The following is a 66,822-nucleotide window of genomic DNA, read 5'->3' as shown; positions in this document are numbered from 1 at the left end:
ACCTCCCGCCTGCACCCTGGAGGAGGGGCACAGAAAGCCGGTCTTCCTTTGCTGCCGGAGGCACACGCGGGGGGCTGAGTGAGTCCCAGCCCCCGTGACTTCCACCTGGGGACCAGGAGTTCTGGGCCGGTTGTTGGGGCCGCTCTCCTCCACGGGCACGCACACCGTGCTGACGAGGAGCCAGGGGGAGGAGGGGACATACCTTGACCTTCTTGGAGGGCACCTTCCTCCGCTTCTTGTGAGGGTTCACCAGACCGCGCAGAGCAGGAGGCACTGGAAGAGACAACGGGCCTCAGCCGCCGCCGCCCAGCCCTAGGCCGGTCACTCCCCACCCACATGCCCTCTCTCCTTTCCGGACCCAGGGCCACACTCCAGTCCCACGTTCAAGTGCCCACGACGCTATTTGTCACCACAGAGTCTGTTGCAATAATCATGTAACAGAAACAAAAAAGAAGACATCTCTTAAAAAGAAAATGCTGCTAAAATAGAAAAAAACCCCTGCGATCTTTCCACGTGTGCCATGTTGCTGCAAGTCCCTCCCCAATCGGGAGCCTCTCCCCACACGCCCTCCCCTCCCCTGTCAGCGGGCCCTGCCGACCCGCAGCAGGGACGCTGGGCCCCTGCCCCGGCCTCCGCCGGCCAGGCCACGTGGGCGGGGGCCTCTGAGCTGAGCCCTGACGCCCTGGCCCGCCAGCCACACGCTGCTGGCAGGCGACGTTGCCCCTGTGTGACACAGACGGGCTCTCCCCGTGTCCCCTGTGCCGCCTGTCCCCACAGCAGAGCTGCGCGCAGCGGGGCAGTGCGGGGAGCGTACCGGCGCGTCTGTGCACGCGCTGCTGCCGGTCTCCGAGGCCCTGTCAGCCCAGCGCACGCATCGAGGACGCGCGGCACCCCCCGCCTGCCCAGGGCCCGCCCAGGCCCTGCTCACCCAGGTAGTCGGGGACGTGGCCCAGGTGAGGCTTCACCACAGCGGGGTGCAGGGGCAGGTCATGCCGCAGCAGCTGGAGGTCCCTGGGGTTGTCTTCAAAATACGTCTGACGGGGGAGAGACAGAGCACGGCAGGGTGTCTCCCTGTGTGATTTCACAGGGCTTCTGAGCCGGTAACTCGTGTGTCGAGTTTACAAAGCGGAGGTTTCCCCCGCCTGTGCCGTCACCTGGTCCCCTCCCGGACGCCGCGGCTGAGGGGGTCTCCCCTCCCATCACACCTGCTGCCCTTCCGTGAGGCACTGGGCAGCACACAGCACGGCACAGCCTCGTCGCCCGGTGCCACCCCCGACGGTCCCCTCACTGACACACAAACAGCACCTCGTCCCTCCCTCCACACGATGCTCCCCGCTTTGCTCGGCGCATCCGTACGGGCCGGGGGAGGGCACTCGGGACCCCCAGCACCGCAATGAGCTCCGGCACGTGCACAGACTGTCGCTGCGTCACACGGGACGGCCGCCCTCCACCGCCGCCTCCCAGCCAGACAGAAGGCTGCCCGCGTCACGCCTGCCGCTGAGGCTGGGCCCCTGGGCCACCTGCCGCCCGCCCTGCCGCCCCTCACCTTCAGCCTCTCCGAGTGCAGAAGCTCCTCCTTGATCTCCTTCAACCTCGCCTCTCGGATGGCTTGTTTAGTCACCGAGCGCATAGCGTCCTGGGTGGACACTGGGGGTCAGGACCCTGGGGTTGCCAGGGTACCCCACCCCCAGGAACCCACGGCTCCCTCCCGGCCCACTCACGCGGCAGCGGTAGCGGAAGCCCTCGATCTCCTCCATGTGGAACTGGTAGGGCAGCAGGGCAGGGGCCCCCGTCTCTGTGGAGAAGCAGCAGTGAGCTGCCTGCACCCGCCCCGGGGCGAGGCGGCCGGCACCCGCCTGTCTGTCCCCCACAAAGCGACCTGCACGTGCAGCGAGGAGCCCAGGTCTCGCCAGCAGACACAGCAGCCCCCCAGCAAGCTGCAGCCCGGGCGGCCCAACGTCCCCGCGTTCCGGCTGCCCGTCACACGCCCCTCCCTCAGGGCCCGCCCAGCCCCCACGCCCCTCCCCCAAGGCCACTCTGGACCCTGCGTCCCTAACGTCCTGCTGGTGGGCCATCGCCCCCCCTCTGCCAGCATACCCTCCCCACAGCCCGGGACGCAGCCCGACTACCCCAAGACAGCGCCCTCCCCCGGCTGCCTCCTGAGACATCACCTGCTTCGAGGCCTCCGCCCAAGCCCCTCCCACCCTCCCGTTGCCGGCGCAGGCATAAGTGTGACTGGGGCCTGGGCCTGCTCGCCTGCGGGGGCAGTGCCCGCTGCGGGGGGCAGGACGAGGATAGAGCAGGGCGTGGGGCGAGCAAGTCGGGTGGGTGGCCGGCGGCGGCACACCAGTGTCCCGGCTCCATCGCTGTGCCTGGGTCCGAGGCGTCCTGGGCGAAGCCTGGCCCCAGCGCCTACCTCCTCCGAGAAGCTCCTCGATCTTGCTCAGGTGGGACTGCTCTGCCGGTAGCACGAAGGTCAGGACTACCCCTGGGTTGTTGGCCCGCGCCGTCCTGCAAGAGGAGACGGCCCAGCTGGTGCTTCCGGCCTGAGGCCTGGGGCGCCCACAGTGCCAGGCCTGGCCTGCAAGCCCGGCCCCCCTACCTGCCCGCTCGATGGACGTAAGCCTCGGGGTTGGGGGGCAGGTCGAAGTTGAGGACGGCAGACACGTGGTGGAAGTCTATGCCGCGGGCCACGCCTGCCTCTGGGTCCGAGGCCCTGTAGGAAACACCCGCAGCGGACTCACCCTGCGCTCCCCGGCTGCTCTTCTCACGCTGGTCCAGTCCAGGCTCCCAGCAAAGCCTGCACAGAGCCGGGGGCCCTGAGAGCGTGAGACGCGACCCCCAGCACCGTTCCAGGAGCCGTGCAGCGGGCGGCCACGCCGCAGCCCCGACCCGGGCTCTGGGGCCAGAGCGGAACTGACTGCCCCGGGGGCTGATCCGAGAGCCCCATCACGCAGACTGAGGGCTCCCTTTGCCCCTCAGAAACACCCTCCCCACAAGCCACAACTGCATCCAAGCAGGCTGGGCCGTCGTCTCCCGCGCCAGGCAGCGCACCAACCACCCCGGCGGCCGGGCCCCTCCTGCCGCCAGGGGCCATGTGCTTCCTCCAGGCCCCCTCCAGGCACGGGCTCTGGGAGCCCTGCCAGCAGCAAGGCCTGGCTCCCTGCTCCAGCACCCTGGTTCATCTCCCTGGGGAGGTCTGGGAGGACAGAGACACGGACTCACCTCTCCCCCTTGGGTCCTTTGCCCCGACGCCTGCCTTGCGCTGGGGTCCCCAGGACCTCGGCATCCGTTGCTATGACGCAGTCGTAGAAGCCTTGGTTGAACTGCGAGATAATGTGGCACCTATGGGCCGAGGGGGGGGGGGCAACCCCAAGGGCAGGCTGGAGGCGGCTCATCCGCCCCGGCCCCGCCGCGACCGCTGTCCTCCGGCTTTCCCTCTTCTAAAACTCCCCCACGTGACCTCCGTGACTCAGCGCCTCAGCTGAAGACAGAGCGACAGCGAGCCTCTCAGAGTTCGCGATCAAGTCACGACTGTCAGGGAGCCCAAGCCTGGCCTCTAAGCACTTAACGAACAGGAGCATCAGCTGCGTCTCCCCTTGCCAACCCCCATCGCCAGGGCCTCCAGCCGAGGCGCCAGCCGCAGCACCTGGAGCGCAGGGGGAGCTCCCCGTTGAGCACGCAGGCGGGGATGCTGAGCTGCTCCAGGAAGAGGCGCAGCCGGTAACTCCGCTCCAGGGTGTTGACGAAGAGCAGGGACTTGCCCCGGATCAACGACAGCTTGAGCAGGGCATAGAGCAGCAGAAACTTGTCTTCCTCAGTGTCGCAGGTCACCCGAAACTGCTGTAGCTGCTCTGGCCCTGGCAGCTGGGACTCTTGCAGTTTGAGAGTAACCTGGGGGGACAGGCCTATGGTCAGGAAAGGAGACAGAGACGCCGTCGCAAGCTGACCACGGCACAGAGGCGCTCGTTCAAGGCACCGTGGGCCCCCGCCAGCTGGCGTAAGGGGTCCGAAGACCCCGGTTATCATAGGGTATGAAGAACATAAAATTACACGCAAGACATTTGGTGAACAGAACACAGAGAAACGCAGACAAACAACTGCAGTGAGCAGGGACATCCTACAGCAGTAATAGTTCTGAAAAGCAGAAGTCACGAGGTAGAAAACTCTCCCCTCGCTGCTAAAGGCAGCCTTCCTGCCCCTTGGGGTCTCTGCTCAGGCCTCCAGGCGAAGTGTGAGCCCCGGGGGGACCTCTGGACAGCAGTGACTTTAGATTTAAAGGGAGGGGAGTGTGATGACTAATGGCTCCTACTGCTTCAAAACCATGAGGCTAAAGCAGTCACAACTGTCCCCCAACAAAACACCAAAAGGCTCCTCTGAGCAGCAAGGATGGAGTCCTTAGAGTCACCTGTGAGCTGCTCCCGACACGTGCACAAAGCACTCACCGGGTTGTGTAGTACCAGCTCCTTGAGCGTTTGAACGTCTTCATTAAAAGTCGCTGACATCAGAAAAGCCTGATAAATCCGGGGCAAGTGACTACAACAAAACAGGCTCCGTCAGACTCCAGCTCCGAGGGCCTCTGACTGCGGCGGCTCCCGCCCACCTGCCCCAAGCCCTGGTGTCGGCTCGCAGCCCCCACCTGCCTCTCCCTCACCAGAGGAGACTCTTGACCTCCTCCTCGAAGCCAAAAGAGAAGAGAAGGTCAGCCTCATCCATCACCAGCAGCTCCAGGGAGTCCCGCAGCTTCAAGTTGTCTTGCTGCACATGGTTCAATATGCGAGAGGGGGTCCCCACCACCACGTCAGGCTTCTCCATCAGCACAGCTCTGCAGTCGGGCAACACGGCAGCGTCGGGGGGGAGAGAGGCTGCGGCTGGGACCTCGCCCGGGACCAGCCCCCTTTCTGGCTGCACACAAACCCAACCCCCCACAGCCCTGGTGCTTTCTCCCACCTCTGAGAGGCTGAGTCTTCCGCGGCTGAGACATTGGCCACGCGGATGTCCCGGGCACAGTAGGTGGCCAGCTGCTGAATCATGGACTGGGCCTGCCGGGCCAGATCCTTGGTCGGCACGAGGACCAGACCGCGCACAGCCTGCTCCACCGCGGGGCCGGTCTGCAAGGGACCAAAGACTTCAGACAGTCCGTTCGTGTCAGTGTGGCTACCTGGCGCTTCCTGGGTCCCTTCCAGGCAACCTGACCCCACTGCAGGGACTCTGCCCCAACTCGGTGCTTGCTTCTTCGCACCTCAGGATGGGAACAAGAGAGCTCTTTCCCAGGCACTGACCCTCAAAGGCTGAGTTACTTCATTGCTTTCAAGTTACTCAACATCCACCAATCCCGCAGCTGCCCTTTCACCACAGCCTATTAGCTGAGGCGGGGGCGGGGAGGCTACCCAGTTTTTACAGCGGAAAGGAAAGAGATTCACTCAAGATCAGAGTAGCGGGAGCAGCGCCCAGACGAGGACCCAGGGGACCTGCAGTCCAGCCCAGAACGTGTGCCACGACAGCACCAGGCTCTCTCGGGCCATCCTCACCGGTAAGAGGCCACAAGAAAGCCTGGTTCTCGGGAAAAACCGATGACAACCACACCCTTTCCCCGAGGGCACGCGAGCGCCCAGACGTCTCCATCTCCCTGCCCGCGACCCACCTCCTTCCTCTGGAGCAGATGCTGCAGCATCGGAATGGCATAAGCAGCCGTCTTCCCAGAGCCAGTGCGCGCCCGAGCCAGGAGGTCCTTCCCTTCCAGGGCCAGCGGGATGGCCTTTTCCTGGATCAGCGTGGGCCGGGACCAGCCCAGATCGGTGACGGCCTAGGAGAGACGAGGGGCGGCTCAGGCGGCGCGCAGCTCTGCCGCCGCCCCCAGCCAGGCCGGCCGGGCTTCTCAGCCCGCCGCGTCCCCGCCGCCGCCCGCCACAGCGGCCTGGCTCCTTAGCCCCCCGAGTACCTGCAGCAGCCGAGGGTCAAGGCCCATGTGTTCAAAGCCCAGCTCCTCGGAGTCCGCCATGCTGAAGCGCTGTAGTGACAGCGCGCACGCGCAGCAGGAAAAGCGTGCGCCGCCTGGGCGGGTCAAAGCAACAGCCAATGGGCGTCGGAGAAGCCATCATTCCCGGAAGTATTGCGGCGCCGGCTTCCGGTGTTCCGGCGGAGCGCAGCGACCGCGGCGGCGGCGCGCGAAGACCGGGATTCCGGGCAGAGGCGGCGGGGTACCGGGGGGTACCGGGGGGTGGCGGGTGTGGCCTGGGAGCCCCGCGGCTCCCCTCTCGCCCTCTGACGCCGCCTCCTAACGCCTGCTGGGCCGGCGTTTCCCGCGGCGGGGGCGGGGCTGCGTGGACGTGCGTGTGGTCCCTGTGTGCTCGGCTTCGCTGCCCCGCGGGGCGGACAGCTCGCAAGTACACGCTTGCAGGCTATGACTTTAACTTCGTTAGCGCGTCTAGGCTTTGGGTCCCGCTGACCGTGGCTTGCTAAGAACAGGACTCCGGCCCTAGGTAGCTTCTTGGGAGCACCCGCTCCTGCCCTGCTGCCGGGCCGCTGTCCGGGTCCGTGTGAGCGCTGGCTGCTCCACCTGCTGCGCTCAGGAGTTCTCGGCAGAATGTTCCAGGGCCTGTGGCTGTGGTGGCGACACAGGAACGTGAGCAGGGACAACAGCTTTGTGAGTAGAACGCAAGTGACAGTGGGTGTAGCAGTATGTGGTAGAGGCCACCGAGAGGCTGCCTGAGACTCAGGGCCACAGACGGTCCGAGGAAAGGCCACAGCAATTGGACTGTGCCAGGACGAGGGTTGGAAGAATCAGGAGCGTGAGACAAAAAGGAGGGTAGGTCTGTCTGCAGTTCCCTAACCTGGCTGCCCATCAGCTACCTGGACAGCTTGGTTAAAATGGGGATTCTTGCCGGCTGGGTGGCTCAGTTGGTTGGAGCGGCCTCCCCTCCACCAAAGGGTGGTGGGTTTGATCCCGGGGCGCCCTGAGCGTGTGCGGGAGGCAACCCGTCCATGTTTCTGTCACATCGATGTTTCTCCCTCCCCTTTCCTCTCTCTAAAAATCAATAAACAAACATCCTCAGGTGAGGATTAAAAGAAAATGAGGACTCTTGGTTTCTACTTGTGTTAGTTTGTTGTTGCTGCTGTAAAAATTACCGTAAGCTTAGTGGCTTAAAATAGTGTAAACTTATTACCAGTGTTTATGGTTCGATAGGTCCGAAGGCTGACAAGGGTTTGAAATCAAGCTGTTGGCAGGGCTGTGTTCCCTTTGGGAGGCTCTAGAGGGACAACCCCTGTCTTGCCCTTCCCAGCGTGGCTGGCGGCCCCCGTCCTCCGTCCGCCTTCAGAGCCAGCAACGGTGGCTGCGTCCTCCCATCGCGTCACTGTGCCCCGTCTCTGCCTCCTTCCTCCGACTTTTCAGGAAACTCGTGAGGACAGTGGGCGCACCCAAATAACCCAGGATGCGCTGCCCTTTACAATAAGCGATCGGGGGCCTGAACTCCCCTCTGCCTGGTTAGGTGACAGTGACAGGTTCCCGGGATCAGGACACGGGCATCGTTCGAGGGCCACCCTCCTGCTACCACATGAACCTGCTTCATCAGCCTGGGCCTGGGCGTTGCTTAGGAATCTGTGTGGGGTTTCCCGGACGCCCTTAGCGTCCACTCTGACGTGGGCCCCCCACAGCTGCCAAAGGTGAGGGCGAGCGGAGAGCCGCTCCTGCACCACAGGTCAAGTGACACCGGGACCAAAGATGGACATGGGGCCTGCAGTGCCGGTGACAGCCCGGGACCCAGCCTGGATGACAGGGCACCACAAAGGCCCCCCCACCCCTTCTTAATTCTTTTTTGTGGTAAAGAGATTAAAAGGCCTTTTGGTAAGGACGTTGCGTGGTCTAAGAAACAAATGCACAAAGGAAATCAGGGTAATATGGGGGTGGGTGGGGACACTAACAATTCCATGGATGTAGCCAAACTGTCTGAAAAGAACTTTCAGGCCGGAACGTATCTGAAGAGCAGCGAGCAGTGTGGAAGTGCTCCCACCTGCCCCATGGAGAGCGCCACGCACTCCCAGGTCCGTCCTCGCTCCCCTCCCCTTCCTGCCACCCACTGACACACCGACCCATAAGATGCAGTCGTGTCTACCGCCGGCCGGCGGACGGTTGCATTCAGCCTCAGCTCTTGCCTGTAGGTTCCTGTCCTCCCTCAGCCCGGACTCCGGTCTCCGCTTTACTGCTGGACCCCTAGTAACAGTCAGAGCAGACACCTACGTGTCACCTTCCCGACGTGTCTCATGCTCCTCCGGAGCCTCAGGCCAGTGGCCCCCACTGCCAGCTCGTTCCGATCTTCCCTGGCTACTGCAACACAAAGCAAGCTGGAAACCGTTTTACCTATCCTCCTGACTGGTGCGGCTCAGTGGGTTAGGCGCCATCCCACAAAGCGGTGTGTCAGCTGTTCAATCCCCCGGTCAGGGCATGTGCCTGGGTTTCAGGTTCAGTCCCTGGTGGGGGCACGTATGAACGGCGACTGATCAATGCTTCTCTCCCTCCACTCTCTAAAAATAGTCTATTTTAAAAGATCTTATTTTTTTTTAATTAAACATCCAAAAAATGTTGGGTATGTCAGTTACGGCACTTCCCCTCACTGGGCTAACATGGCATCCAGAATTTACAAGGTGGAACGTAGAAGTTCAAAAATATTGAATGACAGTGCTTATAGATCTAAATTGCATATATTTTTCAAATAAAATGTGTGTGTGTGTGTGTGTGTGTGTGTGTGTGTATAGAATGGTATATGACATAAAAAGAAACACATTTAATTCTGTAGGTCAAATAAAACCATGAGCCCTGGCTGGTGTGGCTCAGTGAAGTGAGCACTAGACTATGAAACAGCAGGGTTGCCAGTTTGATTCCCAGTCAGGGCAGCAGGCCTGGGTTGCAGGCCAGATCCCTAGAAGGGGGCTCATGAAGAGGCAACCACACATTGATGTTTTTCTCCCTCCCTTCCCCTCTAAAAATAAAATCCTAAAAATTAAAAAAAAAAACACCCATGAAATAAAAAGAACACGCAACTAATGGCATTGTTTTCCAGTGCCCTTGGCATGAGGGGAGTGCGGTAAGATCTGCTTAAACTTACGATCCTGGGACTTAACCCCCCCCCAACCCGCCTGAGTGGCTAAGCAACCACTCGTGCGCCCATGTGCCGCGGCCGCGGCCGGGCCGCAGCGCCCCGAGCCCACCGCCGCGGCCCACTCCGCAGAGGAAGTCCAGGCCAGCAGCCTCCCCTTGGCCCATGTCTCATTTCATTCCAAACTCAGCTAGTGCAACACGTTTTATTTCACTGGAAAAATCTGTGTAAGAACCAACTCTGGTTCCATGAAACCACCACCACAGCTTAAATCAAGGTCAAAGGAAGGGGGAGGGGAGGAGCGCCCTGCCTGTGCGTGCGCTCAACCTCGCGCTCTTCCCGGGCCCCGACTGACGCGTCCCTCGGGTGCCTCGGAGGGGTCTCTACTTGGCCCTCGGGTAGGGCCTGGACAGCAGCTGGGACGTCCGCTTTCCAGCCCACGGGCCGCTGAGATCTGAGAGCTGCCACAGTAGTTACCAAAAACGTGGGTAAACAGAATGCAGGCGGAGCTGCATTGGTGTTTTCAGCTAGTCACACACAGGCAGTAACACTTCAACTAGGAAGGAAAATATATAATTTATCAAAAAATAGTTCTAATATATAGAAAAACATTTCAATCCTCTAGGGCCTTGGCCACTTATTTACATTCACGGGGCCACCGAGTGAACCGGGACGGACGGGAGCAGGGGCAGGCCTCCTCGGGAGGGCACTTCCCCTGCTACTGCACGAGCAGACGAGGACAGGTTCCAGGACAGACCTGTCGTTGCTCATTTTGTGACAGGATGGAGGGGGAATCACTGGAGGCCAAAGAAGCAAGACTTACTTCCGGGTCACTTCGGACTGTGCGCAAACCCCAGGGTGTTTTTGAAATCTCGGACCGCAGTCCTATGTCCTTGAGAACCAGTGTTAACGAGTGGCTGATTGGGAAGTTTTGTTGCCAGGGAACCAATGTGGTTTATGTCTTTTTCATATTCCCCCTCACAAGCCAGGTATGTTAAGTACCAAATAACCAGGGTGAGAGGGAAGGGTCATACGGACAGGACACTACACCAGCTTCTTGGCCTCGAAGAAGCTCTTGAGGTGGCGCATCTGCCAGACGCCCGTGAGGATGAGGATGGCGGTCTGAGCGATGGACCACCACAGGACCCTCTGGTTGGTGCTCTCGCTGGTCAGACGGAAGCGCTCCTCACGGTACTGCACGGGACGACAAACCCGGGGTTAGCCGTGCGGCCCAGCCCGGCCCTGGCGGCCGCGAGGGCTTCCCTCCCACGGGATGACCCGCCGGGGGACCGCGGGCCTTCTGCGCTGCGACTGCACCGGGAGTGCTCGTGGGAAGGGCTGTGCAGCAGCCTCTCCGCTGGGATGGGAACTGCACTCCTACCATTTTGAGCAAGATCCCAAAGCAAACAGGAGTCGCCTGCACTGTCACTTTACAGAGGTTAAAAAGAACTCTCTAGACAAGCAATTCTCCACCGGTGTGCCGCCAGAATTTTTATTTCCTTAGATTTTACTTATTTTTAGGGAGATGGGACGGAGAGGAGAAAGAGAGGGAGAGAAACATCAATGTGCGGCTGCCTCTTGCCTGCCCCCAACTGGGGACCTGGTCTGCACCCCAGGCAGGTGCCCTGACTGGGGATCAAACCTGCGACTGCTCTAGTTGCGGGACAATGCCCAACCCACTGAGCTACACCAGTCAGGGCTCACCTGAATTTTTAAAATATGCAACACTTGACTCTTTAGTCAGGAATAGTGACCTGCTTTTCCTTAGCCTGTCAAGTAAGGACAACAACCACCACAATAGCCCCCTGGTATGAATGAATCAAAACTACCCTTTTTGGGTCAGATCTCTAAATAATACACTGTGCTGTATTTTTTGGTGTGCGTCAGAATTTAGAAACTAGCTTCTGTGTGCCATGAGATGAAAAAGGTTGAAAAACTGCTTCTCTAGCCCTGGCTGGTACGGCTCAGCAGGCCGAGTACAGACCTGCTGGGGTTCGACTCCAGTCGGGGCTCATGCTGAGGTTTGGGGCCAGGCCCCCAGTTGGGGGTGGGCGAGAGGCAAATGATCAATGTTTCTCGCCTTGTCCCTAAAAAATAAAATCTGAGGGAGGAAAGGCAGAGAGAGAGGGAATGAATCGCTGCTCTAGACCAATGCCCTCTGTTTCGCTCTCTGAGCAGCTCACGTGGGAGGCCCGGGCGAGTGGCAACTCCAGTGGGTGTGGCAGGTGTAAGCCTCAACGCGGGGTCCCCCGACAGCCACGCGCCTTACCCGCTGGTAGTCCTGCTCCTTCTGGATCTGCTCCACCTGATCGAGCAGCTGGCGGGCTCGGAGCTGCAGCTCTGTCAGCTTGTCCTTGGCCGCGATCTCCGGGTAGTTGTTGGCATGCTCCCCAACCTGGATGTCTAGGTGCACACGCTACAAGGACACGGGGCGGGAGCCCCAAAGGCAGAGGGTCAGCAACACTGAGGTTACCGTTTCTGAGCGGAGCTTTCAACGGCTCTTTCCAGACTACGGAACCCCCTCTTGCCCCTGGCCGTGGGACAGAAGGGCCCCGTTTCCCCACTTGTGACTACGCCACCAAGTGTCACAAATACCGATGGTGGTAAATCAGAACTTTGGAACCAAGTGAGAGATCCCAAGCTGTAGCCAAAGAACATTCTCTCACCAGTCGGCCGCCAGCGAAGAGCGTCATCCTGGTGGAGTTGGAGTGCAGGCAGATCTGGTGGTCACCAGGGGTGTGGGAAGTGAAGGTGAAGCGCCCCTCGGAGCCGTACTGCCGGGAGAGCACCACCTGCAACACGGAAGTCAGTGGGAGCGCCACCTGCAAGGGCCTCTCCAGGGACGGCTGCCGTTCCCGAGCTCCGCACGCCCCAGGGGGCTCTGGAGGACGGCGCCCGCGCCACAGCCTGCGGACGGACAGCGGTGGCCCTACCTTGCCTTCGGGGTCCTTCACCTCCACGTGCATGCCCAGGCCGGGGGTCGAGGGCAGGAAGACCTCCTTCTGCTTATCCCACATCTGGGTGCGGTAGTTTCCTGCGGAGTGACAGAGCCGGCGTCACGCGCCTCGTCCGCCGGGCTCGCGCACTCCGCGGGGCGCCGCGGCCGCGTCTTGGGGACACTCAGAGCCCAGGCCACCCCCACCCCGCCTGACCGATGACCATGGTCTCGTCGGGGATTTCCTCGATAAAGCAGCGCTTCTCAGTCTCGCCGATGTGGAAGTACAGCCCCCGGACGCCCACCGCACACAGCGCGAGCACCAGCAACGCCAGCCGCCTCATCGCGAGCCGCCGTGGTGAATCGACCCCTGCCATCGCCCGCCCTCCGTCCACCGCGCCTGCGCCCGCCTGCGCACTGCCCCCAGGAGACGCAGCTCGGCCGGACTCAGAGTACGCGTGCGCAGATGCCCGCTCCGCCCACTTTAGGCCGAGAAGCACGGCAAACAGGAGGGTGCGCATGCGCAGAACGTCTGAAACGGCGTTGGGGAGGGACCCTCACGCTCCTCAGGGACGTAGCACAGCCGGCGCACACCTTCTTCCCAGCGCACATGCGCGCGTCTGCGCCCGGCTCCTAGTAGGCGCGACGCAACGCGCGCAGAGTACGCATGCGCCGAGACGCCTCTGTTCCCCGCCCCCCGCCCCAGCCTCAGGGTCCGTCCGCCCGAGCTCCGGGCGTGGGTCTGTTTTGCCGTGAGGGCTGGAATGGAGCCGGGCGGAGGGAGGGTCAGGTAGGCCCGTTAGACCACTTAAGGCCTTTGGGAAAAGTGAGAACCCCTTAGGGGATTTTGTTTGAGAAGTGACTTGAGCTTACATTTTTAAATGATCCTGTCCTGGCAAAAGATGATCAGTGGAAAACGTAAGGGTACCAGTGGGTACAATATACTTTCGTAAGTATTGTTTACTCTGATTCAAGTATTTCGTCCCACCTTGTAGTTTATAGGAAGTTAAGAAGTCAGAGGACGTCATGAGGAGACAATAAAGCAAATCCAGGCTGCAGGACAACTGGATTCAGCCTTTCAAAAACTGAAGTGGAGGAGAGAGGCAAGTGGGGGAAATAGACTAGTTTGAGAGGCTGCCTGTGCATAATCCCAAATAAGACATGTGACCTTGATCGGGCCTTGGCGGGTAGGGAGGCTGCAGAGTCTAGTACCAACAACGCCTCCCTCCCCCATCCACGTGCTCTTCCCAGGGACGTGGCGGTGGGCGGGGGCATGTCTCCCTCCACCGCACCCGGACTGGCCCTATGTGGCTCTGGGGCCTGGGCCTTAGGGCTTCCATTTTCAGTCGTTGGAATGATGCCCCTTGGAACGCTTCCATTAGAAGAGCTGCCACAGCCAATAGTGGTGGAAGGATCAACTATCACCACCCAAACCGCTTCACGTAATTATGCAACTGGAAAAAAAGTGAAGACACTATGAACTGACAGCGGAAGACTTCCAGGGTAAAACACTAAGTAAAAGCAAGGTGCACCCTGGCTGGTGTGGTTCAGTTGGTTGGAGCGTCGTCCCATAACCGAAAGGCTGGTATGATTCCCTGATCCCTGGTCAGGGTGCATCCCGGAGGCAACCAATCCATGTTTTCTCCCTTTTTCTGCCCACCGCCCCCCACCTTCCTCTCTAAAAGAAACCTTGCCTCAGGAGGGTCTGCCAGGCCAGCAGATAACCAGGTAGGAGGTCGCAGAGGAGCAAGGGAGACTTTGCACACTAGACTTTTTAATATATTTTTTATTTTTGAGCCACATGTATATATTACCTATTTAAAATAAAATTTAAACACCAAAGCAGTGTTACTGCTATTCTTTATCACAGTACCCTGTTCTATGGATTTGAAACCATCACTCGCTGTCTTGCTTTACCCTAAATGGCAGCTCCATCACTATGCAGATCCTGCCTGTCTTGTATTCACCTTTGCATCTCCTAGAACCAAGCTGGTATGAACATTTGTTCCATGAATGAAGAATGTATACTTTGATGATAAAGCCCATTGAGCAAAAGCCATGGAATGCAGTGAAGGCAGTGGTTACAGGAGAATTTATAGCAATAAATGTCTACAATAAAAAAGAAGATATCAACCCTGGCTGGTGTGGTTCAGTGGGCTGAGCACCGGTCTGAGAACCACAGGGTCACTGATTTGATTCCCAGTTAGGGCACAACCCTGGGTTTTGGCCCAGGTTCCCAGTGGGGGGCACGTGAGAGGCAACCACACGTGGATGCTTCTCTCCCTTTCTTTCTCCCTTCCTCCCTCTAAAAATAAATAAAATTTTTATTTAAAAAAGGATATCAAATCAATAACCTGACTTTGCATTTTGAGAAAATTAAAAAAATAAGCAAACAACCCAAAGCTAGAAGGAACAAATAAAAATTAGAGATAAAACAATGAAAAAACAAGTCAATGAAAGTAAATGTGGTTCTCTGAGAAAGTTGACAAAATTGACAAACACTTAGCTAGACTGACAGTATAAAAAGACATCTCTAAAATCAGAAACGAAAGTAGAGACATTACTACTGACCTTACAGTAATAAAAAACCTAAGAATACTATGAACAATTGTCCATCCACAATTAAGATAACTTAGATGAAATGGATAAATTCCTAGAAACACACAAATTACCTAAACATAGTAAGAACCAAAATTGGTATGGAATGGATGGCTTCCCTGGTGAATTCTAGTAAACATTTAAAGAAAAGTTAACACCTACTTAAGCTCTACCAACAGATTGAAGAGAACACCTCCTAACCCATCCTGTGAGGCCATCATTGCAATGATACTAAAGCCAAAGTCACAAGAAAATTAGATCAACACCTCTTATAAACGTAGACACAAAACTCAACAGTACTAGTAAACCAAATTTGCATATTTCGATGATTATACATCATGACCAAGTGGGATTTGCCCCATGAATGCAAGGATAGTTCAAGATAAGAAAGTCACTCAATGCAATACACCACAGTAATAGAACTGAAGGGGAAAAAAACCTGATGGAAAACAGACACAATATCCTACATCCTTTCATCTCAAAAACACTAAAAAAAGAGGACTAGAAAGGAACGTTCTCAACATGGTGAAGAATATCTATGAAAATCCCACAGCAAACATACTCAATGGTAAAAGTCTGAAAAGTTTCTAAGATCAGGAAGAAGACAAGAGCGTCCACTCTCAGCACTTCTACAGAACACAGTACTGGAAGTTCTAGCCAGAGCGATTTGGCAAGAAAAACAGAAGACACACAAACAGGGAAGGAAGAAAAACTATCTTTAATCACTTTACATGATCCTACGTATGGAAAATCCCAAAGAATCCAAAAGAAAGTTACTAGAGTTAATAAATGCATTCAGTTAAGCTGCAGGACACAAGATCAATGCACAACAATCAATACAGCAGTAATGAACAATCGAAAAAGGAAATTAAGAGAGTAATTCAATTTACAAATAAAATACCTAGGGATAATTTAACCAAGGTAAAAGACTTGTATACCAAAAACTACAAAACAGCTGAAAGAAATTAAAGAAGACATAAACAAGTGGAAAAACATCCCATGTTCACAGTCTGGAAGACAATATTGTTAAGATGTAAATGCTACCCAAAGAGATCTACAGATTCAACACAATCCCCATCAAAACTGCTACAGCCTTTTTTGCCAAGTGTAAAGCCAAACCTTAAAATTATATGAATTTGTTGAGGGGGTTCATATAACCAAAACAATCTTGAAAAATAACAAAGTTGGAAAAGTCACTTCTGTATTTCAAAACTTACTACCAAGCTACAGTACTCAGAACACGATGGTACTGGCAGAGAGCATACAGATCAATGGAACAGAACTGAGAGTCCAGAAATGAACCCAATGTATATAGTCCAGGGATGTTTAAAAAGGGTGCCAAGTCCATCCAGTGGGGAAAGAATCGCCTATCAACAGATGATGCTGGGACAGCTGGAGTTCCACATGCAAAAACACAAAGTTCGGCCCCTACCACATACCACACTAAAAAATGAACTCAAAGTGGATAAACAACCTAAGTGTAAAAGCTAAAACATAAAACCCCCAGACGAAACATAGGGGTAAATCTTCATGATCTCTGATTTGGCAATGGATTATTAGATATGACATGAGCAAAAATAACAAACATCAGTAGAATGGACTTCATTAAAGTTTACAATTTTAGTTCATCAAGGAATAGTACAAATAAAGTGCAAAGAATGGGAGAAACTATTTAAAATCACATATTTTGCAAGGAATTAATATCTAAAATATATCAAATCCTCCAACTATATGAGACAAACAACCCAATTCAAAAAAGACTGGGGAGGGGGGAGGAAAAGGGAAAAAAAAGACGAACAAACTTTCCTCCAAAGGAGACATAAAAATAGCCAATAAGGAAGTGAAAAGATTCTTGACATTAGAAATAAGGAAATGCAAATGAGAACCAAAATAAGATTACCTCACACCTACTAGAAGGGCTATAATAAATATTTAAAAAGAAAAGCATCCAGTGGAGACACTGGAACCTTCGTGCATTGCTGGTGGGAATGCAACATGGTGTGACCACCGTGGGCAACAGTTTAGCACTTCCTCAAAAAGCTACAGATAGAATTACCGTATGACTCACCAAGTCTACTCCTAGGTATTATAAAGAGAATGATAAACAAGTACTCAACACACACTTGGAAGCCAGTGGTCACTGTAGCATTATTCACAGTAGCCAAAAGGTGGAAACAACCTAAATGTTCATCGCCTGATAGACAAGAAGCACCATGTCCACATAATGGACTATATTCACCAATAAAAATTTCTGACACATGCTACAACATGGACGAACCTTGAAACATGTTAAATAAAATGATGAAAGGACAAATACTGTATGAATTCACTTAGATGAGGTACCCAGAGCTGTCGATTTGTAGAAACGGAAAGTATAGGGAGAAGAGACAGGGGAGGAGAAAAGGAAGTTATTGCTTAAGGGTTAGAGTTTCTACGTGGACTGGTAAAAAAGTTTTGGAAATAGTGGTGATGGTTGTAAAACATTGTGAATGTAATTAATGCCAAATTGTACACTTTAATGAGAATATTTTTAAAAATATTTTATTTATTTTTAGAGAGGTGGAGAGGGACAGAGAGGGGGAGAAACACTGATGTGAGAGAGAAACATGGATCAGTTGCCTCTCATGTGCCACCAACTGGGGACTGGGCCCTGCAAACCCAGGCCTGTGCCCTGATCTGGAATCAAATGCACAAACTTTGGGTCTGCAGGCCGGCCCTCGGTCCACTGAGCCACACCAGCCAGGGCAATGATAATATTTTTCACATATATATTCAACCACCATTAAAAAAGAAGGGGAAAAGAAAACATTCTGCGGTTGTTCCTTGTTCCTCCGCCTTCTCCTGGTCTCGATCCTTACCCCACACACCAGCCCAGCATTGTTCTTGCAAGCATACTTCGTTAAGTAACAGTACAATTCTGTTTCTTAAAAACAAAACCCCTGACTTTGGCTTTCCCTTGTAGATATTTAGGAATTGCTCTAAGTCCATTCGGACGCAGTCCCCAGTCTGAATTCCAGCCCAGATTCGGCTGTCCCCTCTATGCGACTGTCACGGTCAGATCACTGCCCTTGGATCCTCTGCTCTGCCACAGGGCAAGGTCCTTGAAGTTCTTCAGAATATACACAGAACAATTCAGGACGGTGAAACAGCGTTTCCCTACTATCAGCTACTTGGACGCCACCTTCCCATACTAATACCTAGTTAATATAATCTTTAATCGGAACCGATTATTACAAAGAAAACTATCACGCCCTGGCCCAGCGGGTCAGTGGTTAGAGCTTCGTCCCTCACGCCCAGGCGGATGCCCGGTCTGGGCACAAACGGGAAACCACCCATGCGTGAATGCATCGTTAAGTGGGACAACAACTAGACGTTTCTCTCTCTTTCCCTTCCTCTCCCTCTAACATCAATTTAAAAATTTTAGAAACTATCATTACTTAGGAAAACCAGTATCACTTGCCATAAACACCAAAGAGAAACTCACAAATCGGGAAGACAAAGCAGTTGAATTTCTAGCTTTCTAGGACCGCCCACCGAAGGTGCGGAGCCTAAGGTCTAAGGTCTCCCAGTCAGACTGGCGCAGAGGCGCCCGCCAGTGCCTCACGCCGCCTTCTCCTCCCCGCACAGGCGTGCGTCTCTGGGACCACGGGCGCCCCCCAGACCGATGAGCAGCGGCGGCTCACCCCAGGCTGCCCCCCGAGCCTGTTTCCCAGGCCCCCAGTTTCTTTTCTACTCTGGCTTTTGAGTGAGCCAATAGCAGCCCCGCACTGGCTCACTTCTGTCACTGCGACTTTTACTCCTCAGGGGGCCACAGCAGCCCAGCCTAGGCTCTCCCCGGCTGCTGCTTCCGCCCTAGGCCCTTCCCTGGCTCACTGTCCCCGGCTTTAATAAACATACTCTCGGAAAAGTGAATTAAAAAAGGACATGAATGGAACTGCAGACACGTTAGCACGGAAGGCTTTCTCCCTGCAGCAAAGCGCTGACTTCCTCACTATGTGATCGGTCACCATTCACCATATTTACATTCTGATCCAGTAGTTCCCCCACATTTTCACATTTTGAAATAGGGCTGCATCTTAAGATCTACGAGGTGTCCTAGTAACAACGTTTTTTCTTTCTTAGCAGTAAGTAACATAACGTCTGAAAGCCAACGACCACCCGCATGGGGAGTCACGGCAAGATGCACGGGCCGAAGGCCGCGGCGTCCCGCAGCGATTCCGCTGCCCATTTGGGAAAGCCTCGCGTCCACGACGGCTCCACAAACGGGGGTCTCCGGGGCCTCCTGCTTCCCACTCCACCGCTGACCGAGGCGCCTTTCTGTCCGACCTCCTCAGCTGTCCTCACGGCCTCCGACACCCCACTGCTGGTCTCGTGTGGAGCCCTTTTTAGACCCGGGCCCAGATCGGCCCCACGCACCCAAGGTCACCCCCACCACCGCGGCCGAGGCCGCCAACCTAGTCCCCGCGGGGCTAGGACGCGCCGCGTCCGACGGCGGCACAGCTCTGTGACGTCCTGCCCCGCCCACGCGGCGGGGCTCTCCCGGGGCGGGGCTACGTGCTGACGCCACACGCCTGGGCGGGGCCCGAGAGTTTGGTTCCCCGTAGTGGGGTGTCGGCGCTTCATTCGGGTGGAGCTCAGCCGCAGACAGGTAAGCGCGCGCTGTCGCCGGGCTCGGTTCGGTGTGGAGGCTCCGTGCCCGTCAGGCAGGGCACGAGAGTCGCGGTGGAGGGTGAGGCCGCCGCACCCTTGTTGTTGCCGGCGCCGCGGTGACAGGGAGTGAAGCTGGATGGAGCGGGGCTGACGGGAGGGTGGGTGGGACAGGGGTCTGACGGACGGACGCTGCAGCCAGTGGCGCCTCGGGCGCCGCCTGGCGGGCGGAGATTGGCGGGTGCGGGCGCGCGCAGAGGTCGCGCGGGGCGCGGAGCGGCGCGCCATTGGCTGTGGTGGGCGGGGGGCGGGGCGCGCGGCGGATGTGAGGGTACGGGTACAGCCGCCGGGTGACCCCCAAGGTCGAGGAGGCGTCACGTTGGGACGCCCAGCTGTGTCCTCTGCGAGCCAGGAGGGACTGACGGACGGCGCGCCCTTGAAGCGGCTGTGGGCCCCGGGCCCCGCCTCCCAGGGTGCGGCGCGGGGTCCGCTCCGGCCCCGGTCGTCCCTGCCCTCCTGGGGCTACGCCCTTGAGCGGGTTACTCTGCAGCACCCCACGTGCGGGGTGCCCCACCTCACTCCGTACTCCCCGCTATCAGTACTTAGCGTGCGCAGTACTCCGCCCGTCCTTTCCCCTTCGCTCCGGAGGCGACGCCCTCGGCGAGCCCATCACACCGCCGCACCCCCCAGACTCAGGAGTCCACGGTGTTCATCTTGCTCCCCTGGAGCTGCCGGGGTGACGACCTTGAGCAGGTTTGCTCCCCGCAGCGCCCCACGTCCTCATCCTCCTTCAGGAGGTTTGAGAGCCCACGCTGATGAGATGAAGGGCACTTCCCGGAGGAAGACCCTACGCAAGGACCTTTCCTTCCGCACACCCACCTGACACGTGTGCGTGTGTGTTGACACCTAGCCCAAAACTGGCGGCTGAGTAGGCAGGAACCCGGGGCGCCGGCTGCCTCCTTCCGCGGCCCTTCCCTTTGCGGCGCGACTGGAGGCCCGCTTGCAGCACACGTTCTGGGCAGCTCTAGGATGAGCGCCCCGGGCGGGCGCGCTTCTTGCCCAGTGACACACCGCAGATTTTTGTGCAGACCTTCCCCAGGCGAAAACACGCGGTGCTGCTGTTCCAGCTTTGCAGAGGAGCTGAGGACTGACTCCTGGGGAGCTGGAGGAAGGCCAGGGCGTCCCGATTATCTTCTTTGAGACCACTGTCCACATTCAGTTGCCTTTTTTTGGGCCTTTACAGCTTATTTTGAGAACTGCAATTTTTAGACTGTGCGTACAAATTTACCATATGCAGCTGTAACAAACAGACAGAAAGGTCCCAGTGTCCCTTTACCCAGTTTCCTCCAATGGTAACATTTTACCGACACGTAATACCGCGTCACAGCCAGATACCGACGTCGATAACAGGCTAGACGCGGAACCGCTCCGTCACCACGAGGGTCCTCCCTGCTGCCTTTTTCTTTTCCCGTTGCCTTTGTGTGGCCACATCCTCTTCTCTCCTGCCTCCAGCTCCCAGTTCCTGACAACTGCCAATCCGTCCTTCATTGCTATAATTTGGGGATGTCAAGAATGTTATGTAAAGGGAATCATACAGTTCCAATCATAAGCCTTTGGGGACCAGCTTTTGCCTCGCAGCATAATTCTCCGAAGGGTCGTGTGTGGGGGCGCTTTCTTGTATCGGGTTCGTTGCTTAAATGCCTCCAGATTGAATGCACCACAGCTGGCCTAACTGCTCCGGCGTCGGGAGACACCTAGGTGGTTTTCATCCTTTGGCTCTTAGGAATAAGGCCTCTGCAAACACTCATAGACAGGTGTTGATGTGACTATCAGTTCTCATTTCCTGGGATAAATGCCCAGCAGTGCAAACAGTGTGTCATGTGGTAGTTGCGTGTTTCATTTTTAAGAAATAGCCAAAGTGTTTTCTAGAGTGGCTGTACCATTTTACATTCCCACCAGCATTGTATTTGTCTCCACATCCTTTCCAGCATTTGGTGATGTTATTATTATTATTTTTTATTTTAGCCGTTCTCATGCATGTGTAGTGGTGTGTCATTTTGGTTTTAACTTGCATCTCCCTCATGGCCAGCGATATTAAATATTTTCATGTGCTTATTGCCATCTATATATTGTTCTCATTGAAATGCCTGTTCATATCTTTTGCCCATTTTGTAATTGGATTGTTTGCTTTTTTTTTTAATGTTGAGTTTGGGAAATTCCTTACGTAGTCCAGATACTAGCCCTTTCGTGGATGTGTGATTTGCTGATATTTTCTCCTATTCTGTAGCTTGTTTCTTCATTTCCTTAACGGGGTCTTTTGCAGAGCAAACATGTTTAATTTTGATGAAGTCAGCTTGTCAGATTTGTCAGTAATGGATTGTTCCTTAGTGTCAAGCCTAACAACTCTTTGCCTGGCTCTAGTTCCTGAAGATTTTCTCATGTACTTCACTCACAGTGTCACAGCTTTGTGTTGTACATTTAAATCTATGACCCACTTTGAGTTAATGTCAGTGTAAGGTGTAAAATCTAGGTTGAACTCTTCCTTCCTTCCTTCCCTTCCTTCCTTCCGTCCTTCCTTCCTTTTCTTTCTTCCTTCCTTTCCGGCCTGTGGGTATCTGATGAACGCCGCTTGGTGAAAAGACCGCCCTCCCTGCACTGATGCACCCCGCGCTCCCGACAGCGCTCGGCGGCGCTGGTGTGCGGGTCCCTGACGTGTGCGGGTCCGAGTCCCGGCTCTGTGCTCGAGGCCATTGCACTTCCTGGAAGTGTCGTCATCAAAACCGCACTTGGTTATGCAGCTACATAAAAAAACCTCAAAATCAGGGAGATTGATTCGTCACACTTTATTCTTTTTCAAAATTGTTTTTTGCTAATTTTGTTCCTTCACCTTCTCATATGAGTTTTAGGATAATTTTACCTGTGTCTGCAAAAAAAAAAAATCTCTCTAGGATTTTGATCAGTTTGGAGATACTCATCTTTGTTCAACCTTCCAGTCTGTGAACACAAGACGTCTCTCTGTTTATTTAGGTTTTATCGTTTTTTTCATTGTTATTTTGTAGTTAGCATACAAGCTCTGCACGTTTTGTTAGACTTTCACTAAGTATTTCCTTTTTTAAAATTCTGGCTTTCATGTGTTCATTGATAGTATATGGAAATACAGTTGATTTCTGTATGTTTATCTTGTGTCCTGTGACCCTGCTGAATTCACTCACTAGTCCTGTGAGTGTTTGTGTGGAATTCTTGAAGTTTCATACCTGGACAGTCACATCACCTGCAAACGGGGGCTGTTCATTTCTTTCCCCCGACCTGTATGCCTTTTAGTTCCTTTTCTTGCCTTGTTGCCCTGATACAGCGTCCAGCACAATGTTAAATAGTGGGGATGAGAGTGGACACCCTTGCATTGCTCGTAGCTTTGGAAAGACGCATTCAGTCTCACCATTAAGTGTAATGTGACTCGTAGGCTTTGTGGGTATTTTATATTAAGTTGAAGTTCTCTCCTAGTCATAGTTTTCTAAGCATTTTTGTCATGAACGGGTTTTGAACTTTGTCAGGTGCTTTATCTTCGTCTGTTGACGCGATCGTGCGCTTTTTATTCTCTAGCCTCTCAGGAAGGGGAGTGCGTTGTCTTTTGCTTGTGGGCGAGAGGGTGGGGCAGCAACCCCGCTAGGCCGCTGTGTGTGACTATGCCCAGGTGTCCGTCCTCGTCGCTGTGTTTTAGCGTTTTTTATCTGCATTCGTGAGGGATACTAGTTTAAAGCTGGTTTTTTGTCGTGGTTTTTATTGTCTTTGGGTTTGGTCTCAGAGAGATACCAGCTCCATGAAGTGAATTCGTAAGTATTTCCTCCTCTCCTATTTTCTGGGAGAGATGTGTAGACCTGGAGTTGATTCACCTTTGGACATTTAGACCGGAGGGTGGGGGCCCCCAGTGAAACCATTGGGGCCTGGAAATTACTTTTTCAGGAGCTTTTTAATTACAAATTAAACTTTTTTTTTAAATAATTGTAGGGTTACAGGCTTATCAGTTTCAAAATGGGTGAGTTGTAGTTTGTACTTTCACTGAGTTCTGCTCTATCCTTGCTGATGTCATGTCTAGTTGAAAGAGGCAGTTAAAGTCTCCAAATATAATTGTGCGTTTGTCTTTTTCACTTTATTGTTTTGATTCACGTATTTTGCAGTATGATGTGTGGAACGTGCACGTTTAGTATTGCTGTGTCTTCGTGGTGAATCGACCTTTTGGCATTAGGTAACGGCTCTCTCTGTCTCTGGTACTGTATTTTGCTGTGTATAATGCACACTTTTTTGCCCGAATATTTGAGGGGAAAAGAGGATACGCATTACACACGGGTAGTACTAATTCCATATCTATATAAGTGTCTTTCATCCTTTTGTTTATGTTTATGCATTAGAAGCGTAGAAACCCTACCTCCATTTACATCCCTTTTCCCTCCCCAGCTGAAAACTATCTTAACTATTTTCTCTGCATACATTTGTGGTTTTGTTTTTGTTTTTGTTTTTTTAAACATTTATTTATTTTTAGAGAGAGGAGGGGAGGGCGAGAGGGAGAGAAACACCCGTGCACGGTTGCCTGTCACGCGCCCCCTGCTGGGGGCCTGGCCCGCAGCCCCGGCCTGTGCCCGGCCTGGGAGTCCAATCTGCAGTCCTTTGGTTCGCAGTCTGGCACTCAGTCCGCTGAGCCGCACCGGCCGGGGCTATTTTCTCTACATAGATTTAAAATCATATTAGGCACGTTGTCCTATTTGCTTCAACCGTCACACATACTTTAGAAGACTCAGGAGGAAAAGGAAACTGTTTTCACTCAGTCTTTGTTATTTCCAGTGTTCTTTCTTCATGGCATTGCAAAAGCCCTTTTACCATGGCCTTTCCGTTGAGAGAACTTCCTTTAGCCGTTCGTTGAGGGTCGGTCTGCTGGCAGCAAAACCTCTTAGTTTTCCTTCATCCGAGAATGTTTTGGTTCCCCTTTCATTTCTGAAGGCTATTTTGGCTGGACATAGGTTCTGGGTTGACAGTTATTTTCCTTCAGCACTTAAAAGTGTTGTGTCACTTCCTCTTGGCCTCGATGGTTTCTGATAAATGTGTTGTTCCAATTGTCTATAGTTTTCAGAAGCGTGCTTGTCTTGTGTCTCAGTGACTTTCTTGGGGTTTATTTTGTTTGGATTCTTAGGTTTGTAGGTTTGCACCTCTCACCAAACTCTGTGACTCTGAGTACTCCCGCAGCCCTTCCCTCTTTCTTCTCCTCCTGGGGTCAGAGGGCGGCGTCTTTCGTCTTCCTTGGGTCTTTTGTTATGACCCCACGTGTCCCTGGGGCCCTCTTCCCTTTTTATTTTCAGTCTCTTCTCTGTTCAGATCGGGTGGTTTCTCTTATTCCAGCTCCCTGTCTCCATTCTGCAGTTTCACCCGCCCATCAAGTTGTTTATATTAGTTGTTGTATTTTTCAATTCTGAAATTTCCATTCTGTTGTTCTTTATATCATCTGTCTCTTTTCTGAGGCTTTTTGTTTTTTATTTTTATATGTCGCTCATGGAAGCATTTTGATGCCGACTCTTTTTAAATCTGCCAGATAATTCTGATTCTATATCATCTGGGTGTTGATATTGACGGATTGTCTTTTTTTGTTTCAGTTGAGATTATCCTTGTGCTTCATGTGTTCGGTGACCTTTGATTTCAGCCTGGAAACTCGGGTGTTACATTATGAGACTGGATCTTATTTAAATCTTGGAGCAGAACAGTCTTCCTCAGACACAGGTGGGGGGCAGGGTGCTGCCTGGCCACTGCTGGGCCTCCTGGGTGTCTGCTGTGTGGGGGTGAGCCCCCTGTGTGCTCCCTGTGCGTCCGCCCCGCCTGGGGACGGAGGGCGCTGCCCTTTCTCTGCGGGTCGGCCGTGGAACCCTGGCCACCTCGGACAGTGTTGGGGGGCGCACTGTCTCCTGGGGGGGCAGAAGTCCCCGATCTCCTCTGACCCTGCCGGCAGGGGTTGGGGGCGCACAGTGTTGGATGTGGGGTTTCTGACCCGAGGAAGCTGGCTTTTGTTGCAGGTTTCTGCCTACATTGATTGGCATTGCGGGGTATACGCCTAGGCCGGGGTATATGAAGCAGAAAGAAGACCAAGCACTCAATGCAGTGCCTTCTTTTGGGCCCCGAAGTCCCTTCCCAGCCTGTCACCTCTCCACCTCTCAGTCTTTTGTTTTATATGTAGCACTTCGTGTCTTGAGCAGCATTTAGCTGGAAGTCCTGTCTGTGTTTTGAAACACCTTAATAAATATTGATGAATGGCCCTGCCCTCCCTAAAGATTCAGTAACTTGTACTCTAGTCAACACCTTTGAAAAGTGCCTGTTTACTTGCACCCAGGAGGACCGCAGTCTGGACAGGCCCCACCCCCACCCCCCTTCGAGCATGCAGAGCATGCAGTCTGGGCGACAGCCTGCAGACCCCCACATGAGGCTCCCTCTGGGTGCCGACGTGGAGCCCCTCCCCGAGGTCTGGCCAGCTGCCTCGCTGAATTGACTTGCATTTAGGTTTACCGTGGGAGCTCCAGGTTTTTAGGAGACATCTTTGGTTGACCTTTTTTCTTGGTAAGTTGTCATTCTTTTAATCATAGAAACACTTAAAGTGTGCAAGGTGCTTTCATGTTTGCATCATAATTGCAGAAAACCTTTGAGGGACAGGAATGTGAAGGAAACCGAACGCAGAGCAAGTGAGGCGTCCGCAGTCCGCACGGCCGGCTGGAGTCGCGCCTGTGCCCCCGCCCCCAGGCTCGGTCGCCCTTTCGGCCCAGGCGTGGCAGCGTGCCTCTCAGGATAGACGGGGGCCCCCTCCCTGCCTCGGCTCATTTTTGACGAAGCGCTTGAGGGAGACGTCGACGTCTTGGAGACGCTCGGTTTGGGGAAGAATTGGGGCTGCGGGCGGACGTGGCAGCTGCGGGGCGCGGCGTCGTCTTCCTGAGGCGTCACAATGACATCCATGAGTCCAAAACCAAAAAGAAAGAGAAAAATATTTTCAAGATGAGGTGGTGTTCTTTTCAAAGGGTTGCCAGGCAACACACAGGTTAACAGTCACCTAACATGTATGCTCTTTACCCTTGGAGACTCATTTCCTGGGACGCTGTGCCCAGGCTGTTTTTGCTGACGTTGCCTCTCTAATTAGCCCTCTGCCCGGCCAACGCGACGCTGATAGGCATCAGGAGTCCGTTTCTGGCCCCACGCTGTGTATGGGGAGGTGGCCCAGGGTGTGTGCCACCTGACCGGGGAAGGTGCAGGCGCAGATAAAGTTCTATTATCTTTAAGGGTAGGGCCCCAAACCCTTAAAAACAAAGTTTGCTTTGGTTTTTACTTTTTAAACCTTGTATTTGTCAAATGTATAGCTTTGTACTTGCATCCTGAAATTAATGGGTTACAAATAGTGTCATTTTGTCTACTTTTTTTGGCATTGATAAGTTCACTTCCATTTTCCCGGAAATATTTTTTTAAAGATGTATTTGTTTACTTTTAGAGAGAAGGGAAGGGAGAGAGAAGAGGGAGCGAAACATCAATGTCCGAGAGGTACATCGACGGGTTGCCTCTCTCATGCCACCCAACTGGGGACCTGGCCCGCCACCCGGGCGTGGGCCCTGACCGGCGACCCCTTGGTTCACAGGCTGGCGCTCAATCCACTGAGCCACACCAGCCAGGGCTATACATTCTGTATACAGTTCTTTAGTTACAGGATTTCCAAGAATTTTCTCCTAGTTTGTGTCTTCTCTCTCTTGTTGGTATCCTGTGAGGCACTACAGCTTTTATTTTGAAGTACAGCTTACCTGTTTTTTTTCTTTGGTTGTACTTTCGGTTTCCTAAGATTCCATTGAAAGCCACAAAGACTTACTCCATTTTAACTTGGAAGTTATCAAGCTTCTAAGAGTCATAGTTTTAGCCCTTACATTTGGGTCTGGGGTCGGTATTGAGCTATTGATGATTCGGTAGGTGGTGTGAGGCAGGGGTCCAGCCTCACGCTCCGCGGTGTGGGCGTCCCGTTGCCCCAGCTCTGTCTGCTACGAAGACAGTTTTCCCCACGGAAGCTTTTAGGCGCCCTTGTCGAAGGGAAGTGGTCCTCTAAACCAGAATCAGAACTCTTGGGCTTTTTGGACGACCCAAAGCTTTCGGGAAAGTGTTTGACCGAGTGAGTGCCTCCCAAAGGATGAGTGGCCCTGGAAGTTGACTCTAGGGTCAGAAGCCCGACGTGCCAACCTAGCGTCTGCCCCCCGGGTCCCTCGGGCCGTGGACAGAAAGCAGCTGCTCCCGACCACCGAGTCATCTGAAGGGCCGTCAGAAGGCTGCCTGCCGGGCGGCTTCCTGGGAGGCCGGTCTGAGGGGGAAGCCTCTGGTGGTTGGCGCGGCGCCTGTTCCCAGGCGGCTGCCACCGCCGGGCAGTGGCCGGGGGAGCTGCTGCCGCGCCCTCAGAGGGGCCCAGCCCAGGTCGCGCAGGCTCCCAGCCGCCTCGGTCACAGCGACACTGCAGGGGACACACTGGCGCTTCCCTGTGGACCCGAGTAATAAAAAAAACCACCGAACGCCCCAGCAGGGATGTTTATCGTTGCCCTCCGTGTCCGTAAGGGCCTTCGTCTGCTTTAAGTGGTTTTGTGGGTGGTACTGGGGCACAGCGGGGTGTAGGGGGAACTACTGAAGTGCCTTAAAACTTCGGGCTTTTAAGGTAAAGAAGACACAGGGTTTAAGGTTGCATTCTGTAGCTGTATCCAAAATAGATTGCTTTAATTTTTAAGGAGCAAGTTTTTGTTTGTTCTTATTTTTATTTTTTATAGACTATTTCTTTTTAGGGAGAGGGGGGAGGAGAGACAAAGAGAGGAAGAGAAACAGCGATTTGTTCGTCACGCGTCCCCAACCAGGGGCCTGGCCCACAACCAGGCAGGCGCCCTGACTGGGAATTGAACTGGCGGCCCTGTGGTTCGCAGGCCGGGTTCAGTCCACGGGGCTGCACCAGCCGGGGCTGAGTTGGTTTTTAAAGTCCCCACCCTGCTCTTCCCTCTTGCCGACTGGTCGTCTCTGAGCAGCAGGCCGGACGCGCTCTCCATCTGTGCCCTCAAGTGCGTCCTGATCACACTTGGGCCAAGAGGGAGGGACCTTAGGAACAGCGTGGAGGGTGACCTATGAACGTTTGTTTCTGGGTAACTCAGCCCTCACGTTTCCTTCAGGCAGGTGCAGAGGTGGGTGTGGTTGCCGCTTCCCAGCCAGTCGCTCGCCTGGAGGCAGACTTCTGAGCCCCGCCTGTGCGCGGCCCCAGGCAGAGGGCGGGCCCCCTGTGCTGACTGGGAGTGCCCTCCTCCCTGGCGGCGCACCTGCCTCTGGGCACGCTGCCGTTTTGGAAGTGGTTCCAGACCCTCTGGGAACAGTCGAACTCTTTCATGGTCTGCTGGGCAGTCAGCTTTTGTAAAGTGGCTGCTCTTCACAGAGTTGTAAGTCAGAGTGTTTGGTGACCGTCAGGTGCAAGGTCCGTGTGGCTCAGAAGCAGGTGGGCTCTCAGTCCCATTTCCCTCTCTCAGGCCGGGCCTGTCTGTGTCATCACTAAGGGGCCAGGCAGAGCGGGGGCTTGGCAGCCAGGAGGCCCGGCCGGAGCCTGGCTCTGCCCTTGGCGGCCCTGTGGCCTCAGGGGAACCCTGCACTGTCGCTCAGAAAGCTGGCCTGTAAAATGGAAGGGGGGTTTGCGGAGCCCGCGGAGCGCCCTGCCGTGCCAGGACGCTGTCCAGGGGGTGCGGACGGCGGACATGCGTGCCAGTGCTCCCCTCCTCCCGAGCCTCGGGGCCCCCAGCTCCTGACTCCCCAGGGGCTGTGGCCCGTCCCCCGCGTCCCACACTTTCCCCCAGCCGTCCCCTCCGGGCTCTTCCTGTGGGGTGCTCGCGGCGCGCAGCCTCCGCCTGGCCGGCGTGAGCCCTCCACCAAGTTGGCATTTCTTGTGCCTCTCAGGCACTCCATGCTTCCTCTCTGATGTTTTTTTAAATATTTTTTCTTCTATTCAAATATAAATTGAGAAATACTTTTGTCGATGTCTCTATAGTCTCCAGAATATCGTGAGTGCAGCAGGTGCTTCATGGTTTCTGGATAGAGTAGAAAATATCTTTCTCATTTTGCAATTAGTTCAAATCTAATCGGTAATCTATCAGCCCTTGTTGCCTTTTTCACAATTGTTCATTGTTTTATAGGATGTTTACCCTTAGAGGTGCTGCATGTTTCCACCACATGATAGTTTGTATCCCTGAAGTTAGACTTGTAAGTGAAGACCCCCCCCTGCAGCTGGGGGCTGGTGCTCAGGCTCGGCTGTGCCCTCTGAACTGATCCGGGCACCTACCACCCGTGTTTTGGGACCCTTTTCCTCCAGCCAGAGCCCGCGAGGTATTTTGCCCCCATAGCTTTATCTGCTAAAATGCTCTTTCTGACTTTTCTTTCTTTTTTTGCGCAGGCAGTTGTGAAAAGCTTCAGGACAACCATGTTTCACTTAAGGACTTGTGCTAATAAGTTGAGGCCGTTGACGGCTTCCCAGACTGTTAAGACATTTTCCCAAAACAGACCAGCGGCCGCTAGGACGTTAGGGCAGGTCCGGCGCTACACCGCCCCCGTGGCTGCGGAGCCCTTCCTGAGCGGGACGAGCTCCAACTATGTGGAGGAGATGTACTGCGCCTGGCTGGAGGACCCCAAGAGCGTTCACAAGGTAAGGCTCGCAGCAGCGGGTCTTCCTCAGTTTGGAGCCGTGGCCGCTGCCGGCTGGCCGTCCAGGTAAGTGTCCGGAGGAGCCCTCGGGCCAGCAGGCCGGCAGCGGGGAGCCGCACGCGCCCGGCCCGCCAGGAGACGCCTCCTCTGGAGGGCTTTCCACTCGCCCGCTGCACCTCGCTCTTGGAACAGACGGCGGCTCGGCTGCCCCGTGAGGCTCTGAAGACCCGTGGGCGCCCCGTCCGGGATCTCGACAAGGCTGCCAGAGGGGGGACACTGGAGAAAGGAACCCGCGGACGGACGCCCGCCGGATGCCCCCGTCCCAGCGTCCCAAGAGCACCTTAAAGCCACCTCGCGGGGCTTCTGTGTCGCTTGCGTCTTAGCCTGTCGTGCCGCCGGTTCCCCCTGTGTTTGGGAGCACGTTCCGTGGAGGCCTCCGTCCGGTCCCCTGTGTCCCCTGTGAGACAGGTCCATCTGAGCGCCCTCTCCTCACAGTTCGCGTGGTGCCGGGCGCCCCTGGCGGCAGAATCTCCTCCCCGCACTTGGCCAGTGGGAATTTGTGGTTTTCGTGACCGTTCCTTGGTTTTCAGGTCAGACACGGGCCCAGCACACGGGCTGGAGGGCGGGGCCCGAGCCACTCGGGCTCCTCAGGCCTGGGGGGGCGGGCGGAGGGAGGCGGCAGCCGCAAAGCAGCCGCGCGCAGGGGCGGCCGAGGTGTGTGCCGTGCAGGCCGCCGCCATCACTCCTGACTGGCCTTCCCTTCCTTGTGAATCTTACGGTCTTGTCATCATCAAAAGGCGTTTAAGTTTAGGTGCATTTGTGTGACTATGGGAGCTACTAGCCACTCACCAGAAATGCCACCTCTTTATCTGAACTCCCTGCTTGGCCATGGAGGGCGCGTAGCCAGGCCCCTCCCGGTCCCACGGCCACCGGAGCCGGGGGGCCTGGTCTCCCAGGAGGCACTCTGGAGCCTTCCCCGGGCAGGACGGTGCGGGCTGGGGGCGCAGCCCGGAAGGAAGTGCCGGGGACGCCAGGGCGGCCCTGCCTCAGGTGCTGGAGGCTCCAGGTCTCTGAGTGCAGTGGCCGCGCTCTTATCTCTGGGATAAACTCGACCCCGAGGTTTCGCGACCGGGCTGCTGTCTCCCAGGTTGTAAGTCATACCTGGTTCGAGAGAAAATGGCATCTGCGTATGTGTGAGGCTCACCTGTGCAGCGGGGTTTTGAGGGCGGGGAACAGGCGACCGCAGGACAGCCTGCCCTCGACCCTTCTCTGCCAGCCCGATGGGGCCGCCACCTTCCGTCTCGGGCAGAGACGGGGGCATGCCTTGTACCCTCAGCAGGTCTCGGGGGCAGAGCTGAGGCAGCTCTTCTTTGCTGACCCGGGAGTTCACGGCCACTTGGCACACTGGAGGGAGATCGTGCAGTTGTGTGGAGATGTCCTCTCCCTGGGCCACCTGTGGTCTAGAACAGCAGCACCTCTCCAGTCGAGTGGACCCGTTGGGCTTCCACCCTGGGGAGCCCCCAGGCAGCTGAGGCAGGCAGACCTCAGGGCCCCCCAGACACGGTGGTGGGTGGTGCTGCGAGCTGGGCCCGGGTGCTGCCCTGCCCCTCCTCGGCAGGGGGGCCGATTGAGCCAGCCCCTGTGGTGGGCGGGGGCCTGACAGTCAGCACGCCACGTCTTGGGTGCTCTCCTTTGAGAGGCTCCGCCGTAAAGCAGAAGCCTTTTGTGCAGGTTCTGTGGGGGCGGGCAGGCAGCCACCAGCCCCCTGCCTCTGGATGTCCTATATAGACGGCAGTCGCTGCATTTGCCGGAAGGATGCAGAGGGGATGCATTGGCGGGTTTGGGGGCCTCCCAGTGCAGCCTTTTCCTGCCCAGCAGGGATAGGAACCAGTCTGTGGGCACAGGGACTGGGTGCCAGGTCTCTGCACAGGATTTGCCTCGCTTTCAAACCCAGACAAGCCCAGTCTGGGTGACAGGAAGGTGTGCACCTATTGGCCGGCAAGTTGCTGCTGCCTGTCCATTCGTTCAACTGAACTGGCCTAACCCATGTTTCAAGATGGTGCACAAGCAGAGGTTCGTGATGCAGTCCTTCCTGTACGTCAGCCGGGCAACTGCTTGGCTTGCTGCCAGCAGAGCAGCCTGGCACCAAGGGACAGGCGAGAGTCACACAAGGTCACTACGCTGCTCACTCAGCTTTCATTGAACACAGGTTCACTCAGAGTAGAACATCAGCACATGTTCATATCCTGTTTATACTCTTAGCAGTCTGAGGGAAACGTAGCACACGCAGCCAGCAGTGGGGAATAACGACACCGAGCCTCAGTCTGCAGGTCCGGGAGGCAGCACGGTGGGCAAGGCAGTCAGCAAGGAAGGGTCTCCAGGGCCAGGTGGGCAGCGGGGCAGACGAAGCCCTCCGTCCAGCAGGGCAGAGCCTCCGGCAGCCGGTGCCCAGGGAGAGCAGCGGGGCGTGGAGCTGGGCCGTCTCCGCGGGGGTCTGGAGCTGCCCGAGTCACACCTTGAGAGTGGTGGCTCCCCCCCGGGTCTTCTCAATAAATGTCTTGGCGGCCCTGATGCCAAGTGGGGAGCTTGCCCAGGAGCCTGTCTGTGGGTGGCCCCGCTCTGCTGGACAGGACTGTGCTGACCACGTGGGCAGATACCTTGGGTGGGTCTCCTTGCCAGATGTGTCGAGCGTGACTTAGGTAGTTTCCCACTTGAACCAAAGTGTCGTGGCCACTGGCAGCCACCTTGGCTGACACGGGCGACCCCACCTTATTTTCTGTACTGGCGCTGTCTTGGCCGGACCAGTGCCGTGTTGCTGTGCCTGCTCTGCACAGAGGGCCGTGCGTCTGACTGCCTTGGTGACGTCACCAAGCTTGTCCTGGATTTCATGTTTGTAGCGGTTAAAAAGCATTGTCCGTGTCAGAAGTTAACGCGGTTGTCTGTGAGACAGCGTGCCGGCAGCCGGCAGCTCATCGTGTGTGTCGGCCTTTGAACCTGGGGTCTGGTCCCTTCCAGGGTGGCCATCAGGTGATCAGGGTGTGTTTGTGGGCAGGTGGGGCAGGTTCCTGTCTAAGGCGAAGGCAGCGGGGCCGTCACAGAAGTGGCACTGGACCAGAGGAAGTGGCTCTGGTGGTCCTGAAGGCAGAGTCCCAGCGTCCTAGGATTGGGGGACAGTGGAATAAGCATTAGTAACCCAGGGTTCGGTTCAGCTCTTTGTCCCCACAAGTGGTGGTGGTGGTGTTTTCAGGGAGAGGGGTGGGCGTGAAAGAGAAACATCAGCGGCCGCCCTGAGCACACGCCCTGACGAGGGATCAAAGCCGCAGCCCCTTAGTGCACGGGATGCCGCTCCCACGCACGGAGCCACCCAGCCAGGGCCCCGCGGGTGCTTTCTGAAGTGCATGGGTCTGTGTGGGCATGGGCTGTGCTCCCAGGCAGCCCGTGTTCCTCCCTTTACGGGTGAGGAGCCCGGCCCAGAGAGCCCGGCCCATGGCGGTGGTGCTGTCGTGGGCGCGGCCCTGCTAGGTCGCCCGCTTGTGCCGGCTGACGTGTCCGGCACACAGTGGGACCCTTGGGACAAGCGGGGCACGCCGGGAGAGCGGTGGCCGCTCGGCCCACCCCGAAGCCCTCCCTGAACATGTCTGCTGGGCGCTCCCAGCCAGGAACGTGGCACCCGGACCGTAAACAGGCAAAGTCCACTGGCCTCACTGAACTGCTTACTCCCATGTTCCCTGGGGCAGCCTCACGCCTGCCGTGGGCAGCAGCTCTGCGCGGGCGGGCAGCCTCTGGACTCCGGGGGTTCAGGGTTCACCCAGCTGGCGCCACACCTGGCGCCCAGCTGCCTGTCAGTCTGCCCTGTGGCCCTAACTCCGCGGGGGTGGTTGGACTAGTTTCCTCAGGGCATCGCGGAGGGAGAGCGAAGCCGGTGGCTGCAGGGAGAGCTGCCCTGGTTCTGGAAGGCGGGGCGGCAGGCGAGGAGCATGCGCCTTGGACAGCACAGCTCCCCGGGCTTAAGGGGTCCGACACAGGAGATTAAATTCGGGTTTCATTTCAGCCAGGGTGGTACCCTTGTTTACACTTGAAACCTGTCACGTTTTCGTTCACGGCCTTACACCTGCAGGGAGGTGGCTGCGGGCCCCACCTCCACGACGGGCTGCCTCTCTCCTGCCTGGGGGCTGCCCTTTGCTCCTCCCTCTCAGCCCGCAGCCGGCTCGGCGCGGAGCTCCACGGGAGGTCCCACCACCTGGCCGCTGGCCGCTGGCTGCCGAGACTCGGGCGCAGCCCACCTTCCCGCTCTGTCTCTGCCAGCTCGTCCACATGGCCTCCCCGTGGCCATGTGGCCACCTCTCCTCTGAGCACTGTCCTTGGCACTGGCATCTGCTCTGAAATGACACATTGCCTTGTCTGTCCTGTCCCTCCTGAGAGTGAGAGGCTCATCACAGACTTTTCTGTCCCCAAACCTCAGAGCCTAGAGCACAGAGGCAGCCCCAGTGGCTGGCTGTGGGGTGGTGCCTTTGAGTGACCTCAGCGCGTCTGGGGAGACAGTCTTCTTGCCCTGGGACCGTTGCTGGACCCTGAGGCCCCCCCGGGCCCTCCGCCCCTGGAGGCCCAGACAGAAGCCAGCGCTCTCCCTGAGGCCGGAGCCGCCCGCGGGATCCAGGGCCCTCACTCAGGCCTGCTGTCAGAGCTCCAGGGCGTCAGAAATGTGTGGAGTGTCCAGTGCGTCTGCTTTGCATGTCCTTGTCACGGGCCTGGCTGGGCCAGGCAGAGGCCTCGCCCTGCCCAGGGGAGTGGGACCTGCGGCCTCTGCCTCCTGGCTGCGCTGCAGCCGGGCAGTTTCTGCTGCAGGGGTGGCGGGGGGGGGCGGGCCGCGGCACTGCGTCTTCCCGGAGTGGAGCAGGGCTCAGCGCGGGGTGGGTGGGCGCAGCCTCACGAGAGGCTGAGGATGGGCTTGGGTCCTGGTCCCGCCCGGCGCAGGGAGCTTGGGGTGCGTGGCTCCCGGAGCTTCACACTCAGCATTGTGGCCGGACAAGGAGCCCAGATCTCTCCGACCATCAGCCAACACACAGCCCTCAACCAGATGGCCAAAACAGGAAGACCTTGAAGAGTAAGATGTGTTAAAACACTAAAATTGCTGTTAATGTATAATTCAGTTTTCATTAAGATTAAAAACTCTGGGTTTTAGTATATTCACCATGTTGTACAATCACCCAGCAGGGGGTTTGTTGTTGTTTTTTAAATTTCTGAGTACGAGAGGATCGTGGTCTTACTGCAGAATGACGTAGCCATTCCACAAAGCGCCCCTGAAAACAGCTCAGCAGGGTGCCAGCTGCCCGTGGGCGGCAGGCGTGCAGGCCTCCCCGCAGCACGGCAGGTTTTCTGGGTTGGCCACGCGGCCGGTGTGCCCGTGCCCCGGGCGACATGGGGGCCCGCCTGCGAAAGCCAGGCGCCCGTTCGGTGTCTGCGCGGCGTCTTGGTGGCGAGTGCAGGCCTAGTGGCCGTTCGCTCCGAATCCTTCTCATCGCAGTTGTTGATGGGAGAACCTCGGGAACTGCAAAGTGGATGGCAGAGAGGAAAGACAGTGTTTTCACGTTTCCGAGCTTTCTCATTTTTAATAGTTTGGGGGGTTTTTGGCAATAGAATTGTATTAAGTCTGAGTTTCTCTAATCTCTTGAGGTTTTTTTTAACTCACATCTTTGTGTGAGAAGTGTAGTAGTTCACAGTATCTATGCAAATTCCAAACTGAATCATTCACACATGAAATAGCCAAAAATAGCAGAAGAGGTAAATGAGTGAGTTCGATTGGCACCAGGGAAACTGAGGCGGAGAGTAACTCCGATGAGGCCTCCACTGCCGCAGCCTGTGTGCAAACCGCCGCGGCCTCGTGAGCCCCTCCTGGCAGACCTGGGGGACACAGGCTTTTCTCTTCCTCCCCCCGAAGAGAACACCGAGCCCGAACATTAGGTGCCTCCTCGGTGCCGCGGCTCCCCCAGGGCTCCGAGCTGGGGCTGCCCCTGAGCAGGGCTCCTTTGTACCGGGGCCGGGAAGCAGGGGGCGGACGGGCAGGAAGGCCGCCTCCTGCTGCCGGGCTGCCTGGGCCTTGGGTGGCAACACGAGGGCAGCTGAGGGCATCTGTCACTGGCGGGGGCATCCGGTGGGGGAGGGAGGTGGGCCCAGCCTTGGAGAGGCCGCCCCGCGGGAGCAGAAGCAGCTGACCAGAGCAGGCGGACGTCGGCCCTCCGGGATGTGACCTGGCTGCCAAGAACAGCTCCTTTTTGCTGAAAATGAGGGCTCAGTCCCTGGTGAGCAGTGGAGTGACACACGTGTTCCTTCTCTCCTCAGTCATGGGACATTTTTTTCCGAAACACCAACGCCGGGGCGCCCCCGGGCACCGCCTACCAGAGCCCGCTCCCCCTGAGCCCGGGCGCCCTGTCTGCCGTGGCCCGGGCGCAGCCCGTGGTGGCCGCCCAGCCCAACGTGGACAAGCTGGTGGAGGACCACCTGGCGGTGCAGTCTCTCATCAGGGCCTACCAGGTAAGGCGGCGCGCACACCTCCCGCAGAGCCCTGCCGCTGCCTCCTGCCCTGGGGCCTGGGACAAAGCGGGCAGGGCCAGGACAGTCCCTGCCCACCCCCGCGACCGCCCTGGAAAGAGCCCCTTGTTCCTTCCCAGGGTTTGCAGGGCAGGGTCGTGGGCGGGGGCAGTGCTAGGCAGGAGGAAGCACCATGACCAGGAGGACAGTGCTGTCCCACCCCAGCCACTAGCACCCAGACAGTAGGTGGAAGTGAACCGTAAGGGTGGGGGACAGCGAGCCCACGGGAGCAGGGAGGGCATCCCCGTTTGCGGTCAGCCCGCCGGAGGAGGCCTGGCGCGGGGCCCGTCCTCAGAGCCCAGGAGCCTGTCCCAGGTGAGCCGCCAGGCGCGGGGCGGGGGGGCCGGGGAGCCGGGCTCCCCTGCAGCTTCTCGCGCCACTGCGGCGCAGCAGGGGAGCCGGGCGTTCTCTGCCCTCAGGACGGGTCCCCGAGAAGGGGCCAGCCGGGCTCTGGCCCCAGGGGCCTGTGGGCGGCCGGTGTGCCCTGTGGTGCTGCCGCGTGCCACCCCCGTGGTGCCAGCACAGGCCCGGGGGAGCGAACAGGCTCAGGTTTCCCTCCCCCTGTTTTCGGGCAGTTCGGGCCAGTCCCAGGTCCCTGGCACGGCCGCCTTCGTCAGGCACCGCGCCCTGAGCCCCAGCGGGGAGGGACGGGGCCCAGGGCCGCGCGGCGCGGGCCTGCCTCCCTCGGGCCGCTGCCTGTTCTCAGCACAGCCGGGCCGCGCTGGGCCGGCTGTGCCCCCAGCAGAGCCCCTTTCCTCTTGTCTGCAAACTAAGGCCCCCGAGAGGCGGGTCCTCTCAGACTCGCGCCTCCCGGCCCCTGAGGGACCGCCCCCCTTTATGAGAGTGCCTTTGCGCCCTGGGGTGCTTTGCCCGTCAGCTCTCCTAAGGCTTCTACCACTGATCTTATTACTTGGGTTCATTGCTCTCAGGGAAGGTTTGACCACATGTGATTTTACCCCACAGCCCGGGACCTGCTTAACCACTGCTTGTGTTATTGCTTCCAGGTCAGGGGTCACCACATTGCAAAACTTGATCCTCTCGGAATTAGTTGTGTAAATTTTGATGATGCTCCAGTAACTGTTTCTTCAAACGTGGGTGAGGATTAATCTGTAAATGCTAATTTTAATGTAATTTTACTTTTTTTTACCCCTTCCCTCTTTTTTTTCTCCTGTCCTTTTGTGTGTGTCCCTCCCTGTCCATCGCTGGCCCTTTCGTAGATACGAGGGCACCATGTAGCACAGCTGGACCCCCTGGGAATTTTGGATGCTGATCTGGACTCCTCCGTGCCCGCTGACATTATCTCATCCACAGACAAACTTGGTGAGGGTCTGAGAGCGGCCGGCGCTGCGCTGCTTAGCGCCCGTGCCCCGGCCTGTGGCAGCCGACGGCCCCGACGGGAGGGGAGACTCTTAAGTTTCCTTCGCTCTGATCACTTGAAATTTACCGGCCAGTCAGCCTCAGTGTGTTGGGGGCAGGTTATTTTGATCCCAGCTTTTCAGCCAGTTTGTAGGAGCTTGATTGTCTGAGTCTCGAATTGGAAAGTAAAATTGGGGGCAGAAAAGGTTTGGGACACAGGGAAAAGGACGGCCCACCTGTGCAGGTGGGCCGGAAGGTAACCCGAGACTCGCTCCTCTGGCTTCGGTCTGGCCCCCAGCGGGGGGCCGCCTGTGCCGCCCGGCTGCCTCTGACGGGCGCGTTCCAGAGTGGGGTGTGCATCGGGGGTCTCGATTTCGATTCTGAACTGCCAGTGATCACACTGAGGAAACTTTGGAAGGCGCCCCAGGGCGCAGGCAGGCACCGGGCGTCCGCACACGCCCCCTCGATGCTCTCGTGCTGGGCAGGGCGCGGCTGGGCTCACACCTGCAGTCGCTTCTCAGTTAATCTGCTCTAAGTCACCGCGCTGCTAACCCGTGCTCCACAAGGGATGGCGTGACTAATTCTGAAATTGGCGGGTTTCTCGGAAACACTGCATGCTAACGGGACTGATGATTACCTGCCCGCCTAACGCTGCCCTGTGAAGGGACCTAACCTGCCTCCGCTGAGCGAGTCAGGCCCCCGTGGAGAGGCCGCAGCGCAGGCTTTGTGGCCCTGACCTCGGTGTGAGCGGCCCGTCACTGCTCTGCCTTCCCTTCCAGGCAGAGCAGGCCTTTCCCTGCCCTGTGGGCCCGGAATGTGACCGAGTGGGGCCGTGCAGGCCGCGGGCGGGACGTGAGCCAAGTCCCGCTGCTCTGTTCGGTGGTGTCCGCTTTGAGCTCCCAGGAGTGGGCTTCCCTCTGGTGTCCCCAGGACACAGAGCCTCCCCCCCGCCGCGCAGCCCTGTGGCGCCGGGCCCGAGCCCGGGCCCCCCAGGAGAGGCCCCGCAGGGGCAGGGCAGAGCTTCCAGTGGAGCAGGAGGGGTGCACAGGGCCTCCTCCCCCAGGGCTGCCAGTTCCTTGGCATCAAAGGGGACCTGTCTCAGCGGCTGTCAGCTCTCGACAGAACGGCCCGGGGAGCCCGGAGAGCGCCTCTGCTCCCGACTCTGGTCAGGTAGGCCAGCGCCACACCTGGCGGGCCCGGGGCGGCCGTGATGGGGGAGGTCAGGCCTGGGGCCGTCCCGCTTCCCCGCCCCCGGCTCTCTCGGGGGCGCAGGCGGGGCCTCTGTGCCCTCCGGGCCGCCGTGGCCCTGCCCCCGTCAGCGCGTCGTGGTGAGGGAGACTGTCGGGAACCAGGGGCGCGCTGCGCCCGTTGGAGGAAGAGGTGCCGCCGCCTCGGGCCGGGAGCCTCAGGGCCCCTGGGAGAAGGTCGGGGAGCTGTCCCCGCTTTGTAGGAGAAAAGTGCGTTTTCATGGTGAGAATTTGAACTAACGTGCCATAAAAGGTGTCAGTTCTTTGTGAAGCTGCAAGAGTAGGAAACGGTGCGAACTCAGTGCGTGTTTGAGTCTGTAGGAACGTTAGGCCTGAGTTGTCTCACCCCCGGTACGTGCAGGCCAAGAAAACAGTGTCTGCGTTCTGCGCACGCCGCTCCCCGGGCACCTTTTCCCCCAGGCCTCCCAGGCCTCGGGCCCGGCGCTGCTGGGGGCCCGTCTCCTCACCGGTCAGCTGGTTTCAGAACAGAGCCTGGCGCCCTGGGCTCCCAAGGGCGCGAGTGGGCGTCGTCGGCACAGCCTGGGCAGGGGCTGCTGGCCCTCTGGTAGGGGCGACTGGAAGCTGAGTGACAGGCCCCGGGCCGGCTGCGGGGGGCTGGGCTCCCCCGAGGACAGGTCACCGTGTGCAGGAACGTGGCCTGCGTGTGTGTCTGGGGTGAGCGAGTGGCTGGTGTCCTCAGTTGCTGCCACGTGTCCTGGGGCTTCTCGTTCTCCGGGGAAACTGAGGCTCAGGTGACACAGACAACTCCCCGCGTCCCAGAGCGTTCTCTGCTGCTGAGGAAGCACGCAGCCAGCGGGGGCGCCCGCGGTTCACGCTGCGAGCAGGGCAGCCGTCCCCTCAGAGTTCCTGGGAGGCAGCGTGCGGGTGCTTCCCCCCGAGTCCTGGACGTTTCCTGCCCGCTCTGAGGGGGCTGGGACAGGCTGGCCCAGAAACCCTCCTGGGCTGGGGCAGGCGGGCCGGCAGGCCATCCACAGGCTGGGTGGCCGCATGTCTCCTGGGTGCTCCCTGAGGGGCGTCTGGGCACTGGGCACTTGCAGCGCGGACCGTGGACACAGCCTGATGTTGTGACAGCGGGCTTGCTGGTAACTCGGACAAAATTTTAGTGTAGAACAGTTTCTCCGTTCGACGTGGGTGGTGTCCTGTCACCGTGCAGGGGATCGGGGGCGCTGGGTTCTAGGTGCCAGGCTGTTCCATCCACCCCCTCCCAGAGGAGGTTGCAGCTCTCCCGTGAGCCCCCTGGGCGCCCTAGGGAGAGGTCAGTGTGGCTCCTGATGGGAAGGTCCAGAAGGCGCTCCCTGCGGCCACCTTAGCAGGAAGCCAGCCAGCCCCACAGCGCTGCGCAGCCCCCTCGCGCTGGTGCTGGCCGTCCGGCCGCACCGAGCTGCCCTGACCCGTCCGGGCACCTGGAGAGAGCCCCCTTTGGCTCCTGCCCCCGCCTGCTCTCTCACGGGCAGCACTTGCACGAGGCTGCGGCGCGGAACTGCCATCTGCCGCCGGCGTGTCTGCCGATGCTGCAGCCCACCCGCGCTCAGGGACACAGCCCGAGCCCGGCCCGGACGTGAGGCTCGCTCGCACGCAGAGCTGGAGACAGGCGCCGTCCGCGACATCCGTATGGGGAACGGGCCTGAGCAAAACAGGCGAAGAGCCCGTTTAAAAAGTCCAAACTTGGAGCAGCGCGTTAGCTGCTTACCTGGGGTGGCTCTCCCCCGAGTCCTTCCCTGGGAGGCAGGAGGACGAGCAAAGAACAGCCGCTGTTTACCGCTCACAACCTGGAGGCGGAGCATTCGCCTCTCCGGCGGCTGGGCGTCGGGAGCTGGAGTTGGGCCCCTCAGGCCCGGTGGGCACATCGCCCAGGCCCCCCGGACGCCCAGGGGCTGGCAGGCCAAGTGACAGCCAGGCCTGGCGTCAGCACCCCGCCCGGCCCCCCGCCCGGCCTGCAGCAGAGCCTCCCGTGCGCAGCCCGAAGGAGGGTGCTCAGGTGCCCTCGGGAATGACAACCAGAATGTCTTCTCTTTCATTTCCGTGGTTTGTACGTTTTGTTTGTGTTTTATTTTTTAAAAGCTAAAAAAAATACAACAGTCCCCTCTCATTGGTGCGGGTATGTCCCGTGATCACCAAGTGGGTGGGCCCTGTGTGTCCTGTGTTTACCCCTACACACACCCCTGCGGGAAGTGCAGTCTGTAAATTCGGCACCGTGAGTGCGTGCCAGCGGCGGCGAGTGGGAGCTGAACAGTCGGCCGTGCCAGGGTCAGGGCACGTGGGCCCTCCTCCCAGGTAGCCGGGGCTCCACTGAGTGACGGACGGGCGCGAGCGGCGTCGGAGGGCAGCGCGCAACTGGGAACTTAGGAGCCGCTTATTTCTGGGGTTTTCCGTGGACCCCTCTTGGGTGCCGTTGGCCACAGGTGAGGGGCTGCTGGACAGGTGAAGACAAAAGTGCGCCCTGCACGGCGCCCAGAGCGAGCGCGTGACCCGCCCACCTCCCCGCCTGCAGACGAGCGGGCGGTGTGTTTGCCGGCGCCCTTGGCCGTGCCCGTGCCCTAGACTCGGAGGCCTGAAGGAGAAGAGCAAGCCTCTGCTCTCACCTCAGCGCCGCCTCTGGGGCAGAACCTGCCCCTTCCGTCTCAGAGCGGCCCGGGCTGCTCCGAGGCCTCTGCCGGGGCTGGCGCCCCCGCAGCGGAGTTTCTGCGCCCGTCCGTGCCGTCGGCTTCCGAGGGAGGGTCGCGAGCCTTCCCTGCGCCTGCTCTGGCACGGCGGCAGCGCGGCTCCCGGAGGCCTCCCCGTCCCCCAGGCCCAGGCGCCCAGGGCCGGGCTGGGGGCGAGGGGGTGGTGGCTCTCTCTGCGGCCAGGAGGGCGCCAGCGTGGCTGACAGGGTGCCCCCTGCACGGGGCTGTGGGTCGCGGTCGTGGTCGTGGGCTGAGCACCCGGGTCTAGCCCAGCCTCGGGGGCACCCGGAGCCCCCGTGAGTCCACCAGGGCCCTGAGGGCTCCAGTCCCATTTTCCCCCTGACTCTCTCGGTCCGAGGGAGAGAACCCAGCCTCTTCCCTTTGCCTCCCCACGCGTCCAGGTTGGGTGGGCTCCTTCCCAGGCGCCACGCGCCGGCCTCTTCTGTGGGCAGGGATGTCCCCACACCTCGGGCCAGCCATTGACCACAGCACCCCCGACCCCTCACCCACCCTGTCCTCCGGTGTCTGTGTCTGTTGTCTGTGCCCCCTACTGCCGTGGCGCGGGGGGCGGGTTCTGAACTAACTCTCACCTGTCTTTTTCCTCCCGCGCCCCCGCCCCGCGCTCCCCTGCTCTCAGACCTTGCCGTTTTCCAGGAACGACTGCGAGTGCTAACAGTGGGAGGTAGGAACCGCCCTTCTTCCCCGCAGGGAGGGCTGCCGCCCTGGGCAGAAGCGCTTCTCCCAGCATGCCCCGGGGGAAGCCGCCACCTCTGTCACGCGCTCTGAAGTTTGTTCATTGTTTTCCCGCCACTCGGTAGTGACCCAGCAGGTAGCGCTGCTGCTCCTGCCATTTCTCTCCCACCCATCCTGTGTCCTGGAGCATCCTCACCCCCACGTAACCCCCTCGCTTCGCTGTGCTCCCTTGGGCGTGGGGCCCCGCTGTCCGCAGCGGCCGGGGCCGCGTGGCGCCCTGCATGTGCACCCGCCCTTCCCGCGCTGGGCCCTCGGCTGGACTCCGCGCTCAGTCCGCCTCCTGGGCGTTCATGACAAGGCCTCCCAGGCGGCCTCCCCGCGTTTGTCGGGCAGCCAAGGTGCTGATAGACCCTCGTGGACTGAGGAGCCCCGCCGACCGGGGGGCTGGGCGGGGCCCCCACGGAATCCAGGGAGCTTGCCGGGTCCCTGGCTGCTGTCACTCACCCGAGGCCAGCCCTCCTTCCGTGCCTGGCGCCTCTCTGTCCTCTTTCCTTCACCTTGCTGGCAGTACCTGTGAGACTCTGGTTTGCGTTAAACTTAATGTTTGGAGAGAACCGTGGATCCACAGGCAGCCGCCAGAAAGAGCAGAGCCTGAGCCTCTCGGCCAGCCGCCCGGTGGCCGCGCCCATCAGCCACGGCGCGTCCCAGCACCCGCTGCCACTGCTGGGCCTGTCCCCACAGGGCCCTTCCTGCTGCCCTCTGGGGTGGCACCACCGCCCACCGCAGCCCCTGTGTGTGGCCCTGGCGGCCGCTGTCTGGCCTCGGCCCCTGTAACCGTCCTCCCCAGGTTGAACGAGGGCAGTCGCCTCTCGCGATGTTGGCCGTTGTCACTTTCGCATCAGCCTCCTTCTCTGGAGTTTCGCCTGGGCTGTTTCCTAACACTTCGTTCCTTCCATGCTGGGCAGCACCCCTGGCCCCGAGTGGCCCCTGGTGGCTCCAGCCACCCACCCACCTGCTGATGGGCCTCGTCGGCTTCCCCCGGGGTCTCTTCGTTTGCTTCTGTGACCAGCGGGGTCCTTGGCAGAGCAGACGTTTTCAGTCCCCACGGGCCCAAGTTGCAGTTCTCCCCTTTTTGGACTGGGCTTTTGGTGTCGGGCCTAACCGCGCTTTCCTTAGCGCTCCGTCCCGGGGTGGTCTCCGTGTGCCCGTCTCAAGGTGTCACAGTTCTGCGCTTGACGTTTACATCTGCCATCCGGTCTGAGCTAATTTCCGCACAGGACGTGAAGGTAGAGGAGGGGGTTTTGCTCAGGGAGCGCCTTGCCTGTGGCGTCTGACGGCTGCAGTGTCTGCAGGGGAACGCGCCTTCCCCTCGCTGCGCTGCTTCTGCTCCTCGGGCCGGGCTCAGCCGGATCAGCGGCGCTTGGCGGCGGGGGCCCTCGGCTCCAGGCGGTGCCCGCCCTGGCGGCCGTGACTGCTGCGCTCTGCCCTCCGTCCCGGGGACGTGGTCTCCCGCACGCATTCGAGAGGGAGCCGCCCTCTGTTCAGGGAGAGCCTGCTGGTGTCGGGGTGCAGCCGGGTGAAGCCCCAAGGTCAGTCCAGGGAGAGCCGGCGTCTTGGCTGTGCCGCCCAGCAGACCCGGGTGCCGGGTCCCCGGTGGCCTGTCTCCAGCTTCTCTGCTCAGCCCTGTGGCGTCTGGCACGCAGGGCCTGTCCATGCCCCGTTAGCTTCCTTGTGGTCTTTCCTTTTCCTCTTTAGTTTTACTGCCCACGTAGTTACCACTGATACCTAGAAATACAAGAGATTTCTGTGTGCATGTTGTATCTATGACTTTGCTGAGCTCACTGATTCCAGGGCTTTTTTTCTAATTTCGTAGGATTTTCTGTGTAGACACTCATGCCATCTGAAAATAGGAACAATTATTTGTCCCTCCTGCCTCCGTGCTCCGGCTGGAGCCTGCGGCACCGTGCTGAGCCGGAGCAGGGAGGCCGAGCACCCCGGATGCCTCGTTCTGGTCACGGGGGCTCAGGCTGCCGCCAGCCAGTGCGCAGTGACCGCCGCCAGACTCGCCCGGTGCAGGCACGTGTCCCCCACCCGCCCCCCCGTTCCCGCCTTGGGTAGTTTGTAAGAGCGAGCAGGTGCCGAATGTCGCTGGATGCGTTTTCTGCGTGTTACTGTGGTCGTGCGCTCGTTCGTGGTTAACCTGACGGAACGGTGGAGCCCATTGATTGTCACTGTTGAACCAGCTGGGAGTTGCTGGACTAGACCTTGTGTGGTCATGGCGTAGGACTCTCTCTCTATCACTGCACCTGTGTGTCTTGTTGCGTCTACATTCCTGAGGGATATTGGTCTGTAATTGTCTTTGGACTGTTTTTGTGTACTCTTGGTGTCATGGTCATTCTAGCTTCACAAAATGGGAACTTTCTCCCTCCTGTGTTTTCTGGGAGGGATTGTGTACAGTTCTTGTTTAAACATTCTTAGCGTTCTCCAGCAAACTCTCTGAGTTTGGAGATTTCTTTTTCAGGAGCTTTTGAAGAACGCCATCCCCTTCCCAGTCCTAGAGCTGTTAGTCTGGTTCCCGCTGGGCTAGTGACGGCAGCTCCTGTCCTGGGAACGGGCGGCGCGCGCCGACCCGGTCGTCTGCGCAGTTGTCCATGGGGCCCCCGCGGCTTGTTCCCTGTCGGGCACGTTAGAGGTTTGTCGGTGTCGTGGGTCATTTCAGAAAACCAGCTCCCTATCCCACTGATTTTTCTGTCCTGTTTTCCTGTTTTCTATTTTATCGATTTCTGCTGTCATCTTTATTATTTCTTCCTTCTGATTTCTTTGCAGGGTTGGTGGGTTGGTTTGTTTGGCTCCTCTTCCTAGGCCCTGGGGGTGGGAGCTTAGGCACAGATGAGACCCCTCTGTCTCCCGCGGTGACGCTGCTGGCAGAGCGGCCCCCGCGGCCCTGCGGGCCCTGGCTGCACCGTGCTCGCGTTTCCACTCAGTCCCGCCTGTTCTCTGTCGTCCCTTGAGACTTCCTCCCTGACCCAGGGGTTACATAGAAGGGTACTGTTGGGTTTCCCAGAATTCAGAGGTTTTCCTGCTGCCTTTCTGGCGCGCGCTCTGGTTTGACTGCACTGTGGTCGGAGGGCGCCCCCCCGGCCCGGCCCCCCGGCCCCCCGGCCCGGCCCCGTTCCACTGCATCGGTCGCGCTTTGGGTTTTCGTTGTCCGGTGCATCGTCTGTCTTGGTGCGGACCCTCGAAAAGAACGGGAGTGCTGTTGCGATGGGGGACGTGTCCTGGAAGCGTCCGCTGCGGCCCCCTGGCTGTTCTTGCTGATTTTCTGTCTAGTTCTTCAGTCAGTTCCCGAGAGAACGTGCTGAGCCTCCAGTCACAGCTGCGGCTTCGTCGGTCTTCCTTCCGGCCTCGCCGGCCCGCGGCGGCGTGGCCCGCGGCCCCGTTGCCGGGCGCGTGTGCGTCCAGGGTTTGCCGTGGCCCCGGGGGGCGCCCTGCGACGGCCCGCTCTGACCCTGGCGTCTCCGCTGCCCTGAGTGACTGTGCGCGGCCACGCCTGCTTTTGTGGGACTGTCCCTGTGTCGCCGTCCTATTGGAAGTGAGGTTTTTGTGGACAAGCATGTAGTCGGGTCCTGTTTTTTTCTGTGTGTCCTAATTGGCGTATTTAGATCGTTTATATTTAACGTAACTGTTGCTCTGTTAGGGCGTAAGTCCCGCTTCAGTCTTTATTTTCTGTATGTCCTCCTGCTCATTTCTCCACTTCCTTTCTCCTGACCTGCAATGACTTTTAAAGCCTATGGTTTTAAGTCCATTTCCGTTCTGTGTTGTGTTTTTGATCACCTCTCCGTGTCGTGGCCTCTCTGGGCACAGCCTCAGTCTGATCTGGTGGTGGGGTCGTTCTGCCGGCCGCCCGGAGGCAGGGCGGCTGCCGCCTCTGCGGACATTCAGAGCCGCGTCGGCCCGTGTCACGTGACTCGCCCCCGCCGCCAGGCGCGGCCCAGGGGGCCAAGGGGAGCGGGAGCGGGAGCGCCTGTTGCTTTGCCCTGCTCTTTCCTCCTCCCTGGGCCCAAGGCCCCCCTCTGGCGCCACATCCTTCCTGGGCAGGGTGCGCCCTGTGGCTCTCCGTTTAGGACAGCACATTGCCTTTGCCCCTCGCTGAGCGCGTCTCCCCTAAAGGGTGCGTCCGCGGACACGGGGTCTTGGGGGCGGCCCTTCTCCCAGCACCAAGCACTGAGCCGCCTCCGCCGCCGCTGCCTGGCTCTGGGGCTTCCGAGGAGACGTCCTCTGTCCCTCGAGTTGTTTTTCCCTCCGGTTGCCATTTTGCTATGGCCGCTTTCAAGACTTTCTCTTTAATTCTCAGAGTTTAACGGGGACGCGTGCTGGCGTGGGCCGCTTTGGGTCTGTCCTGTGGGTTTGCTCCTCCTCTGGAACCTGTGGGTTCACGTCTTTGCCACATTCGGGAAATTGTCGGCCATTAGCTTCCACGCCGCCCCCATCTGCTCTCGTGGGGTGGCCGGGGGCGTGAGGTCTCCTCTGACAGCACCACCGCGGCCACCCCCCCCCCGCGGCCTGCGGGCTCTCTGTCGACGGGTTCCTGTCTCCTGTCCTGTCTTCGAGGTCACTGATGTCCCAGGCTCTGCCACGGAGCCCACCCACTGAGCTTGCACTTGGGTTATCAGAGGTCGGAGTTTCAAAACTTTCTCTTTGATTTTTCTTTGTATCTTCAGGTTTTTTGCTGAGTCTTCATCTTTTTCCACGGGTCTCTGTCATGTCCTAGTTGCTGCTGAAACCACGTCACAGTGGCTCCCTGAGCATCGAGTCCGACGCTTCCGCCATCTGTGTCCCCGCCCACAGTTGTCTCGTTCAGTCTCAGATGTTCCTGGCTCTTGTTGGAGTCATTGTTTTTTGAAACCAGAACCTCTGGGGGACTAGGAGGAGACTTGCAGTCTTCCCTCCGTCCCTGTGGTCGCCTCGAGCACCACCCTGGCAGAGGGCGCCCTGCTGCGCCCGGGGAGGAGAGCCGTCCTGAGTCGGGTGTGGGCGGGCCCATGCCCCCCCCCGCCGAGGGAGGGGGTGAAACCTCGGGGGTTGCAGGTCAGAGTGCACGGCAGCGCATCCAGGGGGGGGTGTCGGGGGGGCATTGAGCAGCTTCTGGCTGCGCAGCCAGGTTGCCCTCTCCTGCAGCCTGAGCGACTTTCTGGGGCTTGTTTGCGCCTGAAGGAGGCCCAGCTGCAGGCTCTCGGCTCCCGGTCGGGGATGGGCGGGGCCCCGGAGGGAAGCCCGCCGCTCAGCCTCTTGTCCGCCTCCCTGTGGAGCCGCCTGGCGTGTGGCGTCTGCATCCTGGCTGCGCTGAGCGGGCCACAGGGAGCGCGGAGGGTGGCCCCCGCCTGCCGGAGGCCAGCCCGTGGGCCCGATTTCTCCAAAGACCCAAGATCGCAGGGGCGGAGACAGGCCTCTGTCGGGGGCGGGGGCCCACTCCACAGCATCCCTGACGGTCCCCTTCTGCGCCTCTGCCCCTTGGAGACCAGCGCAGGCATCCAAGAAAGAGGCCCTTCCCTCACGTCCCGTCAGCTCGAGGCGCCGCGGGCGCTCGGGGCGTCTGGGGCTGGCAGGCAGGGAAGCCCCCGGCAGGTGCAGGCGTTCGGCCTGGGCCGGGAGAGTGGGTCCAGAGCGAGCAGCCAGGGCCCCGGTGGGGGCCCGTGTGGCCCCCGCTGAGCCGCCGCTGCCCCCCCGCAGGCACCTGGCGGCCCGGCCTCCCCTCCTCTCGCCACACGTGTGCGGCCGCTTTGGGAGACCTCGGCCTGCTCTGCCTCACCTCCTCGTTGTCCACCTGACATCCCCCTGGTCTGCGTCCCCTTTGCTCTCCAACTGACTGACCTTTGCAAACCAGCATTGGCTGGTGTCCTTGGGACCTTGAAATACACTCTTCTCTAAATTACGAATAATCGGTGCCCTGGACTAATACCTGCGAATGTGAATTTCATTCTCATTGACCTGTGACACCCAGTAAAATTCTCAGCTTCCGTTTGTTGCTAATCTGTGTTTCTAGCAGTAAAACATTTATTTTCATACATATCAGAGCTTTTTATGGTTTTTCTCTTCTCTTTTCTCTCCCCTGGGGAGCCCCTCCCCTGTTTCATAAACTGTGCCCCTGTGTGGCTGTGCCCGTGTCTCCTCGCCCTGCAGGGTTCTACGGCCTGGACGAGTCGGACCTGGACAAGGTCTTCCACCTGCCGACCACCACATTCATCGGGGGCCAGGAGTCGGCCCTCCCACTGCGCGAGATCATCCGGCGGCTGGAGGTGAGGAAGCGTGCGCGCCCCAGGAGCCCTGTTGGCGGAAGGCCCCCCGATAGGCAGGGTTTCCTCGGTCTTTTTTCTTCCTTTTTTTTTAATGTAAGGGGAAGGGAACCTTTTTGCCTTTTTCTATAGGTAGATATTTCTGGTGTCTGTCTTTGTAATGAGCCGCAGGAAGGAACAAAGCTCCCATGGGCTCCAGTCCCAGTGGGAGCTTATTCTAGATGCGAGCAGGCCCAACCCAAACGCACGAGCCCCGGGCGCCTGCTGCTCCCCCTCTGCCTGCCCTCCCTCCTCTGCTCTGGCCTCGGTGGGCACGGAGCCTGCAGGGCGTCCTCCACACGCACACACACACGCATGGGGGCTCCGGTGCCTTTGAAGGGGAGCCCTGCCCTCCCGGCTGTGGCCGGGCCGGCACTGACCCGCCGGTGGACGTCCCTGTGTGTGGCACAGATGGCCTACTGCCAGCACATCGGTGTGGAGTTCATGTTCATCAACGACCTGGAGCAGTGCCAGTGGATCCGCAAGAAGTTTGAGACACCCGGGGTCATGCAGTTCACCAACGAGGAGAAGCGCACGCTGCTGGCCAGGCTTGTGCGGTCCACCAGGTGGGGCTCAGGGCGGCCTGGGGCGCGGGGGCGCGGGGGAGGCCCCTTGGGAGCAGGTCGGCCCTGGGACTGCTCTTCAGGGCCGCTGGGTCCCGTCCAGGTTTGAGGAGTTCCTGCAGCGCAAGTGGTCGTCCGAGAAGCGCTTCGGCCTGGAAGGCTGCGAGGTGCTGATCCCCGCCCTCAAGACGATCATCGACAAGTCCAGCGAGAACGGCGTGGACTATGTGATCATGGGGATGCCGCACAGGTGCCTCTGCGCCCCGCCCTGCAGCCGCTGCCACGCCCACGGCCCCGAGGGGCGCCAGGCGGTGTGCTGGCCCGTGCCGTGCCAGGGTCGCGGCAGAGCGCGGCCAGCCCCGGGGGCGCTCGGTGACAGCAGCCGAGACCTTACCCCTTCCGCCCGCCTCGCTGTGGCCTCGGGCCCCGGGCGAGCGGAGGGTGGGTGTCCCCCACCAGCTCTGGTCTCAGCGCCTCTTGGGCAGCAAACAGAGGTGCTACCCATCGTGTGGGGGCGGGCGGGGGTGCCTAGGGCCCCACTCAGGCTCTGTTGACCCCGCGTGTCCCAGGGGGCGGCTGAACGTGCTGGCCAACGTCATCAGGAAGGAGCTGGAGCAGATCTTCTGTCAGTTTGATTCGAAGCTGGAGGCCGCTGATGAGGTGAGACTGGCCTCTGGCTGGAGCCGGGTGCGGCCTCAGCCTGCCCGCCAGCCCCGGCTGTGCCAGGGAAGACTTGCCGGGAGTGGGACCCTTCGCACTGTTCCCAGAGCAGGTGGCCAGGGCCGACCGCTGGGAGGGTGGAGGGATGGCCATGGGTCAAGAGTCCCAGCATTCCTCTTGCTCCCTTGCCCTACACGGGAGCCGACCTGGGGGGGGGGCCCACCCCCGCTTCTGGGAACGGGGCTTGGGGGGTGGACGTGGCCCAGCAGGGCAGTCGTGCTGCCCAGGACCGAGCCTCCTGTCTGTCCTCAGGGCTCTGGAGACGTGAAGTACCACCTGGGCATGTACCACCGGCGGATCAACCGTGTGACCGACAGGAACATCACCCTGTCGCTGGTGGCAAACCCTTCGCACCTTGAGGCTGCCGACCCCGTGGTGATGGGCAAGACCAAAGCTGAGCAGTTTTACTGCGGGGACACCGAGGGGAAGAAGGTGAGGTCACAGCCACAGGGCCCGGGTGGCTCGCAGCCCCAGGCACATCTGGACGTCCCACGTCCAGAACAGCGAAGCCCTGCAAGCGGGCACAGAAAGGGCCTGTGCGGGGGCCCCTGGCACGCGTCAGGGGGCGGGTGGGGCGCCTTTCTGGGTGTGGAGGCGCCTGAGGGGGTGGCAGGAACAGGCGGGTGGGCGCCGCGTGGAGTTGGGGCTCCCCGGTGTGCGCCACGAATGCCAAGCACCAGTCGGCCGCCAGCCCTGGCTGCCGCTGTGTCCAGCCGGTGTCGGCCCCGGGCCCCGCGGGCAGGAAGCCTGAGTGCACCCGCGGGGATGGAGGGGCAGGCGCGAGGCGTGGGGCCCAGGGCCGGTCCGCAGGGCTCTGGCCTGGAACCCCGAGAGCCTGCTGGCCCCGTGCTCGCACCCAGGGAGAGAACCCGCGGGGCGGACGCTCACGTGGGCAGTGGCCCCCACGCGGCCCCAGGTGACGGCCCACAAGGGATTGGGGCTGGGTCGCCCCAGCGCCTGCAGCATTTCCTGTCCTCAGAGGGGCGCTCGGGGCCGGAGAGGGCAACGAGGCGGCAGAAAGCTTTGTGCGACGTGGGCGCCCTTAAGTTACCGGCACAGCCCCCGAAGCCGCCCTGCAGTGGAGTGCGGAAGCCTCCTGAGAAGGAGCGCAGTGAACCTCCACGTGCCGCCCCTGCGGCTGGTTCCCCGGGCGTGGTCCTGCCGCCCACAGCCCACACGCAGGCCCCTGCCTCAGACCTCCCAGGTGCGCCCCTCCTGCTCCCGTGAAAACCCCAGCCAATTGCCTGATCTCTGTTAGGGTTAGCGTTCGGGGAGCGGGAGTATGTGCTCTGTGACCTTGAGCACTCAAGGAGGACGATGCAACACCTATAAATGCGACGGAGGCTGTTGCCTAAGCTGGCGGAGGCCTGAGCCTGAGGCCTCAGCCCCTGGGGGCTTGTGTGGGCGAGCGGGGCCCCTGCAGCAGCGCAGCCTCCCCAGAGGGGTCCCCGCGGAGGGGCCGCTGGGGCCCCGTCAGGCACGAGGAGCCCCGGGCGAGGGAGTCTTGGGGCAGCCGTGCGGCCCGGCACGGGGCGCAGCCCAGCTTTGTGAGGAGCAGCGAGCGGCCGCGCGGGAGCGCAGAGCCCAGCCCCCGCACCGCAGGGCGGCAGCCGCAGGGCCCGTGACTCCCCGCCCAAGGGCGCCCCCCGGGACCGGGCCAGGCTGCACCCTCGGCGGAGGCCCCCGTGCGGGTCCGACGCTGGGCACCACCCATGTCCCTGTCCTCGGGAGCGTCCCCGTGGGTTCCGTTCCAAAACTCCCATTTTGTCCCCAGAAGGCACTTTGTAGCCCTCTCCTTGGTGCCGAGGACCTGGGTGGGGACAGGAGCCAGGGACACAGCGAGAGGGCAGGCAGGGGTGGGGGTGGCGGGGAAGTGGGCACTGGTGTAGAGGAGACCGGGACCCCCACGTGCAGGGAGGCCCGGGCCAGGGCTTGGACGGGGCCCCGGAAGCCCAGGCGGGCAGCTGCAGGCCTGGGTTGGAAGGGGTCGCGTGGGTGCACCCCCGGTGCAGCGACTGGACGCCGTCGCGTCCGTTCCGCTCTGTGCTGGACGGGCCTGGAAGGGATGCCCCGGCCCTCAGGGTGGCACCGTGCTGGTCTCAGTGCTGCCCTCTGCTGGCGGCCGGGCTCCGGGAGGGTCCGAGGGCGCCTCGGGCCCGGGCTGTGTCTGGCCCGGCGAGGCCGGCTGGTCCGTGACGTCGGGCCGTGAGCAGGCAGCCCTGCAGACGGAGGAAACCGAGAGGGAGGGTCTTAGGGGACGCAGGGGAGCAGACACAGGGTGGCACCTGGCCTCCCGGGGGCCTGAGGGACAGGACACGGGCTCTCCCCACGCCCCTGCCCCTGTTCTTGTTACCAAGCAGACACGGTGAGTTTGAAGGGAGGGGCACGGGCAGCGAGCTGTCCAAGCCCTCAAAACAACCGCCGCAGGTGGGGGCAGGGCAGCGCAGGCGTGTCCTGGCGTGGAGTGAGCCGCGGCCAGGTCTGGGCGTGAGGGTCTGGGTGGGGAGCTGGATGAGCCGGGGCGGGGTGGCCCCACGCAGCACCTGCACTGGCAGGGGCTCTGGGCCTCCCCAGAGGAGGGGTCCCCGCGTGGCGTGTTTGGGGACAGTGGGCAGGGCTGCTAGAGGCCGGGGGCTGGGAAGGGCCGGGGGTCTTCGTGCTTTCCTGTCACTTCCTTTCTAACTTGGAAATGACCCCAGAGAGCGTCCGAGGAACGGACTGCGACCTGCCTGGTGGGTGCGCTGACCAGGGTCGGGCTCAGCTTGTGACCTGCCAGGTGTGTCCGCAGGTCATGTCTATCCTTCTGCACGGGGACGCCGCCTTTGCCGGCCAGGGCATCGTCTACGAGACCTTCCACCTGAGCGACCTGCCATCCTACACGACCCACGGCACCGTCCACGTGGTCGTCAACAACCAGGTACCTGCTGGGAAGGCCTCAGAGGCCACAGTGGGGGGACCTGCTCAGCCCCGTGCCCCCTGCGCCGCCTGCCCCGCCAGGCCCTGGCCTTGCCCCGCCCTCAGCCACGCTCTGCGCTACTTGCAGATCGGCTTCACCACGGACCCCCGCATGGCCCGCTCCTCGCCCTACCCCACCGACGTGGCACGCGTCGTGAACGCCCCCATTTTCCACGTGAATGCGGACGACCCAGAGGCTGTCATGTATGTGTGCAAGGTGGCCGCCGAGTGGAGGAGCACCTTTCACAAGGACGTGGTGGTGGACCTGGTGAGTGCCCGGCCCGGCTGGCACCCCGGCACTCGCACGGCGGGGTCGCCCGCCATCCCTGCCGAGAACTTCCGGGAGTCCGGCCTGGGCAAGGCCGGCTGTGCAGGAAGGTAGCAGGGACCCTGTCCCAGGACACTCGGTTCACTCGTTCTGCCGCGTGTGGCATGGCGGCTGTGCGTGGAGGCGTCGGGTCGTGGAGGGGCCGGCCTCGCGGGCCCTGGCCCTCCACGTGCCCAGTCCCTGACGCAGGCATCCCGCCGTCCCCTCTGTGCCCAGGTGTGTTACCGGCGTAACGGCCACAACGAGATGGACGAGCCCATGTTTACGCAGCCGCTCATGTACAAGCAGATCCGCAAGCAGAAGCCGGTGCTGCAGAAGTACGCGGAGCTGCTGGTGTCGCAGGGCGTGGTCAACCAGCCCGAGTACGAGGTGCGTCCGCCACGGAGCCTGAGGCGGCCGGCCCAGGCCCAGGGCTTGCTGGCCGGTGCCAGCGAGGGCAGAGAATGGGCCTCTGGGGGCAGCCGGGGAGCCAAGGTACTTCCATGAGGAGGTGGGGCCTGTGGGGCCTGAGGGGCCCGGGGGAAGGGCCAGGGCGAAGGGGAGGTGATGCAGGCCCCGCTTGGGGAGGGCTTGGGAGGCCTGGATGGGGACCGTGGGGGCCCGGGCAGAGCGGGCAGAGGGAGGGGCGAGGGCGGCCAGCCCGCAGCAGCTCTGGAGCAGGCACTGGAACAGGGTGCTCGACGGGCGCCCGCGGGCGGGGGCCTGCGGGGCTGCGGGAGCCTGAGGGCCAACCCCTGGTAAGAAAGTGGGCGGGGCCGGGGCCCGATGCGCCCAGAACGTGAAGAAGGACCTGGGGGCTGCGCAGGTCCGGTGGGCTGTGCACGCAGGGCCACCCTGGGCCGAGGGCTGGCCGGCGCCGGGCCCAGCGCCCTGACGGCTGTCCACACCCTCCAGGAGGAGATCTCCAAGTACGACAAGATCTGCGAGGAGGCCTTTGCCAGGTCCAAGGACGAGAAGATCCTGCACATCAAGCACTGGCTGGACTCCCCCTGGCCTGGTGAGCACAGGCCCGCGCCCGCCCCCGCCCCGCGGGCCCTGGGGTCAGGCCCCGGCTCCCCTCGGGGGGCCACCGTGCGGCCAAGTGTCAGCTGTCTTCCGTTCTAGGCTTCTTCACGCTGGATGGGCAGCCCAGGAGCATGACCTGCCCGTCCACGGGCCTGGAGGAGGACATCCTCACGCACATCGGGAACGTGGCCAGCTCTGTGCCCGTGGAGAACTTCACCATTCACGGGGGTGAGGGCGCGGCGCGGGCCCGGGGGCGCTGGGCCCCCCAGCAAGGGACCCGGTCCCCATCCCCATCCGCCGTGGTCCCTGCCTCTTCCTAGGTGGGGGCGGGGGGTTTGAGGCGGGAAGCCTTCTCCTCTCCTCGTCCCGGCCCTGCTGGTCCTCGCTGGCAGGCGTGGAGGAAAGGCTGGGCCGTCCCAGCGGCTCCCTGGCTCGGCCTCCTCACCCCCTTCCCCGCTCCCACGGGCCTGCAGTCAGCATGAGAGGCGGGGTGACCGGTGAGCGCCCTCTGTCTGCAGGCCTGAGCCGCATTTTGAAAACGCGTGGGGAGATGGTGAAGAACAGGACCGTGGACTGGGCCCTGGCGGAGTACATGGCTTTCGGCTCCCTGCTGAAGGAGGGCATCCACATCCGGCTGAGCGGCCAGGACGTGGAGCGAGGCACCTTCAGGTGAGACTCTGGGTCCCCAGAGCGCCGGGCACAGTGGGGCTGAGGCACTTCTCCCCCAGAAGAGACCGCCCGGGCCGGTCGCAGCTCCGCCGCCTTGGGCCGGGGCTCTGCCTGCCTTGACTGGCCGGTGCGGTCAGACACACGCCCGCGGCTGCTGGTTGGGCGGAGGCAACAGTCCGGCCGCTCACTTGTGCCGTCCTGCCCCAGCCACCGCCACCATGTGCTCCATGACCAGAACGTGGACAAGAAGACCTGCATCCCCATGAACCACCTGTGGCCCCAGCAGGCCCCCTACACCGTGTGCAACAGCTCCCTGTCTGAGTACGGGGTCCTGGGTGAGCGAGGCCCCGCCCCTGCCCGCAGCCCCCGCCCCGCCTACCTGCCGCCCTGGCCCCACCCCTCCCCTCCTGACACCCCGTGCTCTGCAGGCTTCGAGCTGGGCTTCGCCATGGCCAGCCCCAACGCCCTGGTGCTGTGGGAGGCGCAGTTCGGGGACTTCCACAACACGGCCCAGTGCATCATCGACCAGTTCATCTGCCCCGGGCAGGCCAAGTGGGTGCGGCAGAACGGCATCGTGCTGCTGCTGCCCCACGGCATGGAGGGCATGGTGAGCCCCGGCCCCGGAGCCGGCCTGTCCCCGCCGGGCGTGCCCTGTGCCGGGGGGGGCGGGGGCGCGGGGGGGCGGGGGCGGGCCCCCGCTGCTGGCAGGAGCGCCCTGCGGAGGCGGCCAGGCCAGGGGCGAGCGGGCTGTGACTGCCGGCTGCCTCCAGGGCCCGGAACACTCCTCCGCCCGGCCCGAGCGGTTCCTGCAGATGTGCAACGATGACCCCGACGTCCTGCCGGTGAGCGCGCCGCCCAGCGTCCGGACTCGGCTTGTGCGCGGGGGCGGGGGCGGGGGGGCGTCTGTCAGGAGAGGGCGGGGAGGCAGAGCCCCCGGCACAGCTGCCAGCACCCCCGAGCACCTCCGCTCCCCGCAGGACCTGCAGCAAGCCAGCTTCGACATCAACCAGCTGTACGACTGCAACTGGGTGGTTGTCAACTGCTCCACACCCGGCAACTTCTTCCACGTGCTGCGCCGCCAGATCCTCCTGCCCTTCCGCAAGCCGGTCAGTGGGCTGTCCCTGCTCAGAGCAGCCAGGCCAGCGAGGGGACACGGGCGGTGGGGGTGGGGGTGTGCGGGGCTTGGAAGGCAAGTGCACCCCACGGAGGCCCCCGGGCAGGGTGCGGAAGGATGAGTGAAGAAGTGTCTGTGAGGGGCCGGGGTCGGGCACCTCCACGGGCCCAGGTCGGAGAGCAAGGCCAGGCGGGCCCCAGCCCAGGGCACCAAGGAAGGAGGGGCTCTTCCTGGGTCCAGCGCAGGGGGTGCCCGGAGCCCGAGGAGGCTGGGACGGGCCCTGGCCGGGTGGACGCCTGGCGGACTGAGCAGGGCCCACCCGGCCTCTCAGGGCAGAGGAGCAGGGGTGGGGCCGCCGCATCGTCCGTCCCTCCCTGTTTCTGCCGCCAGCCCGCGGGGCATGCTGGCCACAGAGCCAGGAGGGCAGCATGTCGAGGGCACGACCTGGGCAGCCCCTTGCTGCCGCCCCGCCCCCCCCGCCCCCGGGAGCCTTAGCCCAGGGCCCACCCTGAGCCTGTGGTCCTGCCTTGCAGTTAATCATCTTCACGCCCAAGTCCCTGCTGCGGCACCCCGAGGCCCGGACCAGCTTCGACGAGATGCTGCCAGGTGGGCATGGGGCGGCACGTCGGGGTCTCGGCTGCTGCCCTGTGGGGCTTGGGGCTCGTGCTGCGGCTCCCGCCGCATTTTTGGTCATCGTGTGAAGCCCACCGAACACAGCGGCCTGGACATCAGAGCGTGCGAGGCGGTCAGAGGCGCGTCCTGCGTCTGCCCGGCCTGTGGCCTCGCCTGGTGCGCCCCTGGGTCCCCCCCCCCCCCCCGGCAGTGGAGTGCGTCTGGGCGCAGAGCTCACCTGCCGCCGGGGCGCTGCTCCTGGAGGCCGCTGCGCCCCCGCAGGGACGGAGGCGGGTCCCTGGCTCGGGCCAGCGGAGCCCCTCCTCCCGGCCATGGGCCCCTTGCAGGCCCCAGTCAAGGCGAACCTCCTGTTCGTTGTGCCTCCAGTTCTTCATTACAGTGAAACGCACATGACGTAAAATCTACCCTCTTGGCCCCGGCTGAGCGTGCGGGTCAGTGACGTTAAATTCATTCACGTTGTGCAGCCGTCATCAGCACTGTCTCCGTTCTGTCCTCCAAACCGGCACTCCCATCGCACGCTCGCCACACCCCCCCACCCCCCGCCCCGGCCCGCGTCTCCTCTCTGACCCGACGACCGCGCCCCCGCCCCCGCGCGTGGGATCGCGCAGCCCTTGGCTTCCTGGGCCTGGGTTCTGTCACCGGCACGGCGTCCGTGGTCCGGCCGCGTTGCCGCGGGTGCCGGCATCTGCTTTCCTTCCTTTCACGGCCGAGTCTCGTCCCCGTGTGCGTGGACCATGTGTCATGGACCCTTCCCGGTCAGCCACCCTCTGGCCGAGTGAGCAGCACTGCCCTGGGCGTGGCGCACGGGGGCTCTCGGAGGCCTCGCTCGCAGTGCCGTGCGGGGAGCCCGAGCGGAGCCGCTGGGCTGGGGGTCGTCCGTTTCTCGATTTTTGAGGACGGCCGCGCTGCTTTCCGGAGCGCTGGGCCCATTTTACGTTCCCAGCAGGGCTCGCGGGTTCCAGTTTCCCCACATCCCGGCCAGCACTTCTGTTTCCTGGGGGTTTTAATGACGGCCACTTGAGGGACCGTGCCGTACGTAGTGTCTCAGCGGGGTTTCGATTGACGTGTCCCTGACGATTAGTGATGGTGAGCGTCTTTCCCTGTGCTTTTTGGCTGTTTGCATCTCTTTTTTGGAGAAATGTCTGTTCAAGTACTTTCCCACATTTCAATCACGTTTTGTTCTGTTGTTGAGTTTTAGTTCTCTCTGTAGGCTGGATAGCAATACCTTGTCAGATACAGGACCTACAGCTGTTTTCTCCCAATGCCTGTATCGTCCTTGGATGCACAGGATGTTTAAGTTTTCGGGAAGTCATGTGTGTTTATTTTGTTGTTATTGCCTGTGCCTTTGATTTCACAGCCAAGAAATCATTGCCAAGTCCAGGGTTGTGAGGCTTTTGCCCCCCGTTTTTTTGCAAGGGATTCGCACCTTCAGCTCTGCGTCCAAGCCTTCGGTCACTCGCACTTAGCTGTGGTGTGCGGCGTGAGGGTCTGCTTCGCTCGCTTGTGGACAGTCCTCCCCGCACGCGGTCCGAAGCTGTCGGCCGCGTGCATGAGGGCTCTGCTCGGCTGCAGGGCCACACCGCCGGTCACTGCGCCTCGGGGCGCCCTCCCGCTGGGCCCTCCTCTCTCAGGGTCCTCTCTGCTATCTGGAGCCCTCTGAGGGTCCACGAATTTTAGGACAGATTTTTCTTTTTCGGAAAAGGGGGGATTTTGACAGGGATTGCATTGGATCTGTAGGTCGCTTTGGGCAGGATTAGCGTCTTCACAGCATCAAGCCTCGCAGTCCCTGATTGCAGAGGGCTCCCCGTTTGGTGGCGTCTCTAGTTCAGCGAGGCCGAGGAGCCGCCAGTGCACACGTCTTTCTCCCCCTCGATCGCTCGTTCCTCAGTGTTGGGTTCTTTCTGGTGCTATTGCAGACGGGACGGTTTTCTTTGTTGCGCTTCTGGGTGGCTCCCTGTCGGTGGACAGAAACGAGCTGATCTCTGGGGGCTGGTTCTCTGTCCTGCATCTTTGCTGAATGTGTTCGTTTTTTCTAACGGGCTTTTTGTGGAATCTTTAGCGTTTTCTACACGTAAGATCCTGTCGTCTACAAACTGTTTTACTCCTTCTTTTCCAACTCAGACACCTTTCACGTGCTCTCCTTGCCTGTTTGCTCTGACCAGAACGCCCACTGCTCTGTAGGAGGGAGGTGGGGGAGCGGGCCCCCGGTCCTGTTCCCCGCCTCGCGGAGAAGCCGCTGCCTTTAACCCCAGCGCCCTGTGCTCGCTGTGGGTTCCTTACCTGGCCTCTGTCCCGTGGAGGTGGTTTTCTTCTAACCCCGGCATATCACCTGTGGTTCACTAAGTGAACCCCTTGTTTTGGATGCAGCTTCCCAAAGTCAGCCTTGTGCCCCTGCTCACGGTCCCAGCCACGAGTTCTGACTGCGCTGTGGTCGCGCGGGAAGTTCCAGTGTCTGTGAGCTCCTGAGGGACTGAGCAGGCGTCTGTGAGCTGCGTCCCCAGATGCGGCTGCCCCTGAAGGCCGAGACAGGCTGTGCTGGGGAACGAACTGCCACCGCCGGCCGCCCGAGGCTGGCCTCGCCCCCTGCGCCTGTTGAACGTGCTTCCCAAGGCTTCCTCGGTCTGGAAGACTCGAGGGCATCAGAGGCTGGCAGGGTGGGGGCGCCGCTCACCCTCAGAGCCGCGTGTTTTCGCGTCCGCTGTGGCAGTGCCCTGCTCCGTGGCCCTGGCTTGTCCCGGGCGGGCCCTGGGTGCCCTCAGCCAAGTCTGGGCGATTCTCCCGTAGGAACCCACTTCCAGCGGGTGATCCCTGAAGACGGCCCTGCGGCCCAGAACCCCGGGAACGTCAAGAGGCTCCTGTTCTGTACCGGCAAGGTGTACTACGACCTCACCCGCGAGCGCAAAGCGCGGGACATGGCGGAGCAGGTGGCCATCACCAGGATCGAGCAGGTGAGGACGGCGGGGCGGGGGCCGCGGCCGGTGCTGGTGCCCTCCGCGGGCTCCGGGGCTCCCCCGGGACCCCGTCCCTCAGACACCGGCCTCCCCGAACACCCTCTTCTGACGGAAGCTCACCACCCCCCGCCCCGCAGTTGTCGCCGTTCCCCTTCGACCTGCTGCTGCAGGAGGTGCAGAAGTACCCCAACGCCGAGCTGGCCTGGTGCCAGGAGGAGCACAAGAACCAGGGCTACTACGACTACGTGAAGCCCCGGCTGCGGACCACCATCAGCCGCGCCAAGCCCGTGTGGTAGGCCGCGGCCCCCGTGGGTCGCGGAGGGAGAGGAGGTCCAGGCCTCCGGAAGGCCTTGCCGTCACCGCCCTGTCCCCCGCCCCCAGGTATGCTGGCCGGGACCCGGCCGCAGCCCCAGCCACCGGCAACAAGAAGACCCACCTCACGGAGCTGCAGCGCCTGCTGGACACGGCCTTTGACCTGGACGCCTTCAAGAACTTCTCGTAGACGCTGCCCCCGCCGCTGGGCCGCCGGCCGCCACATCCACCACTGCCCTCGCTTCTCAACTAAAGAATACGTAGTGCCTCCGCGCCGCCCACACCTCTGCCGCGCCCCCCGCGCACTCCCCTTGCTCACTTAGGAGTTAGGCCGCCGTCCCCTCCCCAGGCGGACACCCCCCAGGCTCCGGGGGCTCTGAGGCTTCTGGCCCTGAGCAGCCTTTGTGGAGACCCAGGGAGCAGGAGCCCCACGGGGTCCTGGGAGGGTCGGCTGCCCCCCAGCTTCACCCCAAGGACAGCCTCGTGGGGCTCCCCGCCCAGCAAGCGGTCCTGCGCCTGCCCCAGGCACACTCCTCTTCCTGGGTGGCACCCCAGACGCCTGGCCGGAACCGTCGCATCCGAGGCCCCGTGGGGCGGGCCGGGCGGCTGCCCAGACGGCTCAGGCCTGGCCTGGCACAGGGAGGGCAGGTCCTCTCTCCGCAGCGTGCGTGGGGCCGGAGGGAGGGTGGTCAGGAAGCTCCCCATCGGCCCGGCCCCCTGCGTCCCTCACACAGCCGAGCCCTGCAGTGCTTCCTCCCGCCTGTGCCAAGGCCGGCCGGGAGGCGGGGGCCGGCTCAGGGCTTCCCCTCACCCATCACAGGGACAGATTTGATTTATTTATTTTGGTTAAAAAAAGGCAAAAACAACTTGCATTGCATTTGGCTTGACTCATAAACTAAGTTATCCATGGGCTTGTCTGTGAGTCATTCTTTCTGGCCGCGGCCCCCAAGGCCTCCGCCCTGCCCGTGCTGCGTGGCCAGTGTCCCGTGGCCATGTCCCCGCGGGCCCCAGACCTCGCCGTCCTGCCTGGCCTCCCTGCCACCTGTTCACATGACGTCAGGCGCCCCCTCCTGAGGCTCCCCTGCTCCTGGTCCCCCTCCCGCTCTACCGAAAACTGGACTCGGGGGTCTGTGCTCGGCCCGACGCCCCCAGGACATCGGCCGTCAGCCAGCAGCCCAAGCGCCGGTCTAGAGGGTTGCAGGCCACGCCGGCAGGGCCCCATCCCCCAGGGGTCCGAGCCTCGAGCCCGCAGCAGGCCTGCCGTAGCCTCGGGGTGGGGGGCCGCCCTCAGGGAAGGCTCGGGAGACGGCGTGGGTGTGCGGGGCCCTCCGGCAGCGGGGCCCTCTGATGGCCACCCATCCTCTAGGCCACTCCTGGGTCCCTTGTCCTCAAAGCCTCTCCAGAACCTTCCTTATGTCCTGCCCTGGTTTGACGGTGCCCCGTGTGGGCGGAGCCTCCTGTGGCCCCAGGACCGCCACACCCTCCTGGAACGTGCCCGGGCCTTCTGGGTCCTGCCCTCAGCCCTTGGGAGGGCGGGCGGGCACAGCCCGGCTTCCCAGAAGCGGAAGTGCCCCTCCGTCATCTGTAAGAGTACAAAGTTGTCCTGAGACCGAGAACCAGGGGGACCTCGGACCCAAAGGTGTTCCCACAGGAACGAAGGGAAAAGACCCCATGGAACCTGGGGAAGGAGTAACAGGAAGCACAGAAGAGGGGATGCCCAGTGCGGGGCGCCAGCCTGCGCCCGTGTGGGCAGAGCTCGAGGTGCCAGGAGGGGCGCGGGCGCGGGTTGCGCCTTGCGGGGGGGGGGGGCTGTGGGCGTCGCTGCAGGGCCCAGAGGAGGAGCCGCACACGCTGACCGGCATTTTAAGCTGCTCGCTCTGCCTGTCCTGTTTGCTGTAGGGCAGAGACTGGGAGGCCGGTCACCGGGCTCTTGGCCCGTCCAAGCGAGGGCCCTTGTCACCGCCTCAGTTCACCGTTGTACTGGAGGTGCCGGCCCGGGCGGTTAGGCAAGAAGACGAGATAAAAACATGCGTATTGGAAAGGAAGAAGAAAGATGATCTCCATTGCCGATGACATGATCTTATATATAGAAAACCCTAAGGAATCCGTCTTAAAAACTATGAGAATCAGTAAATGAAGTCAACTAGCTTGCAGGATACGAAGTCGATATATAAAAACAGACTTTCAATTTTTTTAAATTTATTTTTAGGGGGAGGAAGGGAGAGGGAGAGAAACTGCAATGTGTGGTTGCCACTCGCACGTCCCCCACTGGGGACCTGGCCCACAACCCAGGTATGTGCCCTGACTGGGAATTGAGCTGGCGACCCTTTGTAGAGCCTATTGTATTTCTATACAGTAGCAATGAACAAACCAAAAGTGAAATCAAGAAAGATCCTTTCTACAAGAGCATCGAAAGTAATGAAATGCTGAGAAAGGCACTTGGTTGTGGCCGCCGGCCGATGCGGCAGGCCCGGCTGCCCCACCCTGGTCTGTGCCCATGGGGTTGGTGCCGTCACTTGGGGCCCCAGACAGGACATCGTACTTTTGGCTTCCCTTGCGGAGGAAAAGAAGACACTCCGGGCGTCCTTCCAACGTGGCGTGCGTGGCTGTCCGCGCCCTCGTGAGCTGCAGGGCCCCAGCTCGCCGCCACAGCCCCTCAGGGGACTTCCGAGGGCACAGAGGAGACATCGCTGGAATGGCCGCTCGCTTCCTGGGCAGAGGCAGGGCGGCCCCCGACCGGCCCCCATTCCAGGCTCCCGGCGCCACCCGCACCGTCAACGCTGCCATCAGGATCCCCAATTACAGCGCCCCAGCTTGAACACGTCGAGGACCGCCTGGCTGGCGTGCCTCAGCGGGGCGTGTACTGGGACCCTGTGGCCGACAAGAGCCGCCGGTGAGCAAGACGCAGGGGCGCCGTGGGTGCCGTGCAGCGGGGCGCGCGCGCAGCCACGCTCTGGCCTGATGAGATTCCACTCCGTCCCTGCTGGAGGCGCCCAGCCGGGCGAAGGCCCAAGGCCTCTCATCGGCCCCGCGCGGGCTCCCCGCGCCGGCTCCCCGCGCTGCTGATGGACGGCCCGCGCCAGGCTGCGGGAACTCGACAGTTAAACTGGACAGACACCTTTTGCTGTCGTTCCCAGACGGTTGTGAGCACGAGATCCGACGCCTAATGCCTTCCTGGGGGATTTAATGCCACCAAAACCCGTGTCACCTGCCCCCGGGCAGGACCAGCCTCTGCTGCTCACCATCTGCCCCGCCTCTCGCCACCCTTTCCAATGGCTGACTCCTGGCTCTCCCCGAGAGTTCGCGCCGTTGCGCTCGCCTTCGCTTCAAGAGGTGGGGAGGGGGCCCGACCAGGTCGCACAGTCGGTCAGAGCATCATCCTGACACACCAAGAAAACAGCAGATTGGGGGGTGGGTGTGTGTGTGTGTGTGTGTGTGTGTGTGTGTGTGCGCTTTTCTCTAAAATCGATAAATTTTAAAAACTTAAAAGGTGTTGGGGGGGCAGGGAGGAACATAAAGGGAATGCATACATTGCTGGTAACAGTTTTAAAACTAACATTTTGGAACAGTGTTCATGAAAATCTTTATCTGGCTTTTAATTTTAATAATTTGCATAGTTTAATAAACTAGTTATCTAAAAAATGCTTAGGAATAAGGTTAACTAAAAAGTGTGAAACTTAACTGCTAAAAACGACAAACTATTGTTGAAAAACTTAAAGAACACCTAAATAAATGGAAAGATACCCCATGTTCATGCATCAGACTTCATATCATTAGATAGCATCAGTCTCCAAATCGATCTACAGATTCAACATAATCCTCATCAAAATCCTAGCCCTGGCTGGTGTGGCTCAGTGGAGGGGGTTCCCCCGCAGGGGGAGGAGAGACAAATTGATGTTTCTCTCCCTCCTTCCTCCCTTTCCCCTCAAATTTAACTTTCCTATATTTTTTTTTAGAAATTGACAGGCTGATCCTAAAATTCATAAGGAACCTTCTTGTATAAGCACTGTGCTAAAATTGCAGAAACTAGGATTACATCTTGGTTTTTGTAATAATGCTAGCAGAGTACACACAAGAAGAAAAGTAACTGCACCAGATTGTAAAGGCTGGGGTGGACCTCTTTCTTAGTGTCCAGTGTCCTTTGTCTTAAGATTTGGTGCAACATATCTTTAGAAAATAAATAAATAAATAAATAAAATTCATAAGGAAATTCAAGGGACACAGACTATCCAAAACAATCTTGAAAAGGAGAATAAAGTAAGGGGACCCACACTTCTCAATTCCAAAACTTATTACAATGCTACAGTAATCAACTTGATGAGAGATTGGCATAAAAACAGACTATAGATCAAAGGAGTAAAATTGAGTTCAGAAATAAACTCACTTTATAGTCAAGTGATTTTCAACAAGGGTATTAAGACTGTTCAGTGGAGCAAGGAATAGACTTTTCAACAAATGATGGAATAACTCAATATCCATATGAAAAAGAGTAAAATTGGACTCATAGCTTAAACTGTATATACAAAAATTCAGTCACATTGAATCTAAGACCTAAACATAAAAGCTAAAATTACAACACTGTTAGAAAAAAGCATAGGTCTTTGTGGCCCTGGATTAGGCAACCATGTCTTCTATATTACACAAAAAGCGTAAGTAACAAATGGACATATAATAAATCAGACTTCATGAAAATTAAAAATTTTGTGAGTCAAAAGGCACCATCAAGAAAGTGAAAAGACAGCCTGTAGAAAATATTTACAAATCATGTATCTGGTAAGGGACTTGTATCTAGAATATATAAAGAATTCCTACAACTCAATAATAAAGAGACAACTCAGTTAAAAATTACATGTGGCTGAAACCTGTATAATTTTATTAACTAATGTTACCCAATACATTCAATGAAAAAATAAGTATGACTAATGAGTACATGAAAAGATCCCAGCATCAGGGAGGAAAATGCAAGGAAAACCACAGTGAGATGCCACCCACCCCACGTTCCCTTGCGAGACTGCAATAAAGCGACCCGGGGGAGGGGAGATCAGGCCACCGTGCACTGCTGGTAGGGATGTGGCGCGGTGCCGCTGCCGTGGAGAACAGGACCGAGGTTCCTCGGGGGGTTAACAGAGCTGGGACCCAGCGATTCCATTTTTAGGTATCTACCCAGAGAAATGAGAAACATGTTCTCTCAGAAGTTTCTACATGAAGGTTCACAGAGGCATTATTCATAACAACCAAAAAGTGGAAACAGCCCCAATGTCCGTCAGCTGGTGAGTGGTTAAACAAGCGGTGTACACATGTCGTGGAGTGTTACTCAGCCACAGGAAGGCAGTGAAATACTGACACAGGCTACAACATGTTGCATGATTTCACATATATGAAATACTTAAAACCAGCATTTCCACAGGGATGTAAAGTAGATTAGTGGCTGCCAGGGGCGGGGGGAGGGTGGAGATTGGCTGCCAACAGGCGCAGCTTCTCTTGAGGGTGACGAAATGTTCTTATTGACTGGGGGGCGGCCACACAGCTCTGAGTAAACATAACGCCATCGAGTCGTACATTTCATATGGGTAAATTGTGTGGAATGTGAATTGTATCTCAAGGTGTTACCAGGAGTGAAAAGAGAGCAGAGGGGCTGGGGCCAGCACGGCAGGGCCCAGAGGGAGAGTCCGGGGGGAGGGGCAGCTGCCATGGCTGCACACAGAGGTGGCGGGAGGGCCCAGAGCTCCGTTCTGCACGTGTGCACATTGATTGGTATCAGAAAGAGCACAGACCCGCCAGGTCAGCCGTGTCCAGGGGAGCAGAGAGTCCTTCTCACACAGAGCCAAGGCCCACACAAGCCACTGCTAAGAAAGCATGGGGGACAGGGTGGCGCTGAACACTGAGCTTGGGGTGGGTGCCCTCCCCAGCAGGACGGGGAGCGCAGCCCACTGAGAGGGGGGCACCTTTGGGCAGCGCGGGCGGAGCAGGGTGTCGGGGGGTGGACAGCGAGTGCAGAGAAAGGAGAGGGGGCTCCAGGGAAACATGGCCCCCTGGAAGGGTGGCCTGGTTCCCAGTTTTAGGTGACCTGGTGAGGACAGGAGACATCGGACCCATGGCAACCAGAGGAGACGTGCGGCAGCAACAAATGACCCAGACTGGGGCCTTAGGACAACAGGAGTCCGCCTTCTCTCCGTCCGGAGGCCAGAAGGCAGAAACCCAGGCATCGGCAGGGCCGTGGTCTGTCTGGAGGCTCCAGGGCAGGGTCTGTCCTTGCATGTCTAATTCCTCGTTGGTGCCCACGTCACTCAGTCTCTGCTCCGCGGCCATGTCACTGTGCCTCTCTTTCAGGCGTCAGGGCCTGCTCGGATAATCCAGGGCAAGCTCCGCCTCTCCGTCAACTCAGTCACACCTTTTGCCATACAGATGACATTGGCAGGTTCTGGAGAGTAGGATGCGGACAGGTCTTTGGGGGCCACCGTTCAGCCCAGTGCATGGAGCAAAGACTGGACCCAGGAAGTGGGACTGGGGCTGAGAGAAGGCTGGGGGCCTGTGCAGTGGGCAGGAACTGACATTCCCTCAGTGCCTGGCCCACAGCGTTTCTTCCGTGAACTAATGATTCTCAAAAGAAACGGCAAGAGCTCACACAGCCTGGAGAGAAGACGTTTCAGCAATGTTAAAGGCTGACAGTGGGGCATCTGCTGACCA

At 59.6% G+C, this 66,822-nt stretch overlaps 3 protein-coding genes and 1 non-coding gene across 6 annotated transcripts in view; 2 read left to right on the top strand and 2 right to left on the bottom strand.

Annotated features, from left to right (window-relative positions):
- Positions 1–6,016, bottom strand: part of DDX56 (DEAD-box helicase 56) — a 6,609-nt gene extending 593 nt beyond the window's left edge. Inside the window, exons 1-13 of the mRNA XM_054571294.1 lie at positions 5,942–6,016; positions 5,645–5,806; positions 4,951–5,111; positions 4,655–4,825; positions 4,446–4,536; positions 3,650–3,894; positions 3,226–3,345; positions 2,603–2,716; positions 2,417–2,511; positions 1,722–1,795; positions 1,547–1,636; positions 929–1,034; positions 203–273 (exon numbers count right to left, since the gene is read on the bottom strand). Coding sequence (XP_054427269.1) covers positions 203–273; positions 929–1,034; positions 1,547–1,636; positions 1,722–1,795; positions 2,417–2,511; positions 2,603–2,716; positions 3,226–3,345; positions 3,650–3,894; positions 4,446–4,536; positions 4,655–4,825; positions 4,951–5,111; positions 5,645–5,806; positions 5,942–6,001 — 1,560 coding nt within the window. The 5' untranslated portion in view covers positions 6,002–6,016. The remainder of the gene's footprint in view (positions 1–202; positions 274–928; positions 1,035–1,546; positions 1,637–1,721; positions 1,796–2,416; positions 2,512–2,602; positions 2,717–3,225; positions 3,346–3,649; positions 3,895–4,445; positions 4,537–4,654; positions 4,826–4,950; positions 5,112–5,644; positions 5,807–5,941) is intronic.
- A 3,272-nt stretch (positions 6,017–9,288) lies between these two features.
- On the bottom strand, positions 9,289–12,436 carry TMED4 (transmembrane p24 trafficking protein 4). Of its 2 annotated transcripts, XM_054571405.1 has the most exons (6): positions 12,248–12,436; positions 12,029–12,129; positions 11,762–11,887; positions 11,365–11,511; positions 11,080–11,196; positions 10,215–10,289 (listed from the first exon to the last, which is right to left on the bottom strand). In XM_054571405.1, the coding sequence occupies exons 1-5, from the start codon at positions 12,405–12,407 to the stop codon at positions 11,107–11,109; spliced, it is 624 nt and encodes a 207-aa protein (XP_054427380.1). In that variant the 5' UTR covers positions 12,408–12,436; the 3' UTR covers positions 10,215–10,289; positions 11,080–11,106. The 2 variants fall into 2 exon arrangements, with proteins under 2 accessions (XP_054427379.1, XP_054427380.1); XM_054571404.1 differs by lacking the exon at positions 11,080–11,196 and having other exon boundaries at positions 9,289–10,289.
- A 6,759-nt stretch (positions 12,437–19,195) lies between these two features.
- On the top strand, positions 19,196–61,042 carry OGDH (oxoglutarate dehydrogenase). Of its 2 annotated transcripts, none has more exons than XM_054571403.1 (23): positions 19,196–19,276; positions 29,738–29,986; positions 36,325–36,516; positions 37,791–37,893; positions 48,734–48,849; positions 49,297–49,451; positions 49,552–49,698; positions 50,018–50,108; positions 50,421–50,600; positions 52,957–53,085; positions 53,212–53,391; positions 53,668–53,820; positions 54,346–54,448; positions 54,556–54,684; positions 54,975–55,125; positions 55,333–55,460; positions 55,554–55,732; positions 55,896–55,967; positions 56,103–56,231; positions 56,773–56,845; positions 59,657–59,820; positions 59,961–60,115; positions 60,205–61,042. In XM_054571403.1, the coding sequence occupies exons 2-23, from the start codon at positions 29,765–29,767 to the stop codon at positions 60,323–60,325; spliced, it is 3,072 nt and encodes a 1,023-aa protein (XP_054427378.1). In that variant the 5' UTR covers positions 19,196–19,276; positions 29,738–29,764; the 3' UTR covers positions 60,326–61,042. The 2 variants fall into 2 exon arrangements, with proteins under 2 accessions (XP_054427378.1, XP_054427377.1); XM_054571402.1 differs by lacking the exon at positions 19,196–19,276 and adding an exon at positions 28,714–28,736.
- Positions 61,043–64,124: 3,082 nt separating this feature from the next.
- Positions 64,125–64,302, top strand: LOC129068946 (small nucleolar RNA SNORA81). The gene has a single exon (XR_008528970.1). It is a non-coding gene; the product is annotated as a small nucleolar RNA SNORA81 (small nucleolar RNA).
- The last annotated feature ends 2,520 nt before the right edge of the window (positions 64,303–66,822 follow it).

The sequence above is a fragment of the Pteronotus mesoamericanus genome, unplaced genomic scaffold, assembly GCF_021234165.1.
Source record: "Pteronotus mesoamericanus isolate MK-2021 breed Mesoamerican mustached bat unplaced genomic scaffold, CSHL_Meso_final contig_220, whole genome shotgun sequence".
In the NCBI taxonomy this organism is placed as follows: Eukaryota; Metazoa; Chordata; class Mammalia; order Chiroptera; family Mormoopidae; genus Pteronotus; species Pteronotus mesoamericanus.
The sequence above is the reverse complement of the archived record's forward strand: the minus strand, read 5'-3'. Positions and strand labels throughout refer to the sequence as shown.

Excerpts from the sequence above, each read along its gene's own strand:
- TMED4 (XM_054571404.1), bottom strand. The coding sequence starts at position 12,407 with ATGGCAGGGGTCGATTCACCACGGCGGCTCGCGATGAGGCGGCTGGCG. Across the intron at positions 12,130-12,247 it reads CGACGAGACCATGGTCATCG|GAAACTACCGCACCCAGATG; the intron begins GTCAGGCGGGGT and ends GTCACTCCGCAG. Across the intron at positions 10,290-11,364 it reads AGGAGCAGGACTACCAGCGG|TACCGTGAGGAGCGCTTCCG; the intron begins GTAAGGCGCGTG and ends CGTCCCGTGCAG.
- OGDH (XM_054571403.1), top strand. The coding sequence starts at position 29,765 with ATGTTTCACTTAAGGACTTGTGCTAATAAGTTGAGGCCGTTGACGGCT. Across the intron at positions 50,601-52,956 it reads GGGACACCGAGGGGAAGAAG|GTCATGTCTATCCTTCTGCA; the intron begins GTGAGGTCACAG and ends GTGTGTCCGCAG. Across the intron at positions 53,392-53,667 it reads AGGACGTGGTGGTGGACCTG|GTGTGTTACCGGCGTAACGG; the intron begins GTGAGTGCCCGG and ends CTCTGTGCCCAG.